The following is a 72,089-nucleotide window of genomic DNA, read 5'->3' as shown; positions in this document are numbered from 1 at the left end:
GAAGATCAATAGCTTGCAGAAGACATTGTGATACATGATCATCAATTTGTAATTTTCGCTTTGTGGTGTTATCATCGGAAATATTATTTCATTCTTGAGAACTGCAACTTTTTATTGTTTATTTGTTTGGTAATGTATTCTCATACAAGTGATTTGTTGGAATTTGTAATATTTCTTCGGTGCTACAATAAAATTCTCTATTTCTTCTAAAAAACCATAAAAGGACCATAATAATACATTAAGTTTAAACCATGTCTACTCTTTTGAGAGAAAATCTCTCAAAACTCTAGCAAGTTTTTTCATCATTATTCATCTGGGAGGTGATTCTTGGTCATTTTTGGCTAAAAATCACCTCCCTGTTTCCTCATATTTAGTTTTTAAATCTTTTTTTTAAAAAAAAAAAAATTGCTTTTGATTTGAATAAACTTTATCTCTTGGCCAATTTTGGTGTAGATATAATTTTTTTTCTAGTCAAATATCTCATTTGGATTAGATATATTCTAATCTAATTAAGTATAGTTTATTCTTCATTTTCAGAAATAGAGATGTTTAATTTCTTTTTTCAAGCAAGTTGAATTTCTGCAACAATTAAAATCATCATTTCACGATGGATTTCACCGAGTATAAGTGTGTTTTGCATTAATAATGATAAGTTTAACGTTAAAGAGATAGACATAATACAAGAACGGTGGTTAGAGGCTGGTATGATGAAGGTAGAGATGTAGCAGTTGTATGATCAAAGGAGGTATTATTATGGCAATGGAATATAATCTAATTCCCTTTGATATAAAGGTTGTAATAGATTCTTTCAACAATATTTATTTGCCTTGTATTAATATTAGTTTGATAGCGCAAGACTGTTTTAAATCGAGTAATATGTGTAAATATTTTTTCATGAAAATAGAAAAACTTGTATGGTAGCTCGTGCTTTAGCACAAAAGATATTTATAATGTCTTGTAGTTTGTCAAGATGGATGAGGTATGTCCCTCTAAATATCAAAAGTTATGTATTGGTTGATCAATCAGCTTTTGATTAATGAGATTCTTCTTTTCAAAAAAAAAAATCATACAGGACTTTAAAAAAAATCTCAGATTCGTCGATCAAATCAAAAACAATCTAGTTATTCAATCCAATTAAATTCTAAAACCAAAAATTTGATCCAATCGAATATTAAATTTATTGAACTGGTTAATACTGAGTGAACATGTAATTAATTTATTGAACTAATAATTAAATCGATTGGATTATAAACTATAAACTCGTTATACTGTACTACTTAGATTTAGGTACTACTTATGTCATTGACCGACTATAACCAACTATAGCAGGTAATTTTAACTTTTTTTCATTTAACTGTTTTCTTTAAACATTTTCTTCATTTTTTTCTTTCTTACTTTTTTTTTCTAAACTTAACCCAACTAAGGCATAATAAATGGTGTCCCATCAGGTTCAAACCCTTCTTGAACATTGACAAGCAGACTCACTACATTGCCTATGTATCCGGGCTTGCTTTGGATTCACGTGTACTCTCATCTTTGCTTCACATGTCTCTTAAATGCAACTGCATAAATGATTATGAAATTGATGACAGACAGAAAAGAAAAAAAAGAAGAAATAATAGAAAAAAGAGAAAGGTGAAGAAGAAAATATATGCAGGTATAAAATTATATATTTTTATAAATAAAAAATGAAAAAATTACAGAAAAATACTAATCACGTTGATTGTTTATAAAAAAAATTGTCTAATTCTTTTCAATCAATGCTAAATTGCCATTTACATTTAATAGCTTAAAACGGAAATAATTTACACTAAATACATACTTAATCCTAGCCTTATACGCAAGCTAATTGAAAAATGAATTAAGGAAACACCACATGCACAGTTTTATTAACTCTGTCACGTGGTTCCCTCTTCTCTCTCTCATGTGGTTCCCTCCTCTCTATCTCTCTCTATCTCTCTCTCTCTCTCCATTTTGGTCTCTTCTACACATTCTATTTCTGTCCTTCACCATTGTGTTTATCTCTTTTAAATTCTTTTCATATTTTTTAACTAACTATTATTGTTGGCTCTCTCTCTAGACCTGTTCATGGATCAGGTTTGGGCCGGCATGCTTTTTAATTTTTTTACAAGTCCAAGCTCCGCCAGAGCCCGTCTCGTGCTTTACTTTTCCTACTCAAATCCGACTCTAACACTATATTTTTATGGGTTTGAGCGGGCTTAAATGTAAATTTTATAAAAATAGAAGCCCGATCCCGTCCTTAAAATATCGGGCTTTTGCAGGATTGGGCTCGGGCCGGACTTGGTACGAAGAATCATTGTCCAAGCCCGACCCTAAGAATTGAGTTTGGGCGGGCCTAGGCGGGTATCCAAACCCATAAACAGGTCTAGTTCTCTCTCTCATCATTTTGGTTTCTTTTCCACACTCTATCTTTGTCTCACAATTTCTTTTCTTATTTTCAAATTCTTTTCAATTGTTTCCACTAATTACTATTGTTAGTTATTGGCTATTTTCTAAACTCTACTCACGATTTTGTCAATTTTTTTCTTTATTATTTTCTTACTCTTAATTGTTAAATTCACTTTTTATAAATAAAGATAGCACTATATAAATAGCATTGTCTCTACAAGATCAACCCCAATAGTTAATAGAAAAAAAAATAAATAACCTAAAGTTAATGGAGTGTAAATTAGTTAAAAAAGAAAGTGGAAGTAGTGTTGATGGTGAAAAAGATGAAATTACGGGCAAGTGTGTGGAGACTGGTACTTCGGAAAAAAAAATTACATTTTGATGTGGGTTCAGCTGGTAATTAAGGAGGCGAAGCAAGTTGTTATCAAAGAGTCTAGCCATGTAGTGAAGGTAACTTCATTTTCTCTTTATTTTATTTTTTTAACTATTTTGATTTAGGTGTTTTTATGATTTTATATGTTTTTAATTGTTTTTATATTTTTATATATTTTATTTTTATATTTTTTTAGATCTATTATGTCAACATTTATGCAGTTACACTTTCATGCTATGATTTATTTAGAATATATATCATATAACTCTTTAAATAAGATTTTTATTATGAATATGATATTCTTTTTTTATATTTTGGGGTATTGACACATATATTTTTTTTTTGTTTAATTTATGTATTATAGATGTATCTTTCAAGTTATGTTTTCATGTTTTTCAATAATTATTTTAAGTTTGTGTGAACTAATTTTTGTGTGAACTAGTTTTTGTGTATTATTTTATATTTTAAATGTATATATTATACTTGCCACTTCTTAAGAATCATTATAGTTGTAGAGTAACTGTTGGTACAAGGTTCACAATAATTGAAGATGTAAAGAAATGTTTATCTGAGCGATAGTTGGAACTTTTTAGCAGGACTTTTCTCTTGGCCATTTTCCAAAACTTGAAAAGTAAGTTTAATTAGCCACACCTTAAAAAATGAAAGGTATATATGATGTATCTGAAAAATATATTTATTAGATACACCTTTAATATATAATTTATACATATCAAAAACAGCTCAAATGTATTCATTTTAAAATATATTAATTTATTAGACGTGTTTTGATATGTTTCTTACTTGTATTTGTTAGATAAATGTCTGTTATTTTATTTATACATGATATGTGTGTGTGTGTATTCTTGATACGCGTCATTTCATTAATGGTGGTCTCTCATTGCCTTTGAGATACATATCAAATACATCTCTGATATATATCTAAAAAAGCTCAAATATATGACGCATTCTCGTTATAATTTAATTTATAAGATATGTATGAGATAAGTTAAAGATGTGCGCGACAGATACATTATTGATACATAATGTATATAATATTTAATATGCCAAATGATCAAAAAAGTCCAAGCCTTTCATGAAAGTATCACAAAAATTCAAACCTTCAATTTTTATCCAATTTGTACTGAAACGTGTGATTTTGTTTCAGTTTTGTCCAACAACACAATTTTACTTATATGGCGCTGATGTGTGGCAGGCCACATCAGCGGCACATGAGCAAAATTACATAATTGGACAAAATTGAAACGAAATCATGTATTTCAGGACAAATTGGATAAAATTGAAAAGTTTAGACTTTTGTGAAAATTTTATAAAAGGTTTGACCTTCTTTGGTCATTTGGTCTATTCAATATAATAAATGATATATACTTCCTTGATACATAATTTATACATTGATAAAACATTTAACAGACATCTTTTGATATAATATAAGTTGTTTTAAAAATTTAATTTTTATGTATGTAAATTACATATATTTTTATTTTATATATAAGATTTATTATTTTATATTTTATTATCTTTTCATGTTAATTTTATATATTTTGATTAATAATGGGTCATATATACCCATCTAATAAAGCAGGTTGGCAATGTAATGCTTTCAATACCAAATCAACTTGTTATTACGCTCAAGAGAGTGTTAGGAAATGAGACCATTCGTAAAACATCCCCTGTTATGATACGTTGCAAACTGATTTTTTTTAAATTTTAAACGTTTTTTTAAGAAATAAGTATTAAGTTATGATACATTGCAGATACATATTTGATATACAATCTATAACTTATAATGTTTATATTAAAATAGATGTATTATTAAAATTATATTTAATATGTATATGTTTATCTATCGCAGATGTATTATTAAAACTATATTTAATATATATTGTTTGTGTATTTTGAGATGTATTGTGCATAAATAGTGTATAAAAAATGTATAATTTGCATATTTTATATGCATTATGTAATATCTCTTGGCATGTTACTATTTGATGATATTTTTCTTCTTCTGTTTTTTATTTTTGTTTTGTATAATTGATGGTTTAATAGTGTATTTAACGTTTTTGAAATGTATCTAATATGTCAGAGTTGTGTTTTCTAATATTATTTTTATCAATAGCGATAAATTTGATGAAGGGAATAAATATTATTATTAGTTCTTTTTGTGTGTGTGTGCATCATATGTATTTAAAGATGTTTATATTGATAAAAGTTGAGTTAAAAAAACTAAATGATTTTTATCTAAAATTATTAATTTTTATGCTTCAATTTATAGTAAATAGTAACATATCAACATATTATTGATATTATTTGATGCATGAATTTTAATTAAAGAACGTGATACATATATTTTTTAATTTAAAATATGTTATACATTCACCTTAAAAACACATAAATAATATATATTAATAATATATTTATTTCTTTATTTTTGATTTAGAAATATGAGAAAATAATAATTAAATATGTCTTTAAACATATCTGTTACATATCAGATACGTACATGTTTGAATATTTTTGACAAACTGGCGTGTGATTGTAACGCTTTTTTAACGTGCGTGTCAGACGCATTTTTGACCCATTCTGACATATTTTTGACTTTTTTTATTTGTTTTTAGTGTGTTGTGTGTTTATATATATGTGGCACATATCAATTGGCTTGTGTGTTTGTGGGGCGCACCACATGTCGTCTCTCTCCGTGTAAATAATGTTGTTACGCGACGTGGCAGCCATTGAACGGGCTGATATTGAGTATAAAGTGTCAGAGAATATATGTGTTGCTGTAATTTTTATGGTTAGTATATATTTTTGTAATAAAAACCCGCTTTTTGTATAGTTTTGTAGTTTTCTCATAAAAATATAGATATACTCAAAATATGTAATTAAAAACATAAAAATAATTTTTTTTTAAAATTGAGATATATATTTAAATAAGTTTAAATCTATGCATGTGGATTTTAAAATTGCTTAAGATTTTTTTAAAATTGTTCAAACTTTAAATTTAAATATGGTGTAGATTTTAGGTTTATTTGTATTTTGACAATTATCTAAAATTTTAACTTTAAACTTATTAAAAATTTACAATTTTATAATATAATTGAAATATATTAACAAGCAAAACAAGTTGAAATTTTGTCTACAAGCATAAATAATGTATGGATTTTTATTTTTTATGTTTTCCATTAAATGCTTTTCTTATAATTTTATTAAATAACTTTTTGAATTTAGTTTATGTTAATGTACTTTACTTTTATTTTAATATAATCAAGCTTTTGTGAAGAAAAACTTAAGAGCTTCATTATTTTGAAAATATAAATAAACTCCTAAATTTAAAAGTAATATTCATAAAATGAAAATCAGCTAAAAAATAAAGTAAGCTGGAAATTAATCCCGATAATTTTTATTTGTTAATTTTGAAATACTCTGCCGTTTCTCGGTGCACCTGCTAAGCATGGGTCCCACCTGTGAGTTTTTACCCATTCCCTTTCTTGCCACGTGTATAAAAATGGGGAAACTTGTGGGCTCCACTCACATGGGCAGAAGAGACTCGCAGATTCAGCCACGCTATCTGTGGGGTCCACTACAGAATTGGTATGTTTTATATTGGATTCCGCCAAAAGAGCAAAATTTACTGAGACAGATGGCAAGTTTGTACTCAGCCATTGACGTAAGTTATGTGACCACTATTTGTGTATATTTGGTTACATAATTATCCTTTTCTTTCTCGATTTGCTCATCAAATATATTTTAACAAAAATGAAAATTTATAACATTTGTAATTCTTTAAAATAATAAATTTTGTTTATGTAAATTTGATTTCTTTTATTTTTGAGTTTAATAAATTTTTAATTTTTACTTTACTTACATTTCAAATTGACGAAATTTAAAACTAAAAAATTACTTTAAAAAAATCAAAATTCTAATAAACATTAAAAATCAAAAGCTAACTCACTAAATTTCTAATATTTATTTAGATATGTTAACAATTAAAATATTTTTATTTAACTTAATATTTTGACATTATTAACGGAAATAACTCAAACTATCTCATTTGATTTTCATATAGGATAGAAAAAATTATATATTATAAAATATATAGGCAGAATAATTTACTCTTGTTATTAACTTATTAAGCTATATACGGTTCCGGGTACGTAACACTAAATCTCCAAAATTAAACCAATGAATCAACAAATAGAAATCTAAAATGAGATCTTTACGTATATTTATACTAGAATTCCGCGTTGTAATGACGACTCGATCTAAGATTTTGTTTTTAAATTCAATATAAAAATTTATATTAATTTAAAACTATAGCAATTACACGGACAAGTTGTAGGATAAAATTTAGACCTAAAATATAATATAATATTATATTCAATAATTAGAATAAAACTTCAAACAAATTATTTGAAAAATATATTAGTCATTTGATAAATAAAATCACATGTAAATAGAAAAATTTCCTAAATCTATACACTCAATTTTTTTATTAAAGATAGACCTACTTTATTTATTAGCGAGAGTTAGCAGGAGTTAATTATGGTTATATACATTTTTTTAAATCGGTCCACTGGCTGCTGAAGCCTGGATCGAACCCAAGACCTCAGAAGGATGTCTTAAAAGTTTTTCCAATCAGACCAAAGCTCCAAGACTATATACGCAATTAATAGTTAATATTGAAACACTTTTATATTAATTTACTTTTTCAATCTGTTAAATTTTATTAGTTAAATTTTATTAATTAAAGTGAATTATATTCAAATGAAAACTAAAATTGAAAAGTACACAAATAAAGGAAAAATTCATCGAGCCATTATTTTTTAAACTTTAATTACCGATATTTATTTTTAAAATAAGTACATTGCCTACTTTTTTTATGTTGCAAATTATATTTTTAATTTTAAAAATATCTTTTCTTGTGTATTTTTTAATTTTCTGTTGATATTTTTATAGTGAATTATAGTAGATTTATAATATATTTATCGTATATTTATTATTGTATTTATGGTTCTAAATAAAAAAATTTATTTTTATAAATATTTTATGAAATCGAAATGATTAGTAATTCATGATTTAAATTTTCATATTTATCTTTTAGAAACAAGGCAGTTTGAAAATAATTGTTAAATTAATTGAAACATTTATTCTCATAATATTTCAAAAAGATAAAGTGGCCAAAGCTTCTATTATGTCCATATCATGAAAGAGATAGGGGAGGTGAAAATCTAGGGTCATTTTAAAAACCCTAGCCGCATATCTTCAAGGGAGGTGATTTTGGCCATTTTTTGGTCTAAAATCACCTCCCTCACTCTCAAATCTCTTCTATTGTAGTGTTTGCTTTCAATAATTTTAGATTTTAGTTTTATTTTGTGCTTCTTCTCTTCCTTTATGGAGTTTTTGTCTTCCTTTGTGGAGTTATTTTTACCCTTTGTGGATTTTCTTATTTCCTTCATGGAAATTATCTTGGGGTGTAGATCTAAAGTATTATCAAGAGAATTTTTATTTCTATTATTCTATCAATCGGACTCATACAAAGACCAAAGAGTCGATTTGTGGTTTAAAATAATCACCGAGTGGAGCGGGCGGATCGCCGAGTTGCACATCCAAAGAGCTCCGTCAACGCGTTTGAAGAATTTAGATATAAATTTCTGCTATTTTACTGATGTCCTACTCTCTATGTACTTCTTGAATGTATTGTTTAGCTTACATTTAGATCAAGTTGTATGTTTATTTACCTATTAATGAAATATTATTATTATTATCAAAAAAAAAAAAAGATAAAGTGGCCAGAAATTGCAGAGAAAATAAAAGAAAAGTAACAAACAGAAAATTTTCAAATCCAAAATAAAATAAAAACTTTGTGTGGCCAGCGCAGAATTCGGAGTATTACCATAAAAATTCTAATTATAATTATTCATCGAATTTTTTTTATCATATTCTCTTTTGCCGATACCGACCTTATTTTTCGCATTTTATATCCTTTTAGTTTTATCAATATAGCCGCAGAAATTCAAAATTATTACAAAAATAATCAAAAATAGTCGTTGCCAACCCAATTTTTGTTCCATCTTCTTCCTTGTTCTTCTGGTTCTTTAAGTTATCTAAGGAAAAAAAATTATTTTTATTTTTTTATTTTGTCAATATCAGAATTATATGCGTACACGTACGTGTTCGTGTTCTTGATAAATGCAGATTTGTTTTCTAATTCATTTGAATGTTTAATTGAATGGGATTTGATTTTGGTGCGTTTAGGGCTTGAAAAAGCGGGTGAATTGGTGGGAAACAGGTGATAATATGTCCAATGAAGCTGCCGCTGCATGTGGTGGTACCGCGGTTGTCGGAGGCGGTGGTGGAGAGGAGGTCGGAAATTCATCGGGTGGTTCGTCGCCAAAGAATAGAATGAAATTTTTGTGTAGTTATGGCGGGAAAATTATGCCCAGAATGGCCGATGGTCACCTTAAATATGTTGGCGGAGAGACACGTGTCATCGGCGTTCCTAGAGATATTAATTTCTCAGGTCAGCTCTATACATAAGCTTTATAAATTCATTTTTGTTTAGACTTTAGAGATATTTTTAGCGACAATTTAGAAATTTCTTCGTGTTATTGATAAACTGATGATAATTACGAATTTGCCTTCATCTTTAGATTTACCTGGAAAATTTGTATCAATAATGGTTGAATTTTTATTTTAAAAATAATTGAGGTTTTAAATTTTATAATATAGTATCAAATATCAATTTTTTTTATTTGTTTGGTTATTGAAGTGTTAAATAGGTTAAATTAGAAACACTTGTATAGAATTTAAATTGATAAAATATAATATCAATGTATATGAAATTAACTTTGAATTCAGTGATCGAAAAATGGTTAAAAATAATTGTTTAATAAGTATACTTTTGAGAAGTTGAAACTTTATGTTATCAATATGTTCTAAACAAAATGCTGAGACATTCCTGAATTTGGCTTTGTTGGGTTACTGCTTGTAATGTACAGAGTTAATGAAGAAGCTTAAATCTGAATTCGAAGGGGATATGATCCTCAAGTACCAGGTAATACCCGAAGAGCTTGATGTTTTAGTATCTGTAAGAACCGATGAGGATCTGAAGCACATGATGGATGAATATGATCGTAATTACGAAAGCGGAGGAACTGCAAAGCTTCGAGCTTTTCTATTCCCTTCCGTTCCTGTTGTACTCGACAACCAAATCGATCCTCATGCAGAACAGCGTTACATCGATGCAATCAACAATACAGTTCGTTCAGTTTCCAGTTTTCGACAACCTCCTCCGATCATAGCCAATCGCCCTTCCTTTAGCCTTTCGGCTTCGTCTTCTCCGAGAGCTAATTCCCCTGATGCCAACACTATGGATACTGCTCTGCCTCATGAACCCACATTCTATCACCATAGCAGATTTCCTATGCATAAAGTGCATAGCTCTCCGAGTCTCTACAGCCTTAACGCACCACACCATCAAACTAGTAATCATAGCAATCACCATTACCACCCGCCGCATCACCCTCATCATCAACACCACCAACACCACCACCAACATAGCTACCAATCTTCATCTAGGCCGCATCATGAAAATCATAGACTATCCCCGTCTTTGTCGATGGGACGGCCCGAGTTTGGGAGGGCAGGTTTTGGTCCTTCAAATCAATACCACTCTAATGTGCATAGCGGTGCAGGAAGCTCGAATATACATAGTAATTGGAGCTCGGGTGGACATAATAATAACTTTGGAGGTGGATTCATTAATAAACACGAGCAGTCTAGTAATTACGGGTGTAGAACGATTGAGAGATTGGATAGTCTTCCTTCAAGTCCTAAGAGTAAGCTTCTCGAGTAGATCTTGAGATATAATAGATTGGAATGCGGTGTACGATTATATAGTAAGTAGATGAATTAAAGAGCTTAAAGATGGTTTATATGTAGTATTTTGCCTTCTTTTTTTATATATATTCTTTGTTTGTTCTTCCTAAAGAATAAAATAAAGTTTTGTGTATAGTTATATGATTGTTGTTGAGCAAATTTAGTGAATATTGTTGCTTGTTTTATGCAGAGTGGAGAAGCTATAGTTATAATCTTTGTTAATTTTCTATTTCTGATGCTTTGCTGCTGCACCATGGCTATATGATTTTATAGGTTCTGTGATATGGTTTTGAGTTCCTTTGAAGCTGTAAAGAAACAGAACTTATACTTGCCAATGTATATAGTTCAGCTTGAAGTTACAATGACTTGTATGTAGAAGTGCTTTTAAGTTCTTGTGAATTTAAAAGCTCTTATCACCTTTTTTTTTTATGGTTCATTCCTTTAAGAATGTCAATTTCGACCAAATTTCAATAGTATATTTTCACTTGTAGTCAATTATTAATTTTTTTTATTTATGACAAAAAGTTAATTTATCAATTTTAGTCTAATTTCAATTAATATTTTTAATAAAAAAGTTAAATTTGGTCATAAAAAAATTAAACTAAAATGAACGTATTGAATTTAGGCAAAAGTTAACGTTCTTAATAGACTAGGCCCTAAATAAAAAAGAAGTCGTAAATATCAAATATTTTTAAATAATTAAACCAATTTAAAAATTATAAACAAAATAATTATCTTTAAAAATTAAAAACAATACTCAAATCATTTGTAATTGGTTGTGGCTGGACTTTTTTAAAACTACAAAGTAAACTATTAGTTTTATTTGAGCAACAAATTAATACGATTTCTGAACTTGTGACTCAATAAAGACACTTAACCAAAATATATTATAAAAAGAAACTTCTCTCTAATATTTGTGCTCTCAATTCTCTCTAAAAAAATTTTCATTCACTTACCCCAAACTACTAATTATTATAGATCTATTTCCTATTTCAATAAATCTTTGTCAAAAAATTTAATTTCGAGTTGGGTTTTTTATGATTTTATCATATTGGAATAAATCTTAAGGTCTTTGCTAGCTCTTTTATTTTAATCTTTAGATTTACAAAATATCTTTAGTGTTTGATCGTTCTTCAAAGTCATGTCTTTGTAGATATAAAAATAGAGAGGTTTGTGACTTTTATCTTTATAGATCTAAATGAAGATGATTGATTGTTTGGAAAAAAACGCTTCAACGGTTCGAGCGGATTTTCCGGCTCATCGGAAAAAAAAAAGATCGAAATCCCCATTCGACGATCAATCTTTGTGTCAAGTTTGCGGGATCTATGATTAGACTTTTTTAATCTTTGCCTGTATCACGTTTGTTGCCTTTTATTTGTTGCTACAACTTTGAAAGATCATATGAAAAAAAATATCATTGTTATATGACTTTCATCCTTTTATTGTTATCTTCATTAGTAGAACTATCATTGGGAAAAAAAACTTGTGACTCGTTATGAGTCATCAAATTCTTTGACTTAAGTAGCAATTTGCCCCTTCAACTTGTAAGCAATGGGCAATTAGACATAAATTAATTTTGTTGGCAAATCAATACACGAACTTGGTGATTGTGGGCAATTAGCCCATTTTGGCAAATTAACTTACAAGTTTGGAGGACAAATTGCCGATTTAATATACAATTAATTTACAAATTAAAAGGGCAAATTGCCAAAATGGGGCAAATTGCCCATAATCACCAAGTTCGTGTACTGATTTGTCCACCAAGTTAATTTATGTGTTAATTTTCCATTGCTTACAAGTTTAGGGTGCATATTGCCACTTAAGTCTAAGTTCTTTATATTACTTTATGGTTATATTTGATTATGTGATGCCTGGTCCGTAGTGTGGTGTTGCTTCTTACAGCTTGGAATTAAGAGAATCTATGACAGTTTTAGAATATGAATGGTTTTATTCTCCCATAACTTTCGAGGTTTATACATTGTATTAATAATTAGTATATAAAATTTTGTTAATATTTATCTCCACATTACTATGTAACAACTACTAAAAAAACAATCAATTAGCGACGGATTTTAAATCCGTAGCTAAAATTAGATTTAGTGACAGATTCACTTCGCTAGAAATGGCTGAATGAATTCCGCCAATTTTATTTCACTCTTTATTTAAAATTATGATTAAAAAATTATTTATTTAAAATATAATTATATGAAAAAATAATTATTTTATAATACGGGAGTAAATTGCGTGAGCAAATATTTATTCCTTTTAGTTATATTTAAATATAATATACATAGATATATAACAAGAATTTGAGTTGGTTAAGATGGAATCACGCGCGAGGGAACTATTGGGTTAAAGAATTTTAGGTGGGAGCAATGGAAGGTATGAATGACCAACTTGAAAGTTGGAAAGCTTGCGAAAATTGCAGGTGGGTGACAGTGTGTGGTCTATCGCGGGTGGGTGGATGACAGTAGGCTACCGATTAAATAATATTTCATTTTATGATTTTAATTTTTTAAAAATCCGTCACTATAAAATTTTGCGACCAAATATCGATAAACGTGCTTAGCGACAGAATTTGGTCATTTTGCAACGAAAAAATCCGTCATTAAATGATTGTTTTCTAATAGTGAACATTACTACATCCATTTGATTTTATATAAATCATTAACTTACCTATATATTGAAAAGAAGTACACAAGTATTGTATTGAATAGCTGATTTACATGGTATATTGATGATGTTTATATACAACACATTACATAAATGACAAGAGAGATTTTAACTCTGTAATCTAATCCTACAATCAAGCTCCCAAATCTCCTAAATAATGAAGCAATATATTTCTTTTAATACAAATAATCTTTGACTTTCTAACACTCCCCCTCAAGTTGGAGAGTGAATATTTTGAACTCTCACCTTGCGAATCATTAGTATGAACATATCCTTTCTCAAAATTTTAGTTAACACATCTGCGAGTTGGTTTTTGACTTTATAAATTTTGTTTCAATATCCCTTCTTGAATCTTATCCCTTATGAAATGACAATCCATTTCAATATGTCTAGTCCTTTCATGGAAAACAAGATTAGCAGCAATATGTAATGTAGCCTTATTGTCACAGTATAACAAAGCAGATTCTTGTTGAAAAACTCCCATATCCAAGAAAGTAGACATCGCAACCATGTTAATTCACAACACGCTCCCGTCATTGCTCACGTCATTGCTCAGTACTCGGCTTCTGCCAATGATAGAGAACCTATTTTCTGCCGCTTTAACCCCATGATATTAAAGAATGACCCAAGAATACGCAGTAACATGTGGTTGATCTTCTACTGAGAGGACATCCTACCCAATCCGAATCACAAAAAGCCCTTAGTTTAAAATCATTGCTTGCTGGAAAAAAAGGACCTTGACTAGGGGATCCTTTTAAGTAGCGCATAACACGCAAAGCTGCATCCCAATGTTCTCTCCGAGGCTGATGCATAATTCTGCTTAAAACATGAACTGCATATGTGATGTCTGGTCTTAAAACTGTGAGATAAATTAACCCGCCAATAAGCCTTCTGTATTTTGCTGGGTCATGAAGTGGTTCACTATTTTCACACAATTTTGTACTACGCTCCATAGGAGTCTCAACATGAGCATCACCCAACAAATCTGCATCTTTGATAATTTCCAAAGCATATTTTCGCTGAGATATATTAATGCCTTTTCTAGATGTGGAAATTTCAATGCCCAAAAAATATTTCAACTTTTCTAGATCTTTGAGATAAAAAAATTTATGTAGGAAATTCTTAACATCAGTTATGTTTTAAGAATCATTGCCAGTAATAAGAATATCATCCACATAAATCAAAAGGGCAATAAAAGACTTGTCTTCTTTCTTGGTGAAGAGAGAATAGTCTGCCTTGGATTGTATAAAATCAATTGAACAAATAGCTTCTGAAAACTTCACAAACCATTGTCTAGATGTCTACTTCAACCCGTATAAGGATTTGTGAAGGAGACAAACTAATTGATTCCCCCTGTCACCAAAGCCCAAGCGATAGTGACATGTATATTTCCTCATCAAGATTTCAATGTAAAAAAGCGTTGTTTACATCTAGATGATGCAAGATCCAACCCCGAGCAGCAGCAATAGTCATCAAACACTGAACTGAAATAATCTTGGCAGTAGAAAAGAAAGTATCTTGAAAGTATATACCCTCTAACTGTGTGTAGCCCTCAGAAACCAACTGTGCTTTATACCTTTCAATTGATCCATCCGACCTTCGCTTTATTTCGTACACCCAACGACATCCATTTGGAATTTTACTAACATGAAGAGATGTAAGAGACCAGGTTTCATTATCATCAAGTGCTTGTAACCCACCTTGTATTGCTTTTTACCAATTGGGATTAGTTGCTGCCTCTGAATAGGAACTTGTCTCAATGTCAGATTGTATATTAGTCAGGAAAGATCTGTAAGTGGGTGTATAACAATGGTGGGAAACATAATGACTAATAAAATAATGTGTACCTTTTGTAGAACCTGGTAGTAGAGAATTAGAGTGGTCAGATATAACAACAGAGCAAACATAGTCTCGAAACTTTTGAGGTTGAACTGTGGGGCGGCTTGAGCGGCAAACAGCAGTTGGTTGAGTTTGAGGTGCGACATCAGAAGGAGCAGAAGATGGTGAAATTATTTTCCTGGTTTGGTAGATCAAGAGATCGGATTAAGGTTAGATCAATAGCTACTGGATTTATGGGATGTTGGATGACCGTATGACGAGTTGGACGCCGAAAACAGGTACGAAGGGTTGTGGAAGGGATGATGGTTAGTGGTGGATATGTAGTGGGGGGTGATTATTCGATGGTCTAGTCCTTTATTTAGTGTTTTGATTTACCTGGGAGATTTCAAAAGGGTCATTAAAGGTAGGTGGAATTAGAGGGATTGGGCCAGGAAGATGGGTTTTAGTTTGAGGTATGGAGTAATTATCTCCGGAGGAAGAATAAAGAAAGATGTTCTCGTAAAATTTGACATCTCGACTAGTGAAGATTTTTTTATAGTGAGATCGTACAATTTTTATACTTTTTGACCAAGTGGATAACCAATGAGAACAGCGGGAATAGCTCGAGAGTCAAATTTATGAGAAACATTAACATTTGCAGCATATGCAAGACAACCAAACACGCGAAAGTGAGAAAAAAAATTGGGGAGTTTGAATGGAGAAGTTCGTGAGGAATTTTGAAAGAAAGAAGTGGAGAGGATAAACGATTAATAATATAAACATACGTGAGGAACATTCTCCCTAAAACTTTATGGGAAGGCTAGCACTTTAAGGCACGAGCAATCTGAAGAATATAGCGACGTTTTCGCTCCACTACCCCATTTTGTTGGGGGGTGTAAACACAAGAATGTTGAAAAATAACACCATTATCTTGAAAAAAAATTGCGAAGAGCAAGAAATTCTCCATCATTGTCACTGCAAATTTTTTTAATTCGTGTTCCAAATTGGTTAAGAATATAGCTAAAGAAACGTTTCAAAATGGGTTGAGTGTCATCCTTGTGTTTCATTAAAAAATCCATATAAAACGTGTATAATCATCAACAACGGTGAGAAAATATTGAGCATCAGAAAGCGAAACATGACTATATGGACCACAAAAATACCACAATGAATGATATCAAATGGTTGAATAGAAGAAATAGTAATTGTTCTGAAAGAAAAATGATTTTGTTTAGCCAAAGATAATTATAACAAATTTTATTTGATTCCACTAAAAAGTTTCAAAAATTGTTTAGAAAGAACACTCAATTGTAAAGGAGAGACATGTCCGAAACGATTATGCCACAAATCAGTGGATGAAATGATGAGGTTGCAGGATGGAAAATTTATAATTCTAATTGACTTATGCTTATCTTTGTCCACTGCCAATGCCTTCAAATAGTATAGTCCACTGTGTTGTTTACCCAAACCAATCGTCCTCCTCGTAGCCAGATCCTGTAAAATACACCAATAAGGAAAAAATGAGACTGAACAATTCAAACCTCTTGTTAAAAGACTTACAGACATCAAATCCACTTTAAATGTAGGCACATATAATACATCATGTAAAATATATTTAGAATTAAGAGGCAATGATTCTTTGGCCGCAGTCTGATTTTTATCTCAACTTGGCAATAATACAGGTGACAATGAGCAATTTTTATTCTTGTGAAACAATTGTGATGAAACAATATCGCCATTGTGGGAAAATCTCATAAACTCGAATCGAAGAAACTTTTAACTGAACCAAATAAATTATCATTGAAGAATGACATCTGACATAATTAATCCTAAAAATAAACAAACATATCTAACGAATCTGCTAAATATGAAGAGTCCATAATGGACCTCAAGAACAAACGACCGACGAGAGTGAATAAGTCAAATCGAAGAGAAATTACAGCAAACGAAAATAACAAGAAAGATGGTAAAAGAAAAGAACGCCTCTTTAAAAAACCCTTATATAGAGCAAAGGGTGAAAAACAAAAAAAATATAAAAGGATCACCATCAAAAACAATTTATATGATAAAAGGAGGAGGAACGAGTAGTTATCATCACGAAAAAAGAACAAACAATTGACAAGAATAAATGGCGTAAGTCTAATAATAACTGAAAAAGAAAAAATACAGAAAAAAAAATAACGCGAGAGATGATGGCAAAAGAAACTCCTACAAGGAGTAAAAGAACAAAGAAAAGACAACAAAAATCAGTTGTAGAGAAAAAAAAAGAACGTAAAAACAGAAGGAAAAAAAGGAGAAGCCCAGGCAAGAGACTAAAAAACAAGTTACCATAATAATGGAAATAAAGGGAGAAATTCGAAAATTGGGAATAAGAAGGAAGAAGAGATAGGTTTGACTGAATATTGAATAGAAACCCAATAAGGGAAAAAAAATAGGTCCATCTGAATCTTAAATAAAAAGCCCAAGAAGGAAAAGAAGATAGGTTCGTCCGAATCTTAAATAAAAACCCCAAGAGGGAAAAGAAAATAGGTTTGCGCGAACTTTCAACAAAAATCCCAAAAAGGAAAAAAGAGACATATTCGCCCGAATCTTGAACAAAAACCCCAAAAGGGAAAAAAGAGATAGATTCGTCCGAATCTTCAATAAAAACCCAAGAGGAAAAAAAGAGATAGGTTCGCCCGAATCTTGAATAAAAACTCCAAGTGAGAAAAAAGAGATAGGTTCGCTTGAACTTTGAATAAAAACTCCAAGAGAGAAAAGAAAGAAAAAGGTTCGCGCAAACCTTGAATAAAAATCCTAAAAGATTTAGATTAACCTTAACTTTCAAAAGTTTAAATTAACTCTTAAAACAAAAAGGGGGTTAAATTAACTCCTTACAATACGAAATAAATAAAAGGAAATGCGAAAGGCAACCCACCCAAAAACTTAATAAAGAGAAAGGCAAATCGCCCAAAAGGAATAAATTTTAAAAGGAAGACAATCCGCGCAAAAAAATCAAAAATCAAAAAAGTTCAAAATAAACTGAATGACCAAATTTTAAAAACGGACATAAATACCCTTTTAGATCAATGTACTTGTTGAGGAGCTTGAAGGACTCATATTTGTCCAAAGATAATGTCAAGAAAATTAAACTCTCATAATAAAGAAAGAATTGTATAAAAACACAAGAAGGCTCAACTTAAAAAAACAAGGGTTAATTATATATAAAATCACCACCTTTACACGAAATTGCAAAAATAACACGACCTTTAAAACGTGGCAATTCAGGGCACCACCTTTCATTTCTTTTCAAAAACAACACGGACATATTTTAGTGGCATTTTTGCTGACGTGGCATGACACGTGGCACTCCTATTGGGTGTCCAAGTCAGCAAAATTTTATCTAAAAACGTGTCCATGTTGTTTTTGAAAAGAAATGAAAGGTGATGCCCTGAATTGACACGTTTTAAAGGTCGTGTTATTTTTGAAAATTCGTGTAAAGGTGGTGATTTTATATGTAATAAACCCAAAAAATAATTACTCATTAAATTGAGCTCATGACTAACATGCAAGAACTGGAAATTTAACTTTCAGATCCAATACTTGCCTAACGTAATTATAATTCAACAATTATCATCCACGTGACTATAAACACATATAGAAAGTTATTACATAGTGATACATGAGTTTACAACAACACCAAATTACTGTAAATTTTAGATTTTTAAATTCACTAGAAATAACTTCATATCACATGTGCTATCCGAATAATGAAAATTGTGCAGTTTGGATAAAATTAATTTTGAAATATGGTAACTTATCTAAAATATAAAGTTGAGGAGAATCAGATCTCACTAAGTTAGATATATCATCGAATACAACTAATAGTAAAAAACACATATAATACTAAAATATATGTTAAAAAGCCAAAGATTATTTGTATAAATAAGATATATATTGCTTTTGTAATTAGGAGATTTAGGAGCTTGATTGTAGGATTATATCAAATTACAGAGCTAAAATCTCTCTTGTCATTTATATAATGTGCTGTATATAAACACCATTAATATACAATATAAATCATTTATTCAAGCAATACATGTGTACTTCTTTTCATGGTATCAGAGCAGGATTAGATCCTAACTCTTTATTTCTTTTAAATCCTTTCATTATCATTGTTGAATTTTCTCATCATGAAAACGTTTACAAACGTTACAAAATAAAACCAAACGTTTAACAAATGTTAATAAACAAAGCCAAAATATTATTTGTATAAATAAGAAATATATTGCTTTTGTAATTAGGAGATTTAGGAGCTTGATTGTAGGATTAGATCAATTACAGAGCTAAAATCTCTCTTGTCATTTATGTAATGTGCTGTATACAAACACCATTAATATACAATGTAAATTATTTATTCAAGCAATACATGTGTACTTCTTTTCATAGTATCAGAGCAGGACTAGATCCTAACTCTTTATTTCTTTTAAATCCTTTCATTATTATTGTTGAATTTTCTCATCATGAATGAAACAAACAAAAATCAAACTTATGCTGAATCATCAAAAGCAGATTCATCTCACACTCATCATTCAGATCGTCCTAGAATGATTTTAGTATCCAAAACCCTCAACGGTGACAATTACCTTAGTTGGAAAAGGGCCATGACATTAGCTTTGAACTCAAAGAAAAAGATAGGATTCGTTGATGGCTCTTGTGAACCACCATTAGAAAAAAATATCCCGACTCATATGGATCTTGGTTTAGATGCAATGACATGGTCCATTCCAGGATTATCTACACTCTCGATCTAAAAGTCGTCGACATCGTCATCTACTATACTGCTGCTCATGGAGTTTGGGAAGATCTACGTGAGCGATTCTTGCAAAGTAATGCTCCTCGTGTTTTTGAAATTCAGCAAAGCATCACATCTTTCAAACAAGGACGAATTAACTATATACTCTGACTCAAACGAAGGAACATCAGGTCAGCAACAAAAATTGATGCAGTTTTCAATGGGGTTAAATGATATTTACACTGTGATTTGAAGTCAAATTTTGTTGCAGAGCCCTTTACCCACTGTTCATCAATCATATGCGTTAATCACCTAAGCTGAAAAACAAATCATAATTAGTTCTGCAACGAATGAATCAGTAGCAGCCATGGCAGTTAAGAGCCATCCCAAATAAAAAAATCAATCACCATCTCATGGTGGAAACTCCAATAATTCTTTCGGGAACAGTGGGCGATGGAATTCAAACAGCGTAGAACGATGGTCCTCAAGTGATAATTCGAGTGGCAGTCGATGGTCGTCAGGAGGCCGATAGAGAAAATGCGGCCAAGCCAGAGGAGGCCGTTCTGTTGGCGTTGGAAGGGGATGACCTTTTTGTTCATACTTCATTGACGACAGTCACTGGGTTGATACATGTTGGAAATTACATGGGTATCCATCTACTCATCCAAAAGCAAAGTTAGCCCAAGGTAAGTCTGTTAGTAATATCTTTGTGACTCCAGGTAATGAAGAAGAAACAATTACTAGATGTAAAGCCCATTTAGAACAACTTATTTCAATGCTCAACAACCAAGAAATCAAATCTGGTTCAACCTCTGATCCAAAAGCTATTACGGTAGCAAGTACAGGTTTGTCTAAAGTAAATTTACAAAATTGGATCATTGATAGTGGCTCTGGACATTTCGGCGGCTTAACCTGCAAAACAGTTTTTATATTTAATCGAACAGTGGTTGTCCGATTAACTCTCTGATGCTTAATCCAGTATTAAGTTTAAGGAGAATAATCGTATTCAATGTAATTATTGTGTTTAGACCACTGTTTTAAAAATCGGACCGGGCTGGTTAAACCGCGAACCGATCAGTGATCCGGTTTAAAACTGCAAAAACCAGATCTTTTGGTTGAACCGGGTTGGACCGGGTTAAACCGGTAAAAACCCGGATGTGGAACCGTAATGGACCGGATTGAACCGGTAAAAAACCGATGAACCAATTTCTTTTATAATTTATTAAATTGGTTGAACCGGTTAAGCCGGAAACCGGAGACCTCACTGGTTCGGCCACCGGTACCTCGGATAGAAAAAAAAAATTTATTTAGCATATAAATTCAAAATAAAAAAATAATTCTTATTTGACTAGTAAGCTTATTTAAGAATGAATTTTTTAAATAGAATTGTCTTTCTTGAATAGATATATAACTTCGAACAAGAATATATATCTTAACTGGATTTCCATTAATTATTGTTTCATAAAATTATTTATATAATATTTTTATATTATCCTCTTGTAATATGTCTATACTAGCTCTTAATATTCTATTATGGAAAATTAATGATCGGTAGATTTTAAATATTTTTATGTGCAAATTAATCTATAATTATTCAACAATAAATTTTTAATTAAATAAATGGTGAACTACAATTTACAATTTTAAGTTAATTGGAAGTTGGACCCCCTAGCTTATGGTCTCCACTCACTCTCCATAGAAACTAGAAAACGACAATTAGAGGAAATGAGAACTTTTGGCTGCGAACAGAAAGTGGAACAAAATGGACTACTGCCACATGTTTTAACAAATTGAATCGCTGTCCCACCCAACCTCGCTAACCACCACAACGTAAAATAATGGTCAGAATCGGATTCGGCTGCTGTTCTTGGAAAAAATAACAAAGTAATTGTCACTTTGTTCAAACAAAAATTGATTTAATTGTCCAACTGCAACATTTCATTTCTTCCATGTTATAAATATTAGTAAAAGATTCACATTACATTTTATATTGTGCTAAAGTAATTAAAAAGAATCAATAAATTATAATTCAAATGGTCTAAACGTTAAACTGTATCGCGTTTGTTCATATATATTTTTTTTATTAATAAAAAATTCTCAAATAAAAAGAAGTAATTAGAAAAATAAGTGGAATCAGTAACTCCTTTTTTTTTTTGATAATGGGAAGGCGGATAATGGAAAGGCGGGAGCGCTTGTGGGAGGATTTGAACCCACGACCTTGACATTTGCTGCTCAACGTTTATACCATTTGAGCTACAGCTCGTTGGTAGTGGAATCAGTAACGCCTAAAATTGGTTTAATTGATTTAAAATTAATAATTTTAACATATTTTATAATTTTAATACAAATTTTGATAGTTATAGTAATTGTTTAATTAATTTTAAATTTAATGTAAAAACGAAAAATTAAATTTTAAGTACACATGATGTACAGTAAAATAGTGGATATTGTGGTGGGAACCACACCGGTAGCAGGTTATTTCGTGTCGTCTTTTCCATTTGTCAAAGAGTCAAAACACTGAAATAGATATTCTTCTTCCCGATTTCGATTCCGATACCAATTCATTCACTCAATTCTCTCATTTTCACTCAGAGAAAAGCCTCTGATCGTTAAGTTTACTCAGAAAAAACAATAGAACAATGGGACATAAAAGCTCCAAAGAAATTCCAGATTCTTCCTCCGATGAAGAGGATAATTCACAATCGAACTCGCGCCGCTCTCGGTTGAAGAAAAAACTTAGCCTCCACGGTAATAAACGTCGTCATCTCCGTCGTATCTTCACTCGTTCCGGTAAAAACGGCTCCGGCTCTGGCTCTTCTGGTTCTAAACTTGTTTCTGCTGAGAATTTTGCCGGAATCGCTCTCCTTACTCTCATTAGTGTAATTTTTTTTCATTTTTATTTACGTTTATTTGTTTTTACTTATGATTAGTTGTTTATTTTGAAATTAATTAATATCGGCGTTTTTTTAGGCGGAGATGAAATTCAAAGACAAGTGGCTAGCATGTGTGTCTATTGGAGAGCAGACTTTCCGTACTGATGTTTCTGATCAGTTAATATTTATTATTATTATTTTATTTTGTATGTATTGAAATGATTGCTCGTTATTAAGCTACTGAAATGTGAATTTGATCGTTCTTTTTTGCAGAACCGAAAAGCCAATTTGGAATTCAGTGAGTACTTTCACTGATTACTTTCATTTTGCTGTTGTCAGTAGAACAATTGAATTCGTTTTATGATTTGATATTGTAATTGATTTAATTTACTTTCAATGTATGTTAAACTAGCTAGAGATGAGCATGGTATACTGTCAAACAGTTACTAGGTTATCTAGATTTTAGGCTAAATCCATTTTAACTTTTAAGGTCTCTAGCCTGTCACTTTTGATTATCTTATCTGGTCCTTAAATAAAATTTTGTTCTTTTCTGCTCCTTCAACTTAGCGAAAATGTATGTTCAAGTTTCTGAATAACGAAAATGACGCCATTTTGTTATATTCGAAAATGCAAATTTTTATTCAAAACTTTCGTTATTTAGGAACTTGATCGTGCATTTTCGCTAAGTTGAAGGTCCATAAAAAAACAAAATTTTATTTAAGGATTAGATAATCAAAAGTGGTACAGTTTAAGGATCTTAAAATGGGTTAATCCTAGATTCTACTGAATGCTTCTCATATATGAATATTGATATCGTCTATTTTGTGCAGGAAAAGAAACTTCTTTTAGAGAGAAATGGACCTCATGTTGCTAGGATATCTGTATTTGAGGTAAGCAAGTAGGTACCTTGTCTTACAAACTTAACATGATAAAAATTAGCTTCCATTGGCCGAATGCTAAGTTTATAGTAAGCTTAAGTTTATAAAGAGGTCTGAATTTATTCTCCTTTAGTTTTATGCAGTGCTGTTTGGAATAAGTACAATCATGTGTCTTTTTATGATTATGAACTTTGATTTAGAAATCATCTGTATCTCTTTATTTTCAATCTCTGGAAATTATTGGAATCTTCTGCTGTGATGTGGTTCACATCATATATATTATAGATATAATAGCTTATAGAAAATGTTGAAACAGCATGTGATCTTAATGTTTTCTGTATCCATCTTTGACGGCTATCAAAGAAATAACAAGTTGTCGTTCTGCCAAATTTAAGCATTTTATCCTTCACTGTGGGTGTTCTAAGGGATCTTTTTTCTCTATCAACACGTAGCTCATTTTGTCTTGATTACTCTGGATTATCAATGTTATTTTGCACTCTTCTTGTTGGTTTCGCATTATTTATTTTACAAAAGTATGTTTATTTTCTTATTTCTTGCTTACACTTTACTTTAACATAATTTATTTATGGTGCAGACCAATAGAATATCAAAGAACAATCTTGTGGGCTACCGTGAGATTGATCTACTTGAATATTTAACCCAGGTGAGTTACTCGACTATAATACAACTTCTCAATAATCACAAACGATCCTTCCAAGTTTTGAGCTATTGGTTTATAGAACTGAAACTACATTTGGGGAGCTAATGCTGGAAAAACAGTTTGATGCTGATTTTGAAATTAAGAGAAGTAGATAATTTTAGTGAAATATATGGGGATAGCATTGCAAAAAAATTTATTTGGAAATTAGTGTACTAAATATTGATAAGCCATTAGCACTTGAACACACAGAATTGGCTCTTTTAACAATTTTATTAGAATTACAGCTCTCACGACTATTTTCTGATGTTGGAAAATCATCGAAACTCTTACATTTTGCACATAAAAGTGGGATATTATTTCTTTCAAAGCATTTTAAAAGATTTTGCAGAATTGATATCTAGTAGGTCTGCGACAATGCAACATATTTTATCAAGCATGATGTGTGTTGTCGCTATAGTTATAGATGCTAATTTCTCGTTCCTAAAGACTAACAGATTATATTATATCTGGATGGGACTAGAAAAAGTTAGCGTTTGTAATTTTAATACCTTTTACAATCTTAATTCTTAGTCATGCTGTATGGTTTGTCTTGAGTCTTGACTTATAGCTTGAATATGTATTTAACATGAAAAAATACTGAATCAGATTACATTAAATGCTGTAATGTGAAAGTGTTAACTCTCATTCAGTTTAGGCAAGAAATTCTCCATGTTCAAATAGAAGTATGTGGATATCCTATCTTTCTTGATACTATGACTCGACATGGACATACCGGATTTATAAATTATTGGCTTATAATATAGTGCATGTTGTAGTACTCAAAGGGCTTTTATTTTTCAATTAATCATCCTCTTGCCACATGATCATTCATGTTGCATGTGGACGTTTACTATACACCCAAATTGGAAAAACTGGGGTATGCTTGGTAACGATGGAATGTGTTCCAGATCTGACAATAAAATTTGCAACGTGTTCTCTTTACATTCCTATATTTACCCTTGCCTTTTCTTCGTTGATTGCAGGATTCCGAATCTGACACTGAGGTCTTTGATCTTTTTGATCCTTCTTCATCTGATATAGTCGGCAAAATTTCTCTTTCGTGCTCAGTTGAGGTGTGAAATATGTCAACTCTCATTCAGTTTAGTGGTTGACCTGACCTGTTTAATATTTTCTTGAACGTATTTTGGAAACATTGACAGGATCCAATGGAAACGGAGAAAAGATTTGCAAGAAGGATATTGGCAATTGTGGTATGCTTGAATTTTAAATTATGCATCTATCAATATTAAAATTATGCTGCATGCTAAGTTGCCAAGCTGTCAAGACTCATGACACGGACTATTTATTAGAAACATAGGTTGATGCTTCTCCTGAAATCTAATATGGGTATTGATAATATTTTTTTTGGAGATTTCCTACTTAAAGGTTTTCTTTTAGATTTCCAGAAACTTAGACCCAGGAATAATCCATTTTTTTGCTTCTTTGGCTAGCACAAACCCACTGAATTTGCAGTATGCAACTGATATGTGCTTTTAAAATCTTTTGTTGAACCAGCTGCTTAAGTACTTAATTTAGTGTAAAGATACACTTTAACTTGTTACTTGTCAAATTAAGCTCGTGTCATTCATGAAGATGTATTCAGTTTCTTAAATTCAATAATTCTTTCTGCTCTATGCACCATTTTACCATCCAAACAAAGAACAAAGTGAATTGTAGTATTTTATGTATGTAGAGATGTAATAATTGTGAAAATTGAGCATTCACTCCATCTTCCCTAACCCCTTTGTTGGATGAAGTGATATTTATCTACAAGGAGAACAGTACTTCCAAACAAAAAAGCTTTAATAATGATAAAAAATGATTACCTATTTGATTTAAATGTTTTTCTCTCCGTTCTTTCTTACTTTGTTTTTATTTGGGTCAAAAAACCATTATGATATATTGCATGTTTGCATGGAATAGAAGGAAATTATGATGCAATATGACTTCCACTTTTCTTCTCTTTCCTGATCCCATGTACCATGTATAGGATTACAACGAAGATGGACATCTTTCATACTCTGAGTTCTGCGACTTAATAAAGGCTTTTGGCAATCAATTAGCAATTAACAAGGTTTGATCACTGGTACTTTAGTTATGTTAATGTATAATATTAAAATTCCCTTAGATTTGTCATATGCTGTTTAAAATTGGCAATTTAGGACTCGTGCTACCATAAACAAAAACTGTATGATTTTGAATGACTAAAGGGTTTTATTGTGGCCATTAACGGATTAAAGTGCAGAATACTTCCAAAATTTCAGAACTGGGGCGTCTAATTAAAATATTTAGCACTAAAATGTAATAAAGCGTTTTGATAGTTTTATCTAATGAACCTCAGTACTTCAATTACAAACTATGAAACAGCTTCAATAAAGGTTGAATACTATGTCAAAGTTTGAGATAAATCTGTGTTTTCTCTTTTTGCACGGAGCTGTATTATTATTTTTCTGGCTGAAATATAGGCATGCTAATAGTTGGAGTTTGTTCGAAGATCTAGCTTGGGTAGGGAATTTGAATTGCAACATGCAAAATTGTAGTATGTGGTTTTCAGATACCTAGATCTATACAATTTCTCTATGTTTAGTTCTAATTTTGTATATATTTTAATATAACAGAATTTCTTGGCAATTTAACTTAGAAAGTTATCCTACTACAAATGTAGCATGTGTGATGTATTGGAATCTTATTTGTTAAATTGAATTGTCTCGGCATTATGTTTACTTTCTTTGTCGATTAGAAAGAGGAGCTTTTTAAAGCTGCCGACAAGAACGGGGATGGTGTTGTGAGCATGGATGAGTTGGCTGACCTTCTTGCTATTCAACAAGAGAAGTAATTTTTTTTATTAATCTAGAAGCAGTAAGCTTGATTATGAATGTTATAAACTAATGTGCTATAGTTTTCAAAATGACCGCATTTCATATGCATGTTATTATGCATGCATCTTTCATCAAAAGTATTCAAATTTAACTTCTTATAATTATATAGTGATTTGCTTGTGCACTTGTTTCATTTTTACTTTGTACTTTGTGGTTCATTTGGTACTGACAGTGTCTTGAATTGAAGCTATGGAACACTGTCCTTGTTTTCCACTACTTGAGCATAAATCTTTGAGCCCTTTTTTGGATGAAAACTGTGGTTGATATGTTTAAAGTATCCATTCCATAATGCTCTATAAGAATTTGGGCCTGCCTTTAAGCATTTAATATGTCTCTCAATCTGGATCCTAATAGAATAGATGCTATGCCTGTACATAATTTTTGTGAAGCCTTTTGTTATTCACTAGAGGCCCTTCTTTTCTCTGTTGTTTGTACTTAGCTTTCTCTTTTGCGTACTCGCTGTCATGGAAATTTATTACCTTAAGCCCTTAATTAGTAAATTATCATATTCCACGGCTTATATTTAACTCTTCATTGTTTTTGTGTTCCTGTGCTGCAGGGAGCCCCTCATGAATTGTTGCCCTGTTTGTGGTGAGATTCTTGAAGTCTCTGATAGACTAAACACTGTGGTCCATTTGAGTCTCTGTTTTGATGAAGGGACTGGAAACCAAGTTATGACTGGAGGGTTTCTAACTGACAAACAGGCATCATATGGGTGTGGAATTTGTTAATTTTTAGCCCTGGAATTGTACATCTTCATTTTTTTAATTTCTCTGGTGTTGTAATGGCATAGCATAACTGAAACGCTCTTTTTGAATGATATTTATATAGGTGGATGTTCAAACTGAGTGAATGGGCTCATTATTCATCTTATGACGTAGGTTTAAAAATCGGGTCCAGTGCTTCACACATCCTGGTAAGTTTTCTTTTTCTTTTTGCATTTTCTTTTGGATCTCTCTTTGTTAAGTCTAATTCTCCAGTTGCTATGGTTTTCTATGATTTTTCGGTTTGTTGCTGTGAGGTTTCAATTTCATAATATGTGATAGCAGCTGTTTAGGCATCGGGTATAGTCATAAGGTTTTCAGTTATTTAATGATTAATTAAGCTGTTGGCAGCCCTAAGTTTCTTAGTGTATATTTTTTAAAAGTTCTTTGAGTAATTCAACCAGTGACGACTTCTCTGCCATGCTCTTCATACATTATCAGATAAACATATAAATTTATAATGCAATGACGTAACTGTCTTGTATCTCCTATCCAGTTTGATGAAAAATGATCGGAATTTTTCTCAAAATATTAAATCTTTTGGAGAAATAAAAATACTTGGAACTGATGGAGTTTCTTCCTTCTCATTGCTTTTGTAATGAGAGGAGAGCTATTTCCTTTTGATGTAAAGGTTGGTGCTTTCTTCATTTTGACTTGCTTCTTATCAGGGAATCAACCAAGTCTTGTTATCTATAGGTGTTGATTAATGGGGTTAGGGGTGAACAAAAACCGAACTAAACCATTAATCCGATCCAAACCAACTCGAAATTAATTTTGGTTTGGTTAAAATGGTTAAAATGGATTGGTTTGGTTTCAAATTATAAAAAAGTATGGTTTTTGGTTTTGGTTTGGTTTCAACTAGTGGTTAACCGAACCGACCGAAAAACCGAAGTTTACAATAATATTATTTTTATTAATATTTATATATGTATAAATAAATATAAAATTTATTTATTGAAATATTTATATATAAATATAATATGTGTGTATAGATACATATATGAAAATAAAATATATAAACTAATACACACATATAAGTAAAAATTATTACGTATAATTTTAATTTTTACGTATAATTATATATAATATTTATCTAAATCTATATTAACCAAACCGAACCAAACCGAACCGAAACCGATGCTAAAGTTTGGTTAACCGAACCGAAATTTTACGTAAATATTTGGCGTGGTTTGGTTTTTAAATTTTCCCTTAAAATATGGTTTGGTTTTGGAGTTTACTAAACCAAACCGAACCGAACCTTGCTCACCCCTAAATGGGGTTCAGTTTGACTTGCTCGTCATTAGGGATGAAGAATCCGTTTGAGACAAATCAGTACAAGGTACTGAAAATTCTCAGTTTGGATACCCTATAGTGGGCTCTTGTAGGTATTCACTAAGCTAGATCAGTAAAAGAGCACGTCTTTCGCAAAAGGTCTCGGAGATGTTAGAAAATGCTACAGAATCTGATACAGAGTAGGTTTGCATCTATCTCTTATGGTGGACTACTGTTGGTAACTTTTGAGGCTTTAGGCAAGTTGGTGGTAAATAGGATAGGGACATGAGATTCTTGAATTTTTGCAGCTTTCTTGCAGTAAGATGGAATTCGCCTACAGAAAAGCGGGTGGAAATAATGGTGGCAATTGAATTTTGAATTTCTGTGAAGCTAAGAAGACAAAAGGAGATAATGGAACATGCATGTAAAAAATAAATGATCCTCGAAATACGCAACACATGATCCGGATGATGCTTTGTATTGATTGCTGGAAATATTGGTATGGTGCTTGTAGGATTTAGAAGAGGACTAAGAAATGGGACTGAAGGGAGAGATCATGTAGCACTTGAAGTTAGGAATTGAGATTTTAAAATAGTATAATTCCTAATTAATAAAAATGTCGAGTAAAATTTCAACGAATAGAGAATTACCTTCATCAAGGCGCGCCTCAGGCGCGCTAAAGCGCTCAGGCGAGCCTCTGAGGCGCGCTTAGCGCATCTGAGAAACCCTAATAATTTTGGGCTTGGGTTTTGGGCCTTTAAAAACAAAACATTAACAAAAGAGTTAGTTGGGTATTGGGCTTTTAAAAATATTAAAAGAATGCATAGAAAATTTAAACGACTGCTCCTTTTCTCCAATTCTCTGTTTTCTACCTTTCAAACTTCCACAAAGGATCAACTCTTCTCTTCTCTGATCATCCAAGCAAGCCTTTAATATAAAACATACTAATAGATGATTTTAGGTTGCAACTAGCGGTAGGCTAGTAGCTTTATTGGACTTATGATTTTATCAAAAGCATATATTTAATTTTGGGGACAATTATTGTGTGTTATTGGTATTTTAATATTTTTTTACATATATGCGCCGAGCTTCACTCGGGCGTGCGCTTTTTTTGCGCCTTGCGCTTAAAGCGACATGGGACCCTTTGCGCTTCAAGTGCGCTTTGCGCTTTAACAACTATGCTTTTTATTCGAAAATCCTTGATTGTATTTAAAATGCCAAAATTATTTTTGTTACATTACACCATTAAGAAATTATGCTTTTGTGTGGAGAAGAAGTCATTTTGCTACATAACTAGAAGACTGTCAGCGAATTGTGTTCCTTAAAATTTAAGTTTTAGAAGAATTTGAAGTGTTCAGCTTTTACTTACATGATGAGGTGGTATCAAGTGATGATGTTATGTAAATCTCTGACATTATAGATTATTTCTGCAGGTATTTGATCGGAGGACAAAGAGACTAGTGGAGGAGTTGATTGATGGAAAGATTGTGATGTCTATGAGAACAATTTACCAATCAAAGATAGGACTCCGGCTGATCGACAAAGGTACAGTTTTTTTTTTTAAGATATGCCTTGCAAGATTTCTATGGCAACATTCATTCAGGAACATTGTTTCCCACTCTACTACTGCTAAAAGAAAAAACACAACAAACCAAAAAATGTTTCCAACTTCCAAATCTTCTATATCACCAGTATATAACTCCTATCCTTCCAAGAATTAAATTAGTTATATTTTCATTGCAATCATCCTCTTTGTCATGACTATCTTTCATAATCTGACTTCAAAAGTACGGTCCTACACACTTGAACATTGATTTAAGAATGGTTGCAACTAATACCGATATAATCTGATACTAGTTTTCCTGTATTACTATTTGGTGGTCTGATTTGGATGCAGGGGCTAAGGAAATTTTGCGAAGCATTTCGGAGAAGCAGGGAAGGAAAATGAACTCCACTGAATCAGCAAAAGAAATTCCAAAATTTCTAGAATTTTTCAAGGTAGTCTGCAAGTATAATAATAACATTTTTTTTTACTTGTCATGGCTCTCTAATCTAAAAAATGAAATGAATTGTCAAGAACAGCCACTTGGCTTGTTTCATTCTTCCTGGCTGATTTAATGCTATCTTAATTTTTTTCAAAGTACATATTTGTTTCATGTGATTAACATACACCCTTTCTAAATTTTATTGAGTTTAATTATGATGGTAGGATCAAATCAAATTGGCCGAAATGAAGCACCCTTTGGAATATTTTAAGGTAAAAGATTTAATTCTTGAGGCATGCAATCAATTTTTTTCCCTTTGCCTTGTGATCAAGCTTGATATTTAGTGTTTCTTTCTTTCTTCTGTTTTTGTAAGTATCAATAGAGAATTTATGGAGTCCTTTGTTTGCGTGCTACCTTTTTGGGGTGATAATGATGCAAATCCTTGTCATTTAACTTGTCATCCGGTGCAAGGCCTTCTTTTAACTAATTACATAACATGATTACTTCATTTGGACTTCAGTCAGCTTCCCTTAATCACTTCTTGGAAAAAAAGGAAACTTTATTATAAATTACTTTGTAGCATTATGCTGTTGATGTAAATAATGGGTACCTTAATCTGAAATTATGTTCAATTGATTCCTAAGATGAGTTACTATGTATTCTAAAGCTCTGAGCTAACCTTGGATATCTTTTCAGGCTGCTAGAGTAAATGTAGGATTCTTGCTGACCTAGGGCGTGTGCAAGCATATTAGTACAACACTACAACTTATATCCCTTAGGGTTGATACACATTGGGATCCACATAAACTTAATATTAAATATATCACTTTCTACAGGATTATCCATGGTTTAATATGGTTGCTCGATTATTATGGAAAGTCATAATCAAAGTATATACATATTGTTGTACTACTGTGCATTAATGTTTCTTGATATGATAATTTTGAATGATACTTTCTAGAGAAAATAAATTCTAATAAATGCTCATATGTAATGATTCTTAAACTTCTATATGCAGACTTTCAATGAATTTTTCATTAGGGAATTAAAGCCGGGCGCGAGACCAGTTGCTTTCTTGGAACATGATGATGTTGCAGTTTGCGCAGCTGATTGCCGTCTGATGGCATTCAAAAACATAGAAGATAGTTTAAGATTTTGGATCAAGGTACTTCTACTACATGCTACAAAATAAAACGGTTCTGTCTTTCCATCTCTTTATGCAGGTCACAAATTATGGCTTATTTCCAAATTAGTGCTAATTTCTGCTATAAATTCTTATAATCTCCAGGGACGAAAATTTTCAATTCAAGGGCTTTTGGGAAAGGAATTATGTTCTAGCAATTTTATTGATGGAGCTTTAGTCATATTTCGATTAGCACCACAGGTATATATAGCAAAAATGACTTTTACTACTCTGTAATTCGGGTTTGAACTTCCATTCTGGAAAAAAAGGAAGATATGCACGAGCTTCCTGGGTCCAGTTAATATCTTCCCTTAAGTGCCAAGGAAGGTCTGGAGTTGAATCTTCAAATATGGTCATTGGATTAAGAATTGTATACTATCGATATTCCAAATGACAAAAGAAGAGGGAGGTTCAGGAGATATCTGGAGTTTAGTCTTTACTGTGGTTAGGATGTTGAGAAACTGATAGGGGCATTAAGTGTGGTAGCTTTATGCTAGAAGTAATGACAACTATTACATCTAGTTCTTTTGTTTGACCTTGATTTCTCAGAAGATGCTCAAACTTAAATAATCTTTGTGCTTTTGGCCTTAATCTCTTTGCATTATTGCAGGATTATCACCGTTTCCATTCTCCAGTTTCTGGAACCATTGAGCAGTTCGTGGATGTGCCTGGGAAATTATACACAGTATGTCTGTTAAATCATTCTATGGAGCATGTTTTGCTACTTGTTTGTGATCAGGTCTCTGATGTTGATCAGATTGTAATTCTTATGTCTATCTATTTTGCTTTCTCAGGTTAATCCTATCGCAGTAAATAGCGAGTATTGTAACGTCTTCACCGAGAATAAGCGAGTCATCTCAATTATTTCTACAGCAGAATTCGGGAAGGTTTATTGTCACAATCATCTGACTTGCAATCTTCCTTGCTCTTCTGTATTGTAGATAAAAACCAGTAATTTGTAAAAGCAGCAATCTAAGGCATGCTTGATCTTAGAATGCACTGGCACATTTCTTTTTCAGGTTTAGCATCTGCTGCCCCTTTTCTGTTAGCTGTGTTTTCATGTGCAACTCAACTCAACGACTATGCCTTAGTCCCAATCTAAGTTGGAGTTTGTCTATTAGTATTTCCCTCATTTGTTCTATTTGGTTCACCGATTCAACTGCCAGCTCAGCCTGTTGAACAAATTATACATAAAAAAATAAATCTTAGACATGGTTCATGGTCTAACCAGTTCAAACGCCAGTTCAGTCTGGATTGAAACCGGATTGCCAGTTTTCGGTGCTAATTGGACCGGACAACTGACTGGTTGTCGGTTAAACCGGCCGGTCCGGTTTTTTAATCACTGGTTTTCTGTTTTTTAACATTTCCATTTCTGTGCAATATAGGGATTAAGGTTACAGTCAAAAGTGTTTGTGCATAAGTTGTGGAAATAGTCAAATAAAGCTCTTGTAAGCATATGAAATCATCAACATCATGCCTGCCATTCTAAAAGTGGAACTGTATTTATTGCCAAGACCGTCTTTTTTGCACATTGAAGCTTTAACCTCCTAAGTTTTTCTAACTTCAACATTTAGCTCCATTAACCTTCAGATGTTCCTAAACTTTTGAAAGAAATCAGTGCTCCAGTTCTTCACTTTACTGATAGAGTTTCTTTGTTTTTCTTTTTAAGGTGGCATTTGTAGCGATTGGTGCAACTATGGTTGGCAGCATTACCTTTACGAGAAAGGAGGGTGACTACATTAAGAAAGGAGACGAGGTCACAAATTAATGTCTTGCCAGATAATGTTTTTGACTATGAACACATTACTGGCTTTTTGATCTAATTTACATTTTTTATATTACAGCTTGGATATTTCTCATTTGGTGGAAGCACTGTGATTTGCGTCTTTGAAAAGGTCAGTGCTCGATAGATCCTTCTACTGCTGTTTATTTAAAATTTTCATTCTTTGTCAATTCTTTTGATCTCTAGAGCACCTTCCCATCTTCGCATACAGTACTAATGTGTTTCCATTTTCTTCATATAAGTAGATGCCTATGTTGCACGAAAACGGAAACAGAGGAATTTTTTTATCAGAATAAAAGAAACAAAAATGTGAAAAAACATGTAAATTATAAAAATATATGAATATATTTATAAATATTAAAAAAATTAGAAGTTTTTATATATTAAAGTTTATTTATAAGATAATGCAAATAAATTACTACACATTTATAAAAGTTAGTGAAATAAATTATTTAAATATAATCAAAATTTAATTTCATAACAAATAATAAATAAATTTTTTTTTTTGTGAAGAATAGTTTTTGGCTGTAGATAGTGGGTAGCTTGAATTACGAGGTTTGTGGATAACGAGCTAGGTAACTTTTTTATATAGATAATCTATTAGTTTTCTCTTTTTGATATGGGTTTTCTATTAAGAAATGGTATCTAATTAACTACATTGGAAATGGTTGGAAATTTTCGTATGAGTTGTAAGAGTTTCAGAAATGGAAACGTTTCTGAAATGAGGAAACGCAGCTTCGTCAAGATTTCCATGCGTCATAGGTTGATGGAATTGTTTGATTTGTGATTCCTTCATATGTTGCATCTGGTTTTTACAACTATGCATCATCCGATAGTTGAGCGTTTCTGAAATTATTTCCTGAGTTTTTGTGTTTGTACTTATCGGATCTTAACTAAGTTGTGCAGGGCGCTATTCAGATCGACGACGACCTCCTCACCAATAGTGCAAGATCACTTGAGACTTTAGTCACTGTGGGGATGAAGTTGGGTGCTACTCCAAAGAATCAATCTGAAATCAATTTTCCAAACTTGGAACAATGCGAGATCAGAGATTGAGAGCTTAATCATTTCACATGTTTGTGGAATTCTGTTTAAACATTATTACAAGCGGTTTCTGTTTATCTTATAGGCCTTGTTTGGTTCATGGAATAGGTGCGGAATGGAATAGCTAATCCGTCTATAATGAATATTCTTTGCTTTGGTTCATGGAATACTTATTCCATAATTTTGTGGAATAAATATTCCTTCCAAAAAGTAAAGAATAGTTATTCCATTTTTTATAGAATAATTATTCCATTTCATATTATTTCATTCCACGAACCAAACATGGTCATACTGTTTAGAAGAAGTAACTCCATTGGTTACTATTTTCAGAAATGGGATCATTGTGTTGGACTTCTGTAACTTGTTTAGTTTATTGATTGTGGTAGGAAATGCAACGATCTGCATAGTCTTTCGTGCGATAAATCTGTGACTATTTGTTGAGCTTTTGGATGTACATATTATTTTAATTGATTTGTTTTCGCATTTCATTTTGCCAAATATTTGATGATTGTATGAATTCTTTTTCTCTATTATTACTAGTTGATGTGAATCATAATTTCTAATTCAAATTGTGGACTCGTCTTGTTCTGAGAAAGATCGTCTAACCAGCGCAATATATAATAGAACAAATTGTTATAACATTTCTCATATTTTTCATAATTTATACTTATATTTTTCTTGTTTCATTAATGATATGATTCGTTAATTTCAATTATACTAACACCCAATATATAACAGAACAAATTGTTATAACATTTCTCATATTTTTTATAATTTATACTTATATTTTTCTTATTTCATCAATGATATGATTCCTTAATTTCAATTATATAACTCTTTAATAATCGGTTCTCAACCATTCATTTTATAAAAAAGGCCTAATTACTTAAAAAAAAGAGCTCTGTTCATAAATGCTTGAATTAGGTTTGGTCTTTTTAAAAATACTCTTCTACTAAAACATTAGCACATATACTCCTTTTTAAAAAATTTGTCTTCATCCGTACCTCTTTTTTTCAACCTGTTGCTATTTTAATTTTCTCTTCTTTATTAATCATTACCCACTGAATTTGTTTTGTCCAATTCACTTCACTTTTATCAAACCAATATATGTAGTTTTCTATTAAGTGCTAACTGTTTTATTAATATAAATATTTAATATTTTTAATTATTCTTTTGGTCAAATCAATAACCAGCCCTTTCTCTTATTCTTTATTTCTCTTATTTTTTAAACATCAACTACTCAAAATTAATTTTTTAAAATTAAAAGTTAAATTTTCAAATATGAAATATAACAATTTCAAAATATAAAACAGGTTAATTTTTATAAAAATATTTTTAAATTTAATTGTTTTTGGTATTATTGTTAATAGAGTGAAAATATTTAATTTTTAAGTTCTATATAATAAATTTAGTGATATGATAAGACATTTAGAATTGAACATTTGTCTTTCATATTAATACACTTATCACTTTTTTTTAATTTTCTCTTTATTAATATTTTATTATCTTATAAAGTCATCATATATTGACACCTCTTATCTAATAATATACTTGTCAATAACATAGTAATTTTTTATCTTTTTTATTTATTTTTAAACATCATTTATTTTATTAATATCCTTAATCAAATAAAAAATATATAATATTTTTAAAATATGTACTATTTATTTTTATTCTATATGTGTGCAACGGGAGCATAAAAATTGAATTATATTATCTTTTATCTTTTTTTTTAAATAACTATCGTTGACATCATTTTTTATCTTTTAATTTGTTGCTCTTTCGTTTCTTTTTGATAGTTTTTCAGTTGCTCGTGTCGTTTTATTTTCCATAAATTATTATAATTATATTTTTTTCAATAATTCATATAACAAAATGACTTAATCATGAGTATCATTTTAAATATAGGGAACAAAATATTTTATATCTTTGTATACTTCTCTTTCTTTGTTTCTTCTAACGCTAATAGCTAGGTTATACTATTTTAAGTGTTTAACTAATGATGTTAATTATTAGAAAGTTGCAGTTAAGAATGTCAAGAATACATCGAATTTACCTTGCATATTAATATTAAATTTGTGATAATTTATTTAGAATGACCTTTTTATATATAAATATAAGTGTGTTATATAATAATAAATTAAAAAAGATGGATGTAAATGTAATTTTAGAATCAACATTGTGTAGGTTTATGTCTCATTTAATTTTGATGTTTATGTCTCATTTAATTTTGATTTATTTTAGGAGTATAAAAGTTATAAAGATAATTTATGCTCTAAATTTATTTACATTGCTACTTAGTAATAGTAATCAATAAAATAGAGTAAACAATATTTCATACAATAAGCAACCAATAATCAATTAATGATTAACCAACGAGCAACCAACGACCAACAAAAGAACTACCAAAAAGCAATCATTCATGATATAACTTGTTGGATACTAATTTAGTCCATTTATATAGTTGTTTTACATAGTTTATTAGAGCATCTCCAATGATACTTATTTCAAAGAGCATATTTAGTGAAATAAAGAGCATCTTTGATATAAAGAGTAATATATTTAAATTTACTCCAATAGACTCTCTAATATTAACTCTTTATTTTATTTTTATTTTATAAATAATATTAAAAAATAGAAAATATTAATAATATTAATTTATTTATTCTGTTTATAAATTCAAAAAAACAAAATATTACATTTCAAATGAAAAATAACCAACTTATTTTAAAATTTGAAAGTTTGTCTTTTTGAAAATGAAGTAGAGAGTGAAAATGGCTCTCCATATGTAGAGAGCCATTTTCGCTCTCTTCTTTAAATTTAAATTTTAAAGAGTCCACTAGATTTTAATTTATTGATAATTGGAGATGCTTTTAGTAGTTTGTTAGTGACTATTAATATATTTAAAAAAATCATGTCTTTGTTGTATTTAATTTTAAAAAAAGAAAACATTCATAAACTTAAAATTTAAAGAAAAGAGCAAAATTTTGACATAATTCAAATATATAAATATTTGTCTATATGTTTGATAACAAAATAAACATATCAATTAAGTTTAAATTTAAAAACATAAATTTTCCTATCTTTTATTACTCTTATTGTTTTTTTTTGTTAATGTCACTTTAATTTTTATTATGTAATAATAATAATAATAATAATAATTGTTATTATTATTATTTAAATTGAATTACACATTACTAATGTTGATATAGAAAGTAGTGGACTAGGGACCCACACATTATCATTAAAAAATGTTAAAGCAACCAATAATATTGTTAGTTGTCAAAGTGAAACAGAAACTACTTAATTGTTGTTATAAAAAGGCGTAAAAATGAAAGAAAAAATAGAAAAAGGAGCACGCTTGAAAGCTGAAGTTTTGGAAGAGTATTTATACAAACTTTAAAGAAAATGATGTACAACGCGTCATTTCTTCTAAAAAAAACCTCACCTTATAACATTTATTCGTTTATATCCTGATCTAGGAAAAAAATTCATTTGTACCCTTTTTTTGATTTTTCATTTTCGTCTCTACCTAAAGAGCTAATTTGACCTCTTTTTCATTTGAAAAAATATTCAAAATGATCCTTTATATTTAGCTTACATATTCTAATTAAATATTAATATTATTAATCATTTATAATGTTTTCATTCTTTAATTAATTTAATTGTCAAAAATTTAAATTTTAGGATAAAAATGAAAATCAAAAATAAAATAAAAAGATACAAATGAACTTTTTCCTACGTGAGGGTATAAACGAAAAAATGTTATAAGATGAAGTTTTTTTTAAGTAATTAGCCCTATAAAAAATGTAATTTAATTGAGCATATATCTTAATCGATCACACCATTTGTAGAAAAGGAGTAGGAATAATTAGCCATTAAAATAAACCTCTATACAATGAGTATTTTTTGTGATCAACTTTTAGTAATTCTAAACATGAAATAAGAAATATGGGTAAAATAAGTTGATTTTCCTGATTATTGCTCTACAATGAACTTAAAATAATAAAAGAAAAACCTTGTGATATAGCGCCAATAATTTATAACTTATGAGACAGAATCATCAGCAGCATACAATCTAAACAATTTAAGAAGAAAAAGGAACACCCAGAGTTGTCAGCTATTATGAATTGGTATTCTATATGCCTAAAAACAATTGTTTCTCACTTCCCCAAAGAGCAAAAATGCCTGGAAATGTATTTAACCCATGACCCAGACAATCAAATTTTCTTATACACATTCACCAGGAAGGGGATCAAACCTAGGTAAATTTCTTGCTTCCTCACTTGCTGTCCGTGAAATCAGCATCGATAACATCTCCTCCATCAGCCCCCTTGCTTGATGAATCAGAAGACGGTCCAGGTCCAGCTTCACCGCCTGGTGCAGCTCCAGGCCCACCAGCACCTGGCTGGTTGTAAAGGGATTGACCTAGTTGCATGACTTCTTGATTTAGGGCAGCCATGGCGTCTTTCATCCCTTGAGTTGATCCGCCTTCCATTGCATCCTTGAGTTCCTTGAGTTTTGTCTCTACCTTCTCTTTCACAGGGGCCGGAACCTTGTCTCCTAGCTCCTTCAGCTGCTTTTCAGTCTGGTAGACTACAGAATCAGCCTGGTTCTTTGTGTCGATAGCATCTCTCTTTTCCTTGTCCTCCTTGGAGAACTTCTCGGCTTCCTGGACCATCCTTGCTACCTACAAGCATTCATCCATGGATGTTTAAGCAGTGCATAAGCATGGACATCATAGTGTGTTATTACTAATAAAAAACAGGTCCAAGATCGGCCTAATTATAACTAGGTTAATTATTATCATCCTCGAAAATTAGGTCAAAATTACTGGGTTTCTGAAATCCTTCAAGTATAAGAGAGAATCAATGAGTTTAAAATTCGGCAAACCTTTTTAACTATCAGTAGCACTTTATACGAATTAAATAAACATCATGTTTGGTGAGTTAACTGACAACATACCTCATCACTGGGTAAGGTACTAGCACCGGTGATGGTGATGTCTTGCTTCTTTCCGGTGCCCTTGTCAATAGCAGCAACAGAAAGAATACCATTGGCATCAATGTCGAATTTCACTTCGATTTGAGGAACTCCACGTGGTGCCGGTGGGATACCATCAAGGCGGAAGCTACCAAGAGACTTGTTGTCTCTTACAAACTCTCTCTCTCCTTGAAGGACATTAATTTCCACACTTGTCTGTCCGTCAGCTGCCGTCGAGAACACCTCTGATTTAGATGTGGGCAGAGTAGTGTTCCTGGGAATGATTTTTGTCATAACCCCTCCGAGAGTCTCCAAACCAAGTGATAATGGTGACACATCCAACAGCACAATATCACTAACATCTCCGGCCAAAACACCAGCCTACACTCCAATAAGAAACGGAAAGAAAAAAACAAAATTCTATAAGTTCGGAAATTAACCTATGATAAAAAATAATCAGAAGAAGCATACAGAAAAGAACAAGACATGGCTGCAACACAAACCTGAACTGCAGCACCTAGGGCAACCACTTCATCAGGGTTGACGGTGACATTGGGGTCCTTCCCAATCATCTTCTTTACAAGTTCCTGTACGGCTGGGATACGTGTGGATCCACCAACAAGTATCACTTCATCAATATCCTTAAAAGACAGTTTAGCATCTCTCAAGGAGTTCTCAACTGGTGTTTTAAGCCTGCCAAAAATAAAATGAACACGAGGTGCCAGATGAGATGACGAAAGTAATTAACTCAAAACTCCGGCAAAAAAAGAATACAGATGATGTAAATGCACATAAAGAATATGTCTCAAATGAACCACAGCATCAGGAATTTAACTAGGTCAATATAGTTAAGTACCTGTCAAGCAGATCAGAACACAATTCCTCAAACTTAGCTCTTGTGAGGGTGGTCTCAATGTGCTTGGGGCCATCGGCGGTAGCAGTGATGAAAGGCAAACTATAAAAAAGCAATAGTTTCATCAGTCAAACTTCAAACCAAGCAGCTAAAAATTGGATCAGCTAGAACAAACGACCATACCTAATATTTGCTTGAGTCAAAGATGAGAGCTCCATTTTAGCTTTCTCAGCTGTCTCAGTGAGACGCTGAAGTGCTTGCTTGTCCTTCAGAAGCTCAATGCCTTCATCTCTCTTAAAGTTGTTGGCAAGCCAATCAACAACTCTCTGCACAAACCAAAAGTTTGGTTGAACACGGCAAAAACCAAACTAATAAAATCATGGAAAGCAAATGAGTAGTAAACAGCAATGTCGCCCAACCTTATCAAAGTCATCACCTCCCAAATGAGTATCTCCTGAAGTAGATAGCACTTCAAAAACTCCATCACCAACTTCAAGCACTGCAGTAAAAACAATTTCACATAATTTTAGAGCGTTCATCACAATTTTCAGTATTATCACAAAAAAACAAAACATTTCACAAACTATTCTCAGGTAACTCAAGCAACAGTTATAGCACCTGAAACATCAAAAGTACCACCACCAAGGTCAAACACTAGGATTGTTTCATTATTCTTCCTTTCAAACCCATACGCCAACGAAGCAGCAGTAGGCTCATTGATAATACGAAGAACTTCCAACCCAGCAATTCGACCAGCATCCTTAGTTGCTGTCCTTTGAGAGTCATTAAAGTAAGCCGGAACTGTCACTACAGCTTTAGTCACTTTATCATTCAAAAATTTTGAAGCATCATCAACAAGCTTCCTCAATACCTAAACAAAACAACCAACCAAAAACATAAAACTCCAACAACTTCATCTCACCCACAAAAGTTAACACCACAGCACTAATATAAAATCAATCCAAACACATAAAGTCGCTAATTTAACATTTAACACAACAAAAAGGTAAATATACCTGAGCTGAAATCTCCTCAGCAGCAAACTGTTTACCAATAGCAGGACAATCCAACTTAACATTTCCATTCTCATCTCTAACAACTCTATAAGAAACCTGTTTAGACTCCTCATCAACCTCGTTCATTTTCCTCCCAATAAACCTCTTAACGGAAAAGAAAGTATTCTCCGGGTTAACCACCGCCTGTCTCTTCGCAATCTGCCCGACAAGCCTATCACCATTTTTTGTATACGCAACAACAGAAGGTGTAGTTCTTTGCCCCTCAGCATTAGTCACAATTGTCGGCTTACCACCTTCCATAGCGGCAACAGCCGAGTTTGTAGTACCCAAATCAATCCCCACAACTTTCTCATTCACTACCCTCAAAGGTCCATATCGTCTAGTAATTGTGTTGCTATGTCGCAAAAACGCCGCCGTTTGGTGAGATTTTAGATTTGACCCCAAAAAAACAGTCTTTTTCGGAAATGAAAACCCGGGTTTTCTTGAGGAGGAGGATGATGAGAATCCCATCCCACCTAAAACATGTATCTGAGCTGTTGATGACGCCATAGTTTAAAACCTAATTTGAAAAACTGAGGCAAAATTGACGAAAACCCAACTCAGGAAATGAAATAATTGGGATTTGAAACAAAACCCTAATTTAATTAGAGCTTGAGAGTGACGACGGGAGAGTGGGTGGTGGCTGCTGCTATGGAGGAGAAGATAAGAGAGGAGTAAAAAATAAAGGGTTTTAGAAAGAAGAAGAAAGGGAGATAGTTAAGGGTTAGGTAGTGACACGTGGACTTATTCTAGAGATTTCTTTGGCTGCTCCACGGGCAGGTTTATTGGCCGTTGGATTTAAATAATAAGCTGCCCGGATGGAAAGATCGAGGTGTGTGTAGTAGTAGTAGTCCATGTTGACTAGAATATCCCTAAATGAACTTTTTATTATCCCCAAAATGCCCTTTATTTGGAAACATGGTTTATCAATTTTTTATTTTTTTAATAGTTTATGCAAAAAAAAATTATGGAAAGTTTATGCAATTACTTTAGTAATTCTTAATTTGTAATTCGAAAAATAAAAACAAATATTCTTTGGGATAATTAACAATAATTATCTGATTAACAATAATTATTTAATTAACAAATCATCTAATTTACAATTATTGGTTGATAATAAATGATTGGGTGTCAAAATGAGTCGTGACACGATAACACGATTCGTCTAACACGTAAAAATTTGGCGAATTCGAATTGAGGCTCAGCGAGTTCGTGTTAAAAACGTGTCAATCCATTTATGGCATGAAATAAATGAATTGTGTCACGTATTGACTCGCGAATCTATCTAATCCGTATAACTCGTTTACAAATTATATTATTTATAATTATATATAAATAAAATAGTTGTAATTTCATAAAATAAAAAATAAAATTATTATATTAACTAAATAATATTATATTAATATATAAATAAAATTAAATATATAAATTTTTTATAATTTGAGTATTAATTAATAAATTTAAAGTTAAAATGATATTTATACGGAGCATGGTTATATGTTAAGTTGGTCGTGTTAATCGTGTCATGTTAATTGTGCAATTGTGTCAATCATATATTGTCCGTTTATTTTAAAATATTTATTATATCGTGTCACCCGTTTAAAATTCATATTCGAGTTGAAAGTTCAGATATAATTAATTAAATGAGTTATGTTGGTATAGACTCTAATCATGTTAACAGAATGAATCGATACGATACGAACACGAACCGCCAACCTATTTTAAACTCCTGATTTAGAGTATATGGTCGCTTTCTTGCTGTAGGAAGCCGCCACATTAGACCTCTTCTAAAGCACATACTTGAATATATAATTCCTCCATTCATGTGCTTCAATTCCATGGTTGTTTACTAATTATTAATATAATACTAATAAATTATTACATTTCATTTTAGAAACAACAACGTTTCTAGGTCACTAAATAATAGCATTTTTAATTATTTTATCCTTAAATAAAAAAAAATTCCTAGTTCTTTAATTTAGCGAAAACGTATTTTCAAATCCTTAAATGACAAAAATAACGTCGTTAAAGGTAAAAATTATAAAAAAAAAAACAGCATCGTTTTCGTCATTCGGGGACTTGAAAATGCGTTTTGGTTAAGTTGAAGACAAAATTTAATTTAAGGACCAAATAATCAAAAGTAGTATTGTTTAGGGACCTGAAAATAAATTATTCCTATGTTAATTTATATTTTCTAAATGTACAAATATATTTTAAAATTATGATAAAATTATTTTAAAAAATTAGCTGCAAAATATATTTTTATCTTTTTAATTAAATTTTAATTACTTATTATTGGAACTTTAATGATATCACATATTTTAGAAATAAACATAGAAATTTTTATACTAACTCATAAATAAAAACTGGTACGATGTAAGATATAGAATAAATCTGTAAATTTAACAAAAATATTGTCTATTTTACAATTATAAGCAACTTAGTCACATACTAATCGTAGGCCATTTTTAATGGGGGTCATTAAAATGCAAATTGATATGCCCATTTCCAATGAAGTCATCTGAATGTATTGTGATTTTCACTCCTCTTTTCTCATCTCATATGGTTAAAAAAAATCCCCTTCACCATTTTACATTTTGAATATAATATTTATAATTTGTGGTTGTATTTAATTAATTAGGCCTAATGTCTTAAAAAAATCCCAACCTTTTAGCCCCTTTTCAATCATACCCTGACGTTAAAAAATTGTCAATTTTACCCTATTTTGCATTTTTATGTTTCAATTGTACCCTGAAAAATTAAATTAACGTCTTTTGCGTTTGGAAATTTGTTTAAAACATTCTCCATGTCTCGCATATATTGATTGTATATTTTTAAAATTTATTTAAATTTAGTTAAACTAATTAAGAATTTAAATTAGTGTTAATTTGATTATGGTTTTTAGTTAGTTTTTAAAAATAAAGGACTTATTTGTACTTTTTTGAATAAAAAAGAATTTAATTTCATATTTAGACTTAATTAATTGAATGATTTCATCATTTAAGTAAAAAAATTAACAAAAATTAAAATATTGGGGTACAATTGAAAACGGAAAATTCAAAAGTGGGTAAAATTGACAAATTTTCAACGTCGGGGTGGAATTGAAAAAAAGTTTAAAAGTGAGGAGTTTTTGAGTGATTAGTCCAATTAATTATTAAATAATCATAGACTAATTTTACATATAATAATATTAAAATATATCAATTATTTATTTTCCATTATAAAATATTAATATTAATATTTTGAGAAAATAACAAAGTTACCAAAAAAATACCTTCTATTTTCACACATTACATGTCATTTCAAAAACATCTCATCTACACCGGTTTTTCTAAAACAAATCCTCGGATACATTGTTAATACAAACCTAACACGGATTTAATGTATGAATAATATATCTACTAGATATATATATATATATATATATATATATATATATATATATATATATATATATATATATATATATTATTTATCAGAGATGTATCTATTAAATATATTTAAAAAATGTATCTATTATGTATAAATTATTTATTGATGATATATCGATTTACTACATTTTAAAATTATATTTATCATGTATAAATTGTGTATTATTAATGTATCTATTAATTAAGTATCGTGTATAAATTCAGGAAAAAATGTATCTATCATGAATAAATTATGTACCGGAGATGTATCAAATATGTATATAAAAATATATGTCATAAAATAAAAAAAAAATATTGTAAGACAATGTATCTATCATGTATAAATTAAGTATTAGCGATGTATCTATTAAGTATATTTTAAAATGGGTTAATGTCAAAAAAAGTCACGAACTTTACACGTATTCTCATTTTAATCACGCAGTTTAAATTTTCTCATTTGCATACACGAACTACCACTTTTTGTCAAATTCATGCACGGTGCTGAGGTGGCACTCATTCATTGGTGTATAATGACATCCACCTCATTTAATTGCACCAATAGAACCATGACACCTCAGCATCATGCATGAATTTGAGAAAAAATGGTAGTTCGTGTATGAAAATGAGAAAATTTAAACTACATGATTAAAATGAGAAAACGTGTAAAGTTGGTGAATTTTTATGACATTAACCCTTTAAAAATTGTATATATCATGTTTAATTTATTTATTTATAATAAATATCACGTGTAAATTATGTGTCGGAGATGTATTACATATGTATCGGAGATATATTACATATGTATCTAAAATATATCAAATATGTATAAATAAATATGTGTAATAATACTGATCAAATTAACTAAAATCTTCAAAATATAAAAGCGATTAGATCGCATTAGTCAGTTGATTCAATAAATATATCAAATATATATCCATAATATAAAATTTTGGCAATCATCTATTTATAACATAAATTACAAGCTGATAATAAATGTATGTATCGAGATGTATCAAATATGTGTTGGAGATGCATCAAACATGTATAAACCATTAATAGAATGATATATCTTCCGGTTAAAAATAAACGCTCGTCTAAATTTTAGATTTTTCAATTATACGAATATCTTATAATTTTTGGAGGCGGAGTCTGAGTCACTATACCAGACCTAAAATGGCAGCAGCTGCATACTACGGGCCCTGTTTATATCTTCATTTTTATCCATTAAACACATTAAAGATCTGATATTTTTAAATGGGTTTTCTAAATATTTTCAAGCCTCAATAAATACAGTACCTTCAAACTGAAAATGAAGTCACTAATTTTTCTCTATAAATGGACTCAATTGCAATAAATTCTTTTAAATCCCCTAATACTCAGTTTGCTTATCATCTTCTCTTATGTTTCTATTCAAATCCAAATCAAAACCAACAAACTGAATTTCCTCCATCGATGTAACAATAAGTATAATAATAAAAGAAAAATGAAGCGTATCTTCGACGAAATCTCTAATGAAGAGTGGGCAACCACTAATTTCTGTTGTCGCGTGTTCTCAAAATAATGTCACATCATCAAAATCATCAACAAAAGCACAACCTGATATATCAACACTTAATGGATGATATATCAACAATTGTCCGTTTTTTTTATATGTATTAACAATTGATGGATGATATATCAAATGGTATACTTTGTGTATACTTTGTTCGTGTACTTTGTGTATATTTTGATCGTATACTTTGTTTGTTTTTTCTGTATATTTTATTCGTATACTTTGTGTATACTTCTTCGATGATGGTTTTCATTTTTTTTTTAAATTCTTCCTCTTATTCCCATATCTACCACCGTTATCATTTATATATAGTATATCATATGTATATTATTTATACTTTTAATATACTTTTCCAGTTGTGAGGTTACTAAGTACAGATACTACTGCATATGCAGCTGTAGATCGAATGACGACGGCAACATAGGACAACGTCGACAATAGATTGGAGAACGGCATCGGAAACCGAACAAAGAAATAAAAAATAGCTACAACAACAAATTGAAGAAGGCGTTGACAGTGGATAGAGGTTCTGCCATAAGATTAAGGACGGCGCCGGCAGAAAATTGAGGAACATTTTGGTAAATAATTTAATTGGACACCGACGGCAGAGAAGGTGAAAGTGATTGAAAAAGAAGAGAAGAAAATTAGATATAAATCATTATATGATTATTGTAAATAATTTATTTAATTTAAGTACATATACAATAATTTAAATTAAAAAGATGGTGGTACCAATAAAAAAAGGTACCAAATACTCGATGTAATTATTTTAGTTTTCAAGTAGTATATCTAATTTCTTAAAAAAAAAAATAGTTTCATCAAACTTAGTTTTTTTTTAATAATTTAAATACTTTCATCAAACATATTTTGTTTTTAATAATTTTTCGTTTGAAAATGTATGAACAAAGGGTCAACGCGCCCCCTGAACTTGTGACACGTGGTTATCTAACCCAATTTATAATTTTTTGAGCAACTAACCCCAAAACTCTTCATTTTTGGGTCAAATAACCAATAATTTATATTTTTATTTAAAAAAATGAATTTAGAATAATTATATCGCAATAATTAAGGAAGTATCTATTTACATTTTTGCATCTCTCACCTCCGATTTGTATTTTATGTATTTTAAAAATACAATTATGGGATTATTTGATCCAAAAATGAAGAGTTTTAAGGTTAGTTGTTCAAAAAAGTATAAATTGGGTTAGATGACCTCGTGTCACAAATTCAGGGGGCGCTTTGACCCTTTATTCGAAAATGCGTATGAATCCTAATCTTGTCATTAATGGACTTTCCACCATCATATGAAATTCTTACAGTCCGTGAACGGCTTAATACATTATTTGACCCCTAAACTATACACTTTTACTCTCTGAGACTCTTAAACTAATTTGATATTCTATTGGACCTCTTAACTTTATTTTTTGTTCTATTTAACCCGTCAACTGCAACTTTTTTGCCGATTTGACCTTTTTCCTCCTACGTGGCAAAAGCGCGTGTTTTCAAACGCTTTGAAGCGCGTGAAGGATAATTAAAATGCATAAATTGTTCTATTAAACCTCTTAACTACACTATTTTGTTCTATTTGACCTCTGAACTTATTTTATTTTCCTATTGCACCTTCAAACTTTTAATTTTTACCCATTTAACCTTCTCGAAAATACAATTATTCAATTTTTATCCATTTAATCTTCTAGAAAAATAAAAAAATATTGAAATTTAGTCAAATAATTACATAACATAACTTCTCGTACATGTAAATATTTGTTTACATTTCAATAATGATTAGTGAAGTTTATCTGTTTTTAACGATATTATAAAATATATAAATTTACGATACTGTGATAATATTAAAAAAAGACTAAATTTTTTAAAAAATTATAATTTTTAGTGTGTTTCACGAATTTCCAATTTTAAAAATTTTAATACACCAGCTTTTAATTTTTTGCAATTTCAAACTTTTCAAATCAATTCTGAATTTTTAAAATTTGTGTTAAAATTGAAAAACACGCTAAATTTCATGATTTTTAAAGCCTTAAATGATTTTTTCAGGTAATATGTAAAGTACATCATTTTTTATTTTAAATTAAAAAAAATATTTAGGCTTAATATATTTTTTGACCCCTAAACCTTACCCTTTTATTCCTATGACCTCTAAACTATTATAGTGTTCCATTGGACCTCTTAACTATTTTTTTTATTCTATTTAACCCCATTTCAGCAAAGCCATGTCAGCAATTTTATCCACGTCATCGCGTGTGGTGTGCACATTCCGAATAAGGGGTTAAATAGAACAAAAAAAAGAGTTAAGAGGTCCAAAAGAATACTAAATTAGTTTAAAGGTTGCAGAGAATAAAATAGTATAGTTTAAGGGTCAAATGATGTATTAAGCCGTCCGTGAACTCTATGTCCGTTGAAAAACACAACTTGCTTTTTAAGACACACAATCGCAGTTAAGTCTCTTTCTCTCTTTCTAGTCAAACTTTAAAAAATTTAAAAGAAGCAAATTCAATATTAAAAATATATTCACCAAACAAATTCTTTTGCTTTCTTCTCTTCATCTTATTAGGGTTTCTCTCTTCTTTTCTCCTGTTTTATTTCTTTCTCACTAATAATCTTTAACTTTATTTCAGTAAAGTTCTATTCTTTAATTTTTATAGGCATTAAATTAGTGATTTTTGGTGTAATTTTGAAGCTGAATCCAGAAGATACTGATCAGAAAATTAGTTGCTTTGATTCTTTGAGTATCACAATGTATGGAATTTATTTAATTAATTTTTAGCTTGATGAATTAGTTATGTTATTTGCATGTGTTGGTTTATTTATTTTTTCAATAAAAAAAAGCTCTGTTAGATCTAATTTTGAGTTGATTAAATTATTAAATTTGCTTGCTTTTTAGTTCTGTTGAATTTGGATCAGCTTTATGTTCAAAAGGGCTGTCAAATTTGATTTTAATTCGAATTAAAGTTGTTATCTTTCTTAACTTATAAATCAAAATTCATAACAAGATTCTGTTTTTCTAGTTAAGTATAACTGTAGCCAATTTGTGTATGCAATTGTGCTGAATTGAGCTTATAATTTTATATCTTATACTAATATCTTAATCTTTAAAATTTGAACTTGGTCATTGTCTTTAAATTTAGTTTAACTAAGAGGCCTGGCATTGGTTAAATGTTGCTTAATTTGAGCTGCATACGCGAGGTTTACGATGTTATAGAAGCTGGTATATTTTGTAGAGGCTGATTATGTGAATGTTGGACTTTTTATGTAGGGTTTGGTTATCTATTTGCTTAAGTGCAGTGATGAATTGATTAATGGCGCTTAAACGTCCTGCTCCGGAGGCAGCTGAGATTGCAATTGGCTCCATTGGCCGTGGATACGATATAACATCAGATTTGAGGTTGAAATTCTGTAAAGGGGAAGGGAAAAAATCACAGCTAATTGAGATTGATGAATGTGGGGGCAGAGAGATTGTTTTGCCTGGTGGGATTTCGATCCCTAATGTTTCTAAATCAATAAAGTGTGATAAAGGGGAGCGAACAAGGTTTAGGTCCGATGTCCTATCATTTCAGCAGGTAAGATGTTTTTCTTTTCTTATGGTCAATGCTTAATTTGAGTTGCTGATTACACAAGTTGAGAATTAACGTCTGTGGGCGATATTACCTCGTTCATTGTAATTGCTTCTCTTGTCCATTCTCTGCTTTTGCATCCACATTTTGTGTGGTATTGCTAATCACGAGCGACCTTTGGTTGAAGTGTTTGTTAGAAAGCCATATATCTAGTGCTTAAGCAATATGGGGTTGGATTTTGAATGCTGAGGATTGGGAGATTGTATATTTTCCTTTAAGATGCTGGGTTCGCCATATGAAAGATTTGATTTTCTTGTTACTTGAACTTTGTTGCTTGCATTATGTCTTAAAAGAAAAGGAAATGATATGACACCTATATATTGTAGTGTCTACCACGATTTAGGTGTTGGTGGCTTATCCTTTTTTTTTTCTCACCTTAACACTATCTTTTTGTTTATTTTCCCTTTCCTCAGATGTCGGAGCAATTCAACCAGGAAATGTCATTGACTGGAAAAATACCTTCTGGTCTTTTCAATTCGATGTTTGATTTCTCAAATTGCTGGCAGAAAGATGCAGCAAGCACAAAAACCCTTGCTTTTGATGGAATATTCATTACACTATATACAGTTGCATTAGAAAAATCTCAAATGGTTCTACGTGATCATGTAAGAAAGGCCGTCCCTTCATCATGGGAACCTGCGGCATTAGCAAAGTAAGTTTACACAACTCTATTTTCAGTTGAATGATTAGATTGCGATCAGTCTTCATGCCTCAGCTGAGCTGTAAAGCTTATTTTTGACTCTAGTTAAATCACAAAGTATAATTATTTTTCATTTTTACAGTTCATAAACTTTTCAACACTAGGAGTTCGATAAACTCCAGTTTTGCCTATGTTACACCATGATACCAAATCTGATTGAGGAACCACTAACTTCAACATTATAGTCTATGAATTTGTATGTATTTGTGTTGCATTAGTAAAACACTATTTGATCTTGATCTTCAATTTCTTTGGTCTCCATGTTTGCCTATGTTACACCATGATGAGGACGTATGAAACTGATGGATATTTAAGATTCTAACAATTAATAATGTTCCAGGTTTATTGAAACATTTGGCACTCATATTATTGTTGGTTTAAAGATGGGTGGGAAGGATGTCATTTATATGAAGCAGCAGCATTCATCGATTATTCCGCCTGCCGATATTCAGAAGAGACTGAAAGAGATGGCTGATAAAAGGTTTTTAGATACTAGTAGCCAGTATAGCATGGGTTCTGACCAAGTTTTCCAAAATAACAAGGTTTGTGGCACAAAATTAATTCTATCTTTGTATTGATATAGGTTTGAGCCCTTCACTTTTGATCCGATGTCCGTAGTTCTTACTTTAACTTTTTTTGCTTTGGTTCCACTAAAATCTAATTCTGAACGATAGACATATTCTGTTCTACAAGTAATGTACATTGTTTCTCTTGGAACTATAACCTAGCTAAATGGTAAAATTCAGTAATTTTTTATTGGGTATTAGTAGTTTGACATTTAAAGTTATATTGAAATGGCGGTAGCAGCATGTAACAATCTCAATGGAATGTTTCTCGTATTGCTCTCAAATATAATTTGCAGAACTAACTATGAAGTATTGGTAAGCCATAAACTGATATGTAACGGCGTCTGCCTTATTGGACATGCACTATCTTAAAAATCTTGCCTTTTTTATATGCGATGCTCAGAAATGAATATGCATACTTAGAGCATCTCTTTAAATCTTGCTGTTTCAGTTGGATATCAGGGAGCACCGGCTGAGATTTGTTGATACCAGTCCCTCAGGTTCTTATACACACAAGGAGGTATGCTTCGTCACTCTTTGAGATCTCCATTCACACAGTTGGAAATTTTCCGCCCATAGCATTAAAATGCTATCTTCCCTCTACGCTGACAGCCAGCATGGAGGAGAGATGTTGTAATCCGCACACAACATGAAAAATGTAGAGCTATGCGCCAAATATCCGTGCATAGCCCTAATTAGGCACAAATTGGGAATAACTTTAAAAGTAGGCACAAAATGGGAATTATTTTGTCAACTAGAGACAAATAGGGAATTGTCCGCAAGGTCGATTGTTGTTGACTCTTGACGAGTTATCGGGCTTTCCGTTGACAATATTATAGCATACCTGATTCTCATTTTACTATCAAAACTGCAGGATATTGTGAGAAATTACAAAAGGAGAGGTGGAAATGATAATAAACTTTTATCCCATAGTGAGTGGTTACAGACTGTTCAATTTGAGCCTGATGTTATCTCAATGTCTTTCATTCCCATTACTTCCCTATTGAATGGAGTCCCGGGGAGTGGATTCTTGAGTCATGCCATAAATCTATACTTACGATGTGAGTGAAAACTGTTCTTCAGTCTATACTAATGCGACTGCTTACACTTTTATATCTTCTGATAATTTTAGACCATTCAAAATAAATATAATTATATTGATTATGTCTTCCAGATAAACCCCCCATTGAAGAGCTACACCAGTTTCTGGAATTTCAGTTACCAAGGCAGTGGGCTCCAGTGTTCAGTGACCTTCCCCTTGGCCCACAGCGGAAACAACAAAGTACAGTGTCTTTACAGTTTAGTCTTATGGGACCTAAGCTTTTTGTGAATACTATGCCGGTAAGGCTTCTTATCTTATTGAATCGTATCTAATTATATTTCATGTTAGTCTTGTTGCAACTTGAGATTGCTTATAGATCATAGACATGTGGATTTCTCACACAATAGTGCTTTATTGGGGTCTAAAATATGCATCAATCATGAGACTAGATATAATATCTAATGATGGACTGAACATTTTTCAACTTTTTAGTGTTGTAATAAAGAAATAACCTGGGAGTCTAAAAAATGGCATTTAGGGAATCAATTTGATTCTATCTTTGTTCATTCTGGTTGAAGTAAGGAAGTATTTCAAAGAATTGATCTGTCTTTTAGCTATCGAATCTTTCTTTGATTGGTCAACGTGTGATATTCCGGATTCATCATTTCTAATGAAACCAAAACAATATCAAGATGATTTCTCATTGATTAGAAGATCCCTTCGATGAGCTAAAATTCCTTCCTTAAACGGAACTAGATATTGTGGAATCATATTGAATATTTGGCGATATATTTCATGCCTTACTCAAAAGATGATCCATTCATTATAGGTACTCCTGATATATAGCTGAAATTTTGATTTAGTAATGAAACATGTCCTTAGGTGTTGACTGGTTCTACTTCATCTAGTTTTATGCATTCACTAATGACAACACTATATCAAAACTGGCTGCTGCTTCGCTTTGTTTTTTTTTCTTCTATCTGTAAAGTCCGAGATCTGCAATTTCTGGACAGGTTGATGTTGGTAATAGACCGGTGACCGGCCTTCGGCTCTATTTAGAAGGTAAAAGAAGCAACCGCTTAGCCATACACTTGCAACACCTCTCATCTCTTCCAAAAGTCTTCCAACTTGCAGATGATCCAAATGGTAACTTCCGCCAGGAATCCTATGATCGCAAATACTACGAGAAAATTCAATGGAAGAATTTCTCTCATGTTTGTACTGCTCCTGTTGAGTCCGATGAGGAACTTTCCATAGTAACCGGAGCTCAGTTACAAGTTGAGAATTCCGGGTTCAAAAACATTCTGTTTTTACGGCTGCGATTCTCAACTGTGACAGGAGCAACAGTTGTAAAGCATCCAGAGTGGGACGGATCGCCAGGATTGGCACAGAAATCTGGCCTCATTTCAACATTAATCAGCCACCACTTTACATCAGTTCAGAAACCACCTCCGAGAGCAGCCGATGTAAATATAAATTCAGCCGTCTACCCCGGGGGTCCTCCGGTGCCTGTTCAAGTCCCTAAGCTTCTGAAATTTGTTGACACAACAGAGATGGCAAGAGGGCCCCAAGAATCTCCTGGATATTGGGTTGTATCCGGGGCAAGATTAGTCGTTGAGAAAGGCAGGATTTCTCTTCGGGTTAAATACTCATTATTAACTATTATATTACCCGATGACGATTTGGAACCAGATCTCTAGACACTAGCTTACCTTTTATTAGTCCCACATGCCCGTGGCCAGAAGAGAAAATAGGCTGTGATTCCGGGAAGTCGCGTAGATTATGGAAGTGGTTGACAAATTGTTGTAACATTTGTGATGCTCTTTGATATGTTCTCTTGTAATGTAATTTTGCTTCTGTTGTAGATTCTTCAAGTTGGGCCCTCAACTGATTACATAGCTTTACTGTATGAAAATTCTCCAGTTTTATTTACTTAATATACACAATTCATGCAAAAAAAAATGGCAACTGATGGTTGCATATGCCAAAAATGGTGTGAAATTGGACTAATTATATCTTGTTTCTTATGTAAATATGAAATTGCACAAAGATCTGGATTCTATGTTTTTTACCCCATTCTTTCGAGAATATCTGCAACTTGGTTCAGAAAGCATCCGAGGCATGAAAATTGATTTGAACACTTTGCAACTCTAATTTTTTTTATTTATAGTATTACTTTTTTTATAAAATGTCATTTCGCTGTTTTCTGTTTTCCATTTCAGCATTTTCTACTTTAAGTTTTTTGTTTCTGCTCTAAAACTTTGTATATGTGATAGTATTTTTTACAAAAAATGTCATTTCGGCTTTTTTCATTTTCTGTTTCAGCATTTTCCTTCGAAGTTTTATCTTCACCAGAAATCTCCACAATTGCAAATTCCATTTCTGAAATGATGAAACCGACTTGCATCTCGAACTGTAATATCTCTCTTGGTAATAAGAGAGATAAGCTTTATAGCAGCATGACAATCCCCACAAACTCGCAAATTCTTAGTTACTAAAATGGACTTGTTGGGGCTCAGACTAAGGATACCAAATGCAATTGCCAGTTTTTCACTATGATAAAGCAGAATCTGCTCCTTTTCCTCTTCTTCAACATCATGAAAAACAAATGTAGACTCCCCTTTGTAACCCAACTTTTTCATCTCCACCAAAAGTTCAGTAAGTTTCTGCTTTATCCTAGGTGATTGCGGATGCGACGTATCTCCACCGATAAACGCGTGAACAACGCCACCTATCTCAATCCAACTGCATCCAGGGCTCTTCATAAAACCTTGATCCTTCTGCGTGATCCTAACCTCAGCTGCCTCGTGCCACCTCCCAACTGTACTATACATATTCGATAAAAGAACGAAATTTCCAGTACTTTCATGTCCTAGCTTCTGGATTTTCTTTGATACTTCTTCCCCAAGTTTAATATTGTTATGAACCTTACAAGCAGAAAGAAGGGCACTCCAGATACGAACATCAGGCTCAAATGGCATTTGTTTAATAAAATTATGTACCTCATCAAAATATCCTGCTCGGCTTAAGAGATCAACCATGCATACATAATGCTCCATCCTAGGAATGATGTCAAAATCTCGTCGCATAGCGTTAAACCAACGTTGACCTTCTGTGACGAGTCCTGAATGGCTGCAAGCAGATACGACACAAATGAAAGTAACATCGTCTGGCTCTAAACCACCTGCCAGCATTTTATCAAATAAATTTAAGGCTTCCATTCCTAGACCGTGATTACCGTAAGCAAATATCATTGAGTTCCATGTTACAATATCCCGCTTGTGCATATTATCGAAAACTCTCCTAGCAGTATCTACCCTTCCACACTTCGCATACATGTCAATAAGAGCATTACAAATTGTTAGTTCAACTGCAAATCCCTGGATTATTGCATAAGAATGACAGCAAGAACCGTGTTGTAGAGCTGCCAAATGAGCACAAGCTGGGATGACCCCTATCATGGTTGCGGAATCCGGATCCATCCCAGACAATCGCATCCTACAGAACATAGACAGAGCCTCTTTCGCATTACCATTCTGCACACACCCTGAAATAATAGCATTGTACGAAACTTCATCTTTGAATTCCATTTCGTGAAAAAACCTTATAGTGTCATCGACAATCCCACACTTCGCATACGTTGAAAGTAAAGTATTTCCAAACATTAAATCTGAAATAAATCCTAATTTGTTCGCGTAACAGTGTATGGATCTTCCTCTGCTCACGTCTGTTAACTCTGCACAAGCTCGAAGTACAGCAGAAAGAGTTACTTCTGTAGGACCAACAAACGCAGCATCCTTTATCCTCATCATGTCCTGAAATAAATCCAATGCCTCCCTCATTAAATCACATATAACATAAGAACCAAGCATTGCACTCCAAGTAACCTCATTCCTGACAACGCCCATCGTATCAAAAATTCTTCTAGCGTAACTTATAAACCGACATTTCCCATACATGTCCAAAAGTCCAGTTGCAACCACCACACCACGAATGTACCCTCTCCTTACACAAAAACCATGCACCGCCTTTCCATGGCTTAGAAGATTAGCTTGAGCAAACAATGGAAGAACAGCAACCATAGTCGAAGAATTAGGTGTCACAAAATCCTCTTGCATTTGGATAAGCAATCGAATACTCTCATCAACATAACCCCCATGCAGAGAAAACCCTGCAATCATAGAATTCCAAGCAACAACATCTCTAGAATTCATATCATTAAACACCATCTCCGCATCCTCCAAACACCCGCATTTCGCATACATATCAACCAAAGCAGTAGCCACATAAACATCAGAATCAAGCTTCAGTCTTTTAGCATGAAAATGAATCTCTTTACCCTCTTCAATTGCTTGAAGAGCAGAACATGCTTTAAGAACAAAAGGGTACGTAAATTTAGAGGGTTGGATACCCAATTCAAGCATTTTAAAGTACAAGCTAATGGATTCATTAAAGGGTCCATTCCAAGCATATGCCCTTATCAACATGTTCCATATCAGAACTTTTTTCGGCTTCTGGGGACTTTCATCGAACAAGTGGCGTGCAGATACAACGTTATTACATACCAAATAAAAGTGCGTGAGTTTTTCAATAATCTGGCTACACTGAGTATTGGTAGGGGTTGTAATGTGGTTTTTGAGGAGATGTTGGTGGATGAGCTTGCCTTGAAGTAGAGATTTTGACTGTATGCAAGCTTCAAGCAGATGTATATAATCTATATGTGGCTTTCTTATACAAAGCATCTCGGTTTAGAACATTTTCTTTCAATAACAATCTTTTACTTGCCAATGGCGGCCTAACTTAGATGGTTAAAACACCTCTAAGTAATCCAAAGGTTATAAATTCATATCCCGTAATTAACAACCAACTATAATGGAGACTCGAAAGAGTTGATTACCACCTTTTAAAAAAAAAGTCTTCACTTTTTCTTTGTATGCATCAAATTTACTATGAACTTATTTCATTTGTGTTGGATTGCTCATTTGATTGTTTCTAAATGTTAGGTAGCACGGACACTTCATTCAATCGACTTTTCCCGTTTCGGACACGAAACTTCATTTTTTACATGGAAATTTTTAAAATTATAGCGTTTCGCCGTGTCCAAGTGTCCCGTTTTTCCGTATCCGTGTCCGTGCTACCTAGTGTTAGAATTGTGTCGTCTCTTTTGTGTATGTATTTCACTTCTAATTATTTGATTTTGTTTCAAGTTAAATTATGTGTATGAAGTATCAAATTATATCTTATTATTTTATGTAATATATAGGCAGCTAAGAATCAACTTGATATCTATGTGTTTAATGATAAATATTATTCAATAAATTAAAATAAATTTTATGACCAAAATGAAATAATTTTAAAATGTTGGTGACTGAAAGAATCAATTATCCAAACAAAACATTACTACCATTTCAAAAATAACAAAAAATAAAGGCAAACTGTGTATTTGAGTCCATGAATTATTATATATTTTTTTGAATTAGACCACCATTGTATTTGACTCAATATATATATATATATATATTGAGTCTTTATATTTTTAATTTTATAGACATTAAGATTATTCGTTATAAAAATATTAACGGTATCAAGTCAGATCGAAACAAAACCGATTGAAGAACTTACTTTAAGCAAAAAATAAAAGTTCAAGGTTTCAATTTTAGAAAAAGTTTAATATAAAAAATGAATAAAAAAATTATCTCGGTCGCATTAACATCATGTGGAGTAGACACACATCATTCTCATTTCTCGTAATAGAGAGAAATAATGTCTATAAAATTAAAAGTATACGGAATCACTTTTGACAAATAAAAATGGAGGGATTAAATTCAAAAAAGGCTTGATATAGTACATGGATCTGAACAATGGCAGACTCATGATTTCTTTCAATTCAGATAGAGGTGGCAAATGGGTGTTCTTGGGCGGGTTTGGGTGGGTTTCTTTGGGTTTGGGCATTTTTGGGTTGGGTAATTTTGGGTCACAAATATTTTTGGACAGTTTTGGGTTGGGTAATTTTGGATTGGGTTGGGTCATGAAAACCCCAAATTACCCAAAATAGAAAGTGAGATACTTAAAATCTATATTTGAGATAAAAAGTTCAAAATAAAAAAAATAAATTTCCGGAAAAATAATAAATTTCCGGAAAAACTAATTTTCTGGGAAAAAAAAATTCCGGAAAAAAAAATTTCTGGAAAACATTATTTTGAGAAATAAATTATACAACTTATAAATATTATTTTAAAAACTCAAATACTCTTCATATTGAAATTTGTTTGGACTTAATTTCACCCATTGGGTCATTCTTATAAGGGACGATGACAAAAATACCTAAAATTTTAAAAATATTTACAAAAGTATCTGTAAACTTTTTTTATTTACAAAAATACGACTGATTTAAAATTAATTACAAAAGTACCAAAAAATGAAAATTAATTACAAAAGTACGATTTGTATAATGTCAGTATAATTATAGTATAATTTTGGAATATTAAAATTATAAATCAGATAATTTAAAAATAATTTTTGGTTTATTATTGGTATAATTTCGGTATATTTTTGGTATATCGATTATAAATTTTTATATATATTTTCTAGTTGATAACATGTATATTTTTTTTATATGTATTTTTCACTATAGTTGGTAATGAACTAGAGAATTTGTATATTGTTGGTATAATTTTAGTATATTGTTAGGTTAATATTTAGCATGTGATATGGTGTAATGTTGATGTAATAATAAAATTTCAGTATATTTTGATGTGTACACTCTTGGTATACTGTTGGTTTAATTTTGGTATATTATTAATTTAATTTTTAGTAAACGATTTGATGTAATTTTGGTAAATTTTTATTTAATATTAATAAAATCTCAGTATGTATAATGTTGGTATAATTTTGGTATACTGTTGATATAATGTTAGTTTTTAGTATACTGACATTATACCCACAGTATACACCGTATGTTTGATATTATTTTTTATTTTTTTGCACTTTTATAAATATTATTAATATTTTTATAAATGATAAAAGTCAACATGTAGTTTTGTAATTATTTTCATTTTTTTGGGTAAATGGTGTAATTTCCTCTTCTTATAAACCCATTTTAGTTGGGTCAAAAATTACCCAAACTTTTTTTGGGTGCAAATGGGCTGTATTTCTTTGGGCGGGTTGGGTTGGGTGCTTGGGTTGGGCATCTATTTGCCACCTCTAAATTCAGGTTAATTTTAACCGATTATCTAGTTCATTTTTATTCTCCCGGCACTCTAAGCTTAATTTCTAGTCGTGACTTCACAACAAATCTTATTCCCTTATAAATTTCCAACGGCGGTTCGGATTAAAGCCTACCCCAGGCTTCATGTGCTTCCGCCCCGGGATCCAAATACGCGTTTTGCTGAAAATAAACCTCTAAGATATAGATGAAATGCATATCGAAGGTGACGAGGCATGCAAAATTGTCTAATTTAGACTATAAGCAAGAATATTTTATGATGCACAAAATTGGAAGTATACAATATATAATAGAATTGGTAATCATTAAGGATCATACAAGATTGTGATGGTCATGAGAAGGCCAAGAAATGCCTTCTCTTGAACATGATGGAATAGGAAGAGGAGCTGGATGAGCAATAAATGTTGCAAACTTTTCTCCAGGCATCACCACTGAATAATCTGATGCATATGATGTTTTTCTTACCTGCCACCAAATTTCACAAACTATTACATTAAATACTACCCAAAATCAATTCATATCTTACATATATACGGGATCGGACCGAAGTTAAAAATAATAAATATACGAGCTCGCTCTAGTGATCAGCTAGTCGAAGCTAGACTTGTTCAGTAGACTGGCGACTCGCTCGGCCCGCTTGTACCGGAATTGAACACTTAAATTTTTTTAAAAAATTACAAAACTATTTTTTTAGACAAAATCATTAATGTTTTAAGATATGCATTAAGCTTATAAATCATTTCACTTCTTGTGCTTTTATACTTATCTAGAAAATACACATTACATTATAGTTACATATATTTTTGATACAGAGCATATAAAAAGAAATTTTGTAAACAATAAAATAAAAAATAAAAAGAAATTTTAAAAAATTTGATCGGTTTTATGTCATTTTTGTAATGTTTTGTTATTTTTATATTTAATTCTGCCCGAGAAATTTTCACTTTCGATGTTTCTACAGGTTATTTTTATAAATTTGTCTAATTTTTTTATTAAATTTAACCGAACTGATACACGATTTAAACTTGCATATAAAAGAGTCAGGTTGGATTCAATATGAATCCGTTCAAACTCGGCCCATGATCAGGCATAGTCAATGCTGCTGCAATGCATAAAAAAACAGACATAGTGTTAGAGAAATAAGGAAGACTTACTGTGTGTGGATTCGGAAGCTTGTGTCCTGATTCGAGAGACTCGTTGGCTGCTGTCGGAGAAGAAAACGAAGGGTTCGGTCTAAAAAGATGTTCGAAAATAGCCATAATCAAGAACATTGAAATTAAAATAGCTGTTGCTACGAATCCAAAGGCTACTGCATTCATTGATGTTCCCAAGTTTTTCCATGGACCTTCTTGCTCTATTTGTGATGAACTACTAGACTCTGAACTTGTGTATATGTTCCAACCTTTTGATCTCTCTGATCCAAATTCATTCATAATCTTTAATATTCTTCGATTCGGTCCAATAATTAACAGATTCTCCTTTTTAATTAGCCCTGAAAAGATAAATCCATGAAAAAAAATCAAGATTCTGATAAAATAAACTACTTATTCATAACATTTCAATCAAATCTAGCTATGATAATGTATTGAATTTTAAACAAGAATTAACTTCGGGATGAATAGTCATGCACGGAAACAGAAATGTTGAAAAAAAAATGGAAAACGGCAAAATGCTAGAAGAATGAGCTATAAATATAGACGTTTTCGGAGATGCAAAAAATATTAAAAGCGACTAGATAAACGTTTTTCAGAAACGAAAATGAAATATCAAAACGTAGGACTCGACAAGTTTTCGTGCAGTTTTTAGAAGAAAGAATGTAGCACCATCTTGAAGATCACTATTTGCAGATGAAAATCAGAGTGAAACTAGATTTCATGAAAATAAAGCTGAATTATGATCAAATTGAATTTCAGTAAATATATATAAACAACACTAACCTTATGATTAGTGGCAGTAGTACTAGGCATAGTGATTTTGGTCCAAAGAATTAGGAGCAAGAAATTTAATCAAAGTGTTTGAGATTCTAAAACTTAGTTTGCTATGAAAAAACAAGACATTCACACTTCTCAATGAATAATTTAAAACCAAGCTAGTGAATAAATTAATTTATAAAACAAAATGTGAAGATAAAGCTAATATGATAATCTCAGTAGTATCAAAATGTTTCTTTTAAGTATTTATTATTATATATATATGTATTTGTTGTTGCTATTGATGCCTAACTTAATAAATACTATACCTTTGTCTCAAGAAGCACACTTAAAAGAAATCAAAGGCATGGGCCTTCATGTCTGGAGAGCTAAATACAAGGACTGGCCTATTGGGTGCTTTTAAAAGTAAATAAATCTTACATTTTATTTAAATTTATTGAACGAAAAACTTTTAATGAACGAAAATCTTAATCTTATCTAGACCTTTCAATTTTCTTAATGTTGATTAGTTTTGTCATATTGAGACTACAATTGAAACGAATACTTAATATAGGTTATAATTAATAAAATTAAAAAGTTCGGATAGAATTGAGATTTTCGCTACAACGTTTAGAGTTACTTATTATTATTATTATTATTATTATTATTATTATTATTATTATTATTATTATTATTATTATTATTAAGATTTGGGGTAAAATTTCAATTTTCCTAACAGTTACTAATTCATACTCTAATTTTCATTAACCCCACTTAGTTATTGATTAGACTTTGGATATTTACTATTCTAATCATGAGTTAACAAATAATTATATGCACTTATTCTCACTAACCATTGAAAACTGTCACATGATAAATGATTATAACTATCATGATCAATTGTTTGTGCACATATATACAAGTGCAAAAAAACATAAATATCATGATGCCTTTAAATCGATCCGAATTGAAGTTTTGATTTCTTTTAAATCTAACCAAACTGATTTTATAAAATAATTAAATAATTCAAATCAGACAGTTCAATTGATTCTTTTTAGTTTCGTGCAATTTATACGTAATGTAAACTAAATTATCTACTTCCAAAACTCAATCAAAAACCTTTTTTTATATATAATTTTAAACTAAACCAAACTGAACTGAATTTGATAGTTTAATTTTGTTAGTAACCTTATATATACACACATGGGTTAGGCATGAAAAGGTGAAGATTAGTTAAGATATATAATTAACATCTTAATAAAAGGGTTAACTTTGAAGGAATGGGATTAAGATTAATGAGTAACCTAATTAATTAAATATCTAACATAATCTTTCACTGAATAAAAAGCAAGAAAGCAAAAGCTGCTAACATAAAAACATGACAAACTCAACAAGTCTTTTTTTGGCATGTGACAAAAGCAAACAAAGCATAAGACCAAAAAAAATTAAAAAAAAAAAACCCAAAAAATTTAAATATTTAGAATATCTAGAGAGAGAGATAGAATCAATGTTTGGTACCATACAGCTATGCAGTACCAAGCTGCCATGATTTAAGAGAAGAAAGAAAAAATTTGATAGTTGCACTAAAGAAAAAAGCTAGGAATAGACTATGATATAGACCACATTTATTCTCCACTTTTTTTCTTACCTAAAAATAATAATAATTGGAGCATAACCTATTGAGAGCAACTCTTAACTTTTGTCATATACTCTTTATTTTAAAAGATTTATTTGTATTTTGTAAGGTTAATTGCAAATTAAACAGTGAATTTTAGCGTGTTTTGTAATTATAATAAAAAAAATTAAATTTTAATAATTTTAGATAAAATATATCATTTTTTTTATAATTTGAAATACCGAATAATTTGTCGATAAACAAATGCTGATGTGGACACCATAATATACATAATTATTGTTAGTGAGTAATGTCCTAAAGTCATACTTCAATGAAGGGTAGTATAAATTAATTCAAAAGGTAAAGATATATATGTTCTACTAAATGTTTATTTATTATATATCATGTTATGAAATAATATATTTTTAACAGTTAAAAATATGAGTGACATGATCTTTTATACAAGTGTCTAAATATCAATTCGCAATCTATTGATTCTATGAATAGGACATCATATTATTCAAGATCATCATCTCTATTTATTCTCCGGATTAATATGAGATACTAATGGGTGGAGATGCTTGATGGATAGCAGAATAAATATGTGAAACACTTATGTGATAAGCGGGTCGAATACGTGACGTTAGATGATGTTTACATGACCTAAGTCAACATAACGTTATTTAGGTTATATAATAGTTATCTTGTGTATGGGTGATCAGAGTTTGATACTCCTTATCTCAGTATCTTTCATGAGTTAAGGTCATGGTATATATTGGCTCTAGTTAATCGTATACGAAAATAGGTGATCAGACAAGAAAGGATTCATTACCTCAAGTGAATGAGGATAAGATCTTATACCATCTAAGTTATTCTTGATAGAAAACGTTCTCAACTGAGATAATAAAATTAGTGGAAGGAATTCTAACATAATAAAAGTAGTTACTAAGTATTTAATTTTATTTCATCAAGAATTGAAACTTGATTTATACTGATCATATGCTCGAGACATTAAGAGATTGACTCACCCACGAATCGCGTCGAAATCGAGCTCTTCAAAGTATGAAATTTTAGTGCATGTAAGGTTCGTCAAAATACATTAAGGTATTTTATCTCTATCTAGATAGTTATAATATGGAATGTTGTCCATCACTCATAACTTATGAACACTAATTAAGTAGGGGATTACTAAACTAGTTAAAAAAAGTTTTTTTATTAAGGAATTAATATTATTTCTAATTGTTGTTTAAAAATGAATCTAGTTAGTCGTACATATAAGGATAAGTATTTGACCGTCTTATATTAAATTGATTAATTAGATTAATTGATTTATTAGAAATGATTTTAGTCCAAAGACGGGATCCTAACTGTCACGACCCAAATTATTGAGCCGAGACCGGCGCTAGGGAATGGGAGTGGTAGCTCCAAAACCCGTAGCAAGCCTAAAACCACTAATAAATTTTCGCATTTAAAAGTATAATACTGTATATAAAACATTTTCAGAAAACTCTTTTAAATAATATAATTATAGATATTAAAATATCATATCAGAGTTTACATTAAAATGAATCATTTGAAGTCAATTCACAAATCTGTTATTGACTCCTATTGACTACTGCAGCTGTAATACCCCGTACGTCTGGCGTTGCCAAAGTAGGCAACATGCCCGATTCAAGATAAGTAAAGCGGCCAGAAAGAAAATAAACAGAAGAATAAATAAGGACAGACGCGAGTAGGTCGATATTGATATTTTAACAAGAAAATTTCAATGTCAATAATTCCATAAAGGAAATGGAATTAGACTTAAAAAGGAAAATATGGAAAGGTGGATAAAGTGCACTTAGGCTCGAAAATTGGAAAATTAGGATTCAATTCCCGGAAAATGGAAATTTAATAGATTATTGACGGGAATTAGAACTTATAAAAAATAATATCGAATAATTGGGTATCGATATTTGTTAAAGCAAAATTTAAAAGGAAAAAGTGAGAAAAAGTTCATTTTAGCTCAAATTGGAATTTGAGCGTTTTTAGTTAAAAAATTGCAAAAATGAATTATCGGAGATAGAATTATGAGATATTAAGTCGATATTATTTATTTGGACATAAATAATACACAATTTATCGAGATCAAAAGATTAAGTGATCGACGGACTAAATTGGACGAAAGAAAAGTTAAAAATCGAAGCGTGAGGAGGTGGTAAACTTAAGGATCAAATTGGACATTTTCCAACCCATGATTATCACTTATATGTGATAATATTGCTGGAATATTCATTTTATGACAGCAACAAAATAATTAGAGAGAAAAGGTGGTCTTCTTCTTCCTTGAGAAGAAATGATGGAAAAATCTTCAAAAATTCATATCTTCTTCGTTTTAGCTCCGATTGGGGCGATTCTTGCGGCCACGGAACGAGGAGGAGGAGCTCTACTGATCTAGACCTATTAATCAAGGTATGAATCACTAAATCTGGTTAGGTTTTGAGCTGTGATTTTCGGGATTTGTAAGTATAAATGGTGATGATGATTCTAATGGTGTAGATGATGGTTATGATGAGTAAATTGATGGTTTATGCAAAGTTTAATGATTTAATTGGTGAGACTTGAGAGTTGTGAATTATGTGTGATGTATGTTAAGGGTTAGAGTTTAATTTGCTGTTTTGAATAATAATGGTGACCATAATGATTTGAGGCTTAAAAATGAAGTTTACGTGTTGTAATTGATCGGTTTTGATAAGTTTTATAGTTAATTGTTGTGAGATGTCCATGAGCAGCCCCTCCCCTTGTCAAAGCAAGGGAGGGCAGAGAGTAGAGGAAGGGGCCGAAGTCACCCCTTCCCCGAGGTCCAATTACGCTCATAATTGATGAAAACGCTAAGCGTTATGAGCTAGATTGATTTGGATGTAAAACAAGTTTTGAAAATGGAACTTTGGATTAAGATTTTGTTGAATGAAATTGATGGAATAGGTCATGTATTAGGGCTGGATTATTGTAATGTTGAAATATGATATCGATATGTTTAGTTCCGTCACGTAATAGTTTCAATCCGAATGTATAAACGATAATTGGACATTTTGCAAGAATTTTCTGTGCAAAACAGCCTTAGTGCGCGGGTCATATCTCGAGTTGTATACGTCCAAATTGAGTTCCGTTTATTGGTACGGAAACTTAATGATGTTATCTACGAATGTCTAAGTTTAACTTTTTGTCGAATCGGACTCTAAACTGCTCGTATAAGGCAGAACATTAAGTCGCGTAGAGCAGTTCTATAATTTTATAACAGCCCAAGGTCTTAACTTCGGAGCCAAATTCCGACAACTTCGGGTGATAATCTCAGTCCGAGACCTAAATGAAAGTTGTAGGCGACGTTCTTAACTTTAAGAATGTCAATTTTTTTTTAGGGGTCGGACTGTTTTAAGTGAACGGTTTCAATAGCCGAAGTTGGCTAGAAACATAGTTTTAGATTAATTAATTATAGTTAGAGTGTAATTAATTCGAGCTATTATCGAATTTGTGTAGAATTGACGAGGCGACTACCAATGGAACCCGGAACTTACAGAACGCGACATCGCTTAGCTAGTATCAGAGATTATGGATAGCAAGCGGTGAGTATATTTTACTCACTCTTATTATCGTATTAAAAACTATTTTATATATACTATATATTATTATTATTATTAAATGCATCGCATTAGTTATTTGAGTTGAATTGTTTGATTTGGATTGTTGGTATATGATTGAATTATATTCAACTTGTTTGTTTATGGATTGACTTGTTTGATATATGAATTGTATTACTTTGCTCATGACTTGTCGATTATTTGCGAATGTGAATTTGTATACGATCCGAAGAAACGAGCTACCTATTGGGCGTCAATAGGCCGTGTGATCACCGGTGTTTATAAGAGTCTAGATATTCGTACATTAAAACGTTTGATATGAGCTCATTAAATGTTGATTATATTTATGATTATGAAATGGAATATGTTTGGGTATCGGAAAGGAGGATTATAGTTGTGGCAGATACGAGGTAACTCGGTCGAACTATCTCGGGACCCGTATCTGGTGGGTAACTCGGTCGAACTATCTCGGGACCCACAACTTGGGATTAAGTAGTGGCATGATGTAACTCGGTTGAACTATCTCGGGACTATGCCACGTGGTAGCGGGTAACTCGGTCGAACTATCTCGGGACCCGGCCACTCGGACGATATGATTCGAATATGATACGGATTAGGAGAGGTTAAGGAGTTTAAGATTAAGGTTTCGATCGGATCAAATACTTGTCTTAAGTGAATTGTTTGCAATCGCTGTGATTGTATATGTTGGAATTGTTTGAAAATGTGATTGTATATATATATTTTAAAAATGTTTTAAATGCGATGCTTATTTTGATAATATGGTAAGTAAAGTATAACTCACTCAGCTTAATAGCTGACCCCCAAATAGTGTGTTTTTCAGGTACCTAGATTCTAGACGTGGCTAGAAGTCCGTCTCTGACCAGAAGTCAATGTTCCAATAAACAGTTCCGACTTCCATGTCTGCTGCAGTAGTATAATGTCTGACTAGTGTCATGGCCTAGTAGAACAGTAAAAATTGTATGTTGTTTATAGTTGCTGTCTGTTGTGCATATTTTGGTTTGGCTACAATAGTTATGTTTTGTACCACGGAGGTAGATTTCCGTGATGTAACTTTGACGCTAGTAGTTTATGCCGGGCTAGTACGTATATGATACGGAAATGATAAGTCCGAGCAAGTTGTATGATTTTTACCAGTGTATAAATGTGTTTTTGTTTAAATGTTTCCGTTTGTAAGGTCAGGTTTTATATGATAATTGCGAAAAAGTTTTAGTGAAGTTCAGGCTTGCTACGGGATTCGGAACTACAATTCCCATTCCCTAGCGCCGGTCGCGGCCCTCAATTTTGGGTCGTGACAAAGGTGGTATCAGAGCAGTAGGTCCAGTTACCACTGCCAGTCTATGAAAAGTGTCTGTTTGACCCTATGTACCTAGGAACTACTGCAGCGTATAGAGTAGAGCCTTATTGATTATATGTGTCTCATTGAATTTGTTAGATGTTATAGGCTGTCTATTTCCGAGTGGAACGCGTGTGTGTGAGATTTCCTAAGTGTTTAAGTGAATGTGATATGCTTAGATACTTAGTCAAGCTTTTAGTTAGATAGTGCATATCATATATTAAATTATTGGATATTGTGGAAAAGTGGTTTGGACAGTATCACATGATTAAGTATTGTTCTTGTTCAGCATATCTGAGCAAAAATGGGGCTCAGCTACATGTTGTATCAGAAGAGGAGGAAGCGCCTCCTATTTATCAAATGGATTTCATGTAGATACTGACAGACTATCAGAGATACGTCAGAATGAGTGCATATCAGATATTCAAACTCGAGGTGGGACCATTGTCCCGGAGATGGAAATTAGTGAGGAAAGTTAGGAAGACCTATCCGAAGAGGAAGCATCAGAAGAGGTGAACCATCAGTACATTAGGGGTTTAGGACCCGACTTTGTTGAGTAATACAATAATGCACCTAAGCATTTTGGAATGTTATTCGCTAAAGCTCGTCAAATAGCCAGCGATCATGAGTGGAATGACGATTCCATTCCACCTCTCTTCTTTCGACGTGAGAGACTGACATTCCCTTTTCGTAGGAGTACTGCTCCAAGTATTTGGCATTACCCTGCAATTATGCATAGAGGTAGAGGCAGTGCTAGACGCGCTAGAGGACGCGGATGTGGCATTGCGACCCGAGAAGGGTGAGTCCAGTGAGACGCCCTCAAGTACGAAATGCTTTCTGTGCTTATGTGCCAAACATGTTTATGTGATTGAAATGTTTGTATTGTTTTGTTTATTCTGTGATCGATTGATATGACATACATTGATAGAATTGTGTATTATTAGGATAATGCCTATTGAGATAGATTGAGAAACCTGCACATATAGGCTTTATCGTAAACATAGTTGCTTTACAATAATTGAAACTAAGAATGCATAAAATACATAACATACATAATGTATATGGCGTGAAACGTAATTCCCTATATTACGTTTTCATTACCACAAGGATCGTAAATGATATCAAAGAAAGTATGATGTGAAAGATTGACACGTGAGCCTAAGGGCTACGTGGGATAAGAGTACGATCGAGATGATGAACTATAGAGACGCATGAGTATTAAAAGACAAGGAACGGGATATTCATTTAGCAATGCTAGTAGAGGATAGCATTGGCTATAAAACACTTCGATAAGTGTTAATGGATAACAAAATTACAATATCAAAATTATAATAAACCCCAATAAATTATAATGAAAAGCCATTAATGTCGCAAGGTGTGTAATCTGAAGGGACTTACGATTATTTTCAAGGAAAGAAAATTTTGTAATTTAATGGTACAATTGTGCTCAGTCATCATATGTGGCATGTCATAATCACGGTAGTAATGCATACGAGTATACATATATATATTTTCTGTATAAAATACATTTTTTCAAAATGTAAATCATGCATCATACTCGTGTCAAAATTTTTAAGACGTGATTTTATTCAGCAACTCTTTGGTGATGAGAGGTGTCATCACTCTGAGCTACAATTGTACCAATGTTTTCAAACGATTTAAAGTAAAAGAATTTGAGTCGAAAGAAGAGTTTGAAAGACTGGTGCACCAGCAATGTTTGAGATATATTTGTTTTGTAAGAAACTCAGATGTAAAGCCCTGCGACAACAATAATAAAAGATTCTTGATAAACAAGAATGAACGTGTGTGATAAAATACATCCCAATGTAAGAATGAAGCCCTGATGATAATAAATATTATTGCAATTTATCGATGCGAGACGTGTAAGATATCGGTAAGGTACCTAAGATTGGTGCTTACCCAAGCGTAATACGGGGTGAAAGTACGCCATCTAAAGCGAGAAAAGAAAGGGTATAGATCCAAGGAAGATACGGACCATGGAAAAGACCATATAAGGGTAAGAACGATTAAAAATATACGCGTACAATACTTAAATACTGGATGAGAATGAATGAGAAGAGGAGTAGACCGTAATAAGGTAGGCTAACTGAAAGATGCAATACATTGACAAATGCGAGCAGGGAGCAAGTTTACCTCCTATCGATAAACGGTATTGGACATGTCAAAACAAGAAGTACAAGAAGATCGAAAAATACGATAAGACGAAGACAATAACTTCAACGGACGATGATAAAGAAATCCGTAGTCATATGTTTGTAAGAACCAAAACGTATCATGTACAACATGTACATTGGAATGAGATGGATAAAGTGATCGAAAAGTATTATAATAGGAATGATGAAATAACCGAGAAACATAATAGGGAAAGGAAAGGATTACATCGAACAATGGTAAAGGTATTACAAGTCAGATTTGGACGATTGAAGTGAAAAGGTCGAGAGGTAAGAGTTGCGCCATGAAAGATGGACGCGGCATATGTTAAGGAATGTATAGCGAGCATTCAACTTCATGAGATTCAACACTAGAGGACAATGAAGTGTACTATTGGTATAAAAGGAAAGATTCCTATATACCATCAAGCTTTGACAAGGATATCAAACGAACGATCGTATAAATCTAACCGTTGACTAAGTTATGAAGTAAATGGTTAATTGGAGTGTCGCATCAAAAACGTGAAAGGAAAAGATAAGTATAGACATGATCAGATACGGGAAAGACGAGAAACGTCAAGAAAAATGACGTCAGATTCCAACAAACTCTAAAAGGCTATACGATACAAGACAGAGGTAAAGACTACCAAGGATAGTATAACCTAACAAGAAAAAGTCAGGGTTAGAATTAAGATTTGAGAAACGATCGAAAGAAAACCAATAGAGTTATTATGGAATATTAATTCATTGTGAATATTGAAGGATGCAAAAAACTCAAGGACAAGGACACCCATTAATTTGGGATAAGAAGTACATGATGGTCATGACATATCGAGAAATAGATCGAGACTAAGAAGGAAGAGTAAAGGAATGATGTTAACCGGGTATAAGGTAATACGTTACGCGTTGTTTGGTTCAGACAAACATGGTAACCCGAATATCAAGGAATAAGGTGCGAGATAAGATAAAGGATCAACCTTGTACTTAATATGAAAAGTATAAATGCATGTTAAGTGGAGATATTAAAAGGAATTTCCAAGGCAAGGTAAACTAGAATTGGCGACGATAGAACGGGGTTCAAAATTAGCCCATGAGGCTATGTTTCG

At 31.7% G+C, this 72,089-nt stretch overlaps 6 protein-coding genes and 1 long non-coding RNA gene across 10 annotated transcripts; 4 read left to right on the top strand and 3 right to left on the bottom strand.

The window, feature by feature from the left end:
- The first annotated feature begins 8,759 nt into the window (after positions 1-8,759).
- Positions 8,760-10,814, top strand: LOC126659492 (uncharacterized). Its single transcript, XM_050352783.2, has 3 exons — positions 8,760-8,963; positions 9,053-9,317; positions 9,796-10,814. Exons 2-3 carry the CDS (start codon positions 9,095-9,097, stop codon positions 10,650-10,652), a joined length of 1,080 nt encoding a protein of 359 aa, XP_050208740.1. The 5' UTR covers positions 8,760-8,963; positions 9,053-9,094; the 3' UTR covers positions 10,653-10,814.
- Positions 10,815-22,445: 11,631 nt separating this feature from the next.
- LOC126660578 (phosphatidylserine decarboxylase proenzyme 2-like) lies at positions 22,446-35,786 on the top strand. The gene is made up of 21 exons (XM_050354140.2): positions 22,446-22,819; positions 22,911-22,990; positions 23,087-23,111; positions 23,644-23,703; positions 24,287-24,355; positions 25,375-25,464; positions 25,552-25,602; positions 26,382-26,465; positions 27,132-27,223; positions 27,830-27,985; positions 28,102-28,186; positions 30,740-30,851; positions 31,204-31,304; positions 31,516-31,563; positions 32,310-32,456; positions 32,580-32,675; positions 33,085-33,159; positions 33,269-33,361; positions 34,144-34,230; positions 34,319-34,369; positions 35,164-35,786. Exons 1-21 carry the CDS (start codon positions 22,580-22,582, stop codon positions 35,311-35,313), a joined length of 1,992 nt encoding a protein of 663 aa, XP_050210097.1. The 5' UTR covers positions 22,446-22,579; the 3' UTR covers positions 35,314-35,786.
- Positions 35,787-39,328: 3,542 nt separating this feature from the next.
- On the bottom strand, positions 39,329-42,882 carry LOC126659946 (stromal 70 kDa heat shock-related protein, chloroplastic). The gene is made up of 8 exons (XM_050353276.2): positions 42,154-42,882; positions 41,756-42,008; positions 41,557-41,636; positions 41,321-41,463; positions 41,141-41,239; positions 40,788-40,977; positions 40,267-40,665; positions 39,329-39,991 (listed from the first exon to the last, which is right to left on the bottom strand). Exons 1-8 carry the CDS (start codon positions 42,700-42,702, stop codon positions 39,584-39,586), a joined length of 2,121 nt encoding a protein of 706 aa, XP_050209233.1. The 5' UTR covers positions 42,703-42,882; the 3' UTR covers positions 39,329-39,583.
- A 6,664-nt stretch (positions 42,883-49,546) lies between these two features.
- On the top strand, positions 49,547-55,023 carry LOC126660505 (MACPF domain-containing protein At4g24290). Of its 2 annotated transcripts, none has more exons than XM_050354055.1 (8): positions 49,547-49,606; positions 50,426-50,729; positions 51,197-51,435; positions 51,824-52,025; positions 52,501-52,569; positions 52,924-53,110; positions 53,224-53,390; positions 54,105-55,023. In XM_050354055.1, exons 2-8 carry the CDS (start codon positions 50,469-50,471, stop codon positions 54,789-54,791), a joined length of 1,812 nt encoding a protein of 603 aa, XP_050210012.1. In that variant the 5' UTR covers positions 49,547-49,606; positions 50,426-50,468; the 3' UTR covers positions 54,792-55,023. The 2 variants fall into 2 exon arrangements, with proteins under 2 accessions (XP_050210012.1, XP_050210010.1); XM_050354053.2 differs by lacking the exon at positions 49,547-49,606 and adding an exon at positions 49,688-49,908.
- Positions 55,024-55,096: 73 nt separating this feature from the next.
- Positions 55,097-58,118, bottom strand: LOC126660504 (pentatricopeptide repeat-containing protein At3g16610). Its single transcript, XM_050354052.2, has one exon. The coding sequence runs from the start codon at positions 57,831-57,833 to the stop codon at positions 55,440-55,442; it is 2,394 nt and encodes a 797-aa protein (XP_050210009.1). The 5' UTR covers positions 57,834-58,118; the 3' UTR covers positions 55,097-55,439.
- A 2,429-nt stretch (positions 58,119-60,547) lies between these two features.
- Positions 60,548-62,636, bottom strand: LOC126659891 (uncharacterized). Of its 3 annotated transcripts, none has more exons than XM_050353214.2 (3): positions 62,556-62,636; positions 61,471-61,808; positions 60,548-60,781 (listed from the first exon to the last, which is right to left on the bottom strand). In XM_050353214.2, the coding sequence occupies exons 2-3, from the start codon at positions 61,747-61,749 to the stop codon at positions 60,629-60,631; spliced, it is 432 nt and encodes a 143-aa protein (XP_050209171.1). In that variant the 5' UTR covers positions 61,750-61,808; positions 62,556-62,636; the 3' UTR covers positions 60,548-60,628. The 3 variants fall into 3 exon arrangements, with proteins under 3 accessions (XP_050209171.1, XP_050209169.1, XP_050209170.1); XM_050353212.2 differs by lacking the exon at positions 62,556-62,636 and adding an exon at positions 62,254-62,485; XM_050353213.2 differs by lacking the exon at positions 62,556-62,636 and adding an exon at positions 62,140-62,233.
- A 3,280-nt stretch (positions 62,637-65,916) lies between these two features.
- Positions 65,917-68,637, top strand: LOC126662199 (uncharacterized). Its single transcript, XR_008789647.1, has 2 exons — positions 65,917-67,443; positions 68,288-68,637. It is a non-coding gene; the product is annotated as an uncharacterized LOC126662199 (long non-coding RNA).
- The last annotated feature ends 3,452 nt before the right edge of the window (positions 68,638-72,089 follow it).

This window comes from Mercurialis annua, linkage group LG8 (genome assembly GCF_937616625.2).
Source record: "Mercurialis annua linkage group LG8, ddMerAnnu1.2, whole genome shotgun sequence".
Lineage (NCBI taxonomy): Eukaryota > Viridiplantae > Streptophyta > Magnoliopsida > Malpighiales > Euphorbiaceae > Mercurialis > Mercurialis annua.
This window is presented reverse-complemented; position numbering and strand designations above follow the sequence as displayed.

Coding starts and splice junctions, on each gene's coding strand:
- LOC126659891 (XM_050353214.2), bottom strand. CDS start 61,749: ATGAATGAATTTGGATCAGAGAGATCAAAAGGTTGGAACATATACACA. Junction 60,782..61,470: donor AGCTTCCGAATCCACACACA/GTAAGTCTTCCT, acceptor ATTTGGTGGCAG/GTAAGAAAAACATCATATGC.
- LOC126659946 (XM_050353276.2), bottom strand. CDS start 42,702: ATGGCGTCATCAACAGCTCAGATACATGTTTTAGGTGGGATGGGATTC. Junction 42,009..42,153: donor CTGAGGAGATTTCAGCTCAG/GTATATTTACCT, acceptor TGTTTTGTTTAG/GTATTGAGGAAGCTTGTTGA. Junction 41,637..41,755: donor TGGTACTTTTGATGTTTCAG/GTGCTATAACTG, acceptor TTTTTACTGCAG/TGCTTGAAGTTGGTGATGGA.
- LOC126660505 (XM_050354055.1), top strand. CDS start 50,469: ATGGCGCTTAAACGTCCTGCTCCGGAGGCAGCTGAGATTGCAATTGGC. Junction 52,570..52,923: donor GTTCTTATACACACAAGGAG/GTATGCTTCGTC, acceptor TCAAAACTGCAG/GATATTGTGAGAAATTACAA. Junction 53,391..54,104: donor TTTTTGTGAATACTATGCCG/GTAAGGCTTCTT, acceptor ATTTCTGGACAG/GTTGATGTTGGTAATAGACC.
- LOC126660504 (XM_050354052.2), bottom strand. CDS start 57,833: ATGCTTTGTATAAGAAAGCCACATATAGATTATATACATCTGCTTGAA.
- LOC126659492 (XM_050352783.2), top strand. CDS start 9,095: ATGTCCAATGAAGCTGCCGCTGCATGTGGTGGTACCGCGGTTGTCGGA. Junction 9,318..9,795: donor TAGAGATATTAATTTCTCAG/GTCAGCTCTATA, acceptor TGTAATGTACAG/AGTTAATGAAGAAGCTTAAA.
- LOC126660578 (XM_050354140.2), top strand. CDS start 22,580: ATGGGACATAAAAGCTCCAAAGAAATTCCAGATTCTTCCTCCGATGAA. Junction 22,991..23,086: donor CGTACTGATGTTTCTGATCA/GTTAATATTTAT, acceptor TCTTTTTTGCAG/AACCGAAAAGCCAATTTGGA. Junction 23,112..23,643: donor AAAAGCCAATTTGGAATTCA/GTGAGTACTTTC, acceptor TATTTTGTGCAG/GAAAAGAAACTTCTTTTAGA.